We start from the raw sequence: 72,089 nt of genomic DNA, 5'->3' as shown, positions 1-72,089 counted from the left end.
AAGGAAGCAAGGGTCTTGCTAAGCTCTAAAGGATTACAGGCAGGCGAAGAAGGTGCTCAAAAATGGTCTGAGGAGAGCCAGAATGGGGCAGGACGAAGGCTTGGCAGGAATGATAAGGGAGAATCTAAAGGCATTTTGCACATATGTGAGGAATAAGAGAATCATCAAAGAAAGAGTAGGGCCGATCAGGGATAGCATAGGGAACTTGTGTATCGAGTCTGAGGAGGTAGGGGAAGTCCTAAATGAGGTATTTGCTTCTGTCTTTATGAAAGAAAAGGATTTTGTAGTGAATGAAACCATTGAGGAGCCAGTAATCATGCTGCAACAGATAGATTGAGAACGCGGATGTGTTGAAAATTTTGACAAACATTAATATTGACAAGTCGCCAGGGCCAGGCCAGATTTGTCGTCGGCTGCTTTGGGAAGCGAGAAATGTGATTGCTTCACCGCTTGCGAAGATCTTTGCATCCTCGCTCTCCACCGGAGTCGTACCTGAGGACTGGAGGGAGGCAAATGTAATTCCTCTGTTCAAGAAAGGAAATAGGGAAATCCCCGGAAATTACAAATCAGTTAGTCTCTGCAAGGTGTTAGAAAGGATTCTGCGGGATAGGATTTATGACCATCTGGAAGTGCATGGCTTGATTACATGCAGTCAGCACGGCTTTGTGAGGGGCAGGTCATGCCTCACAAACCTTACTGAGTGCTTTGAGGATGTTACTAGGCAAGTTGATGAGGGTCGAGCAGTGGATATTGTGTATCTGGACTTCAGCAAGGCATTTGATAAAATTCCCCATGGTAGGCTCGTTCAGAAGGTCAGGAGGAATGGGATACAGGGAAATTTAGCTGTCTGGATATAGAGTTGGCTGGTCGACAGAAGAGAGCGAGTGGTAGTGGAAGGAAAGTATTCTGTCTGGAAGTCAGTGGTCAATGGTGTTCTACGGGGTCTGTTCTTGGGCCTCTACTCTTTGTAATTTTTATTAATGACTTGGATGAGGAGATTGAAGGATGGGTTAGGAAGTTTGTAGATGACACAAAGGTTGGAGGTATCATTGACAGTATGCAGGACTGTTGCAGGCTGCAGCATGACATTGCCAGGATGCAGAGATGGGCTGAGAGGTAGTAGATGGAATTCAAACTGGATAAATGCGAGGTGATGCATTTTGGAAGATCGAACTTGAAAGTTGAGTACAGGACTAAAGGCAGCATTCTTGGCAGTGTGGAGGAACAGCAGGATCTTGGTGTGCAAGTACATAGATCCCTTAACATTTCGACACAGGTGGACAGGGTTGTTAAGAAAGCATATGGTGTTTTGGCTTTCATTAACAGGGGGATTGAGTTTAAGAGCCGTGAGATCTTGTTGCAGCCCCATTTACTCATACCCCTATATTTATTCTCCCATTTCCTCATATTCCAAAACTAAATTCTCCTGCTTTTTCATATAACGATACTAATTCTGTCATTTCCTCATATCCCCGTATGATTCTCTCATTTTCTGTTGCCCGATTTCAAATCTCGCATTTAGGAGTTCCCTACTCTAATTGTACATTTTAATGGTGACTTGCACCAAATATCTAATGTAGGTCCACTCCACACCACTTCTTCCACTAACTATGTAGCTGCAATGATTCTCCCATGTCATGGTCCACTGCTGTAATTCTCCAATTTTGGCTTTTATTGCATTAAATTCTCAAATTGCCAATTCTGCACGAATCCACCCTTTCATCATGAACTGAGAAACTCTCCCACTAAGTATTGCCTTGCCCCAATTTTCCTGTTTTGCTGTTTCCTGACATACATCTTCCATATAATGGTTTACTGCTCAAAGTTTTTATCATTATTGTTGCCCTGCATCGAATGGCCACTTTCCTGCACTTTACAACATTTCTCCGAGTTGCTGATTCCTGCCCGTGTTCTCCCATTTAAATATGCTCTGTTTCAAGTCTGCATGCTTTAAACACCCCACACCAATTCTCGAATTCAATATTGCCCTGAAACAATTCTCATGTTCATTGATACCCAAACCAACTTCTCCAGTGTGGGGAACGCCACTCTGACTCTCTGAGATAGTGGCGCCATACTCCAATTCGCTGTTAAAGTTCCACTGTGCAATTTTTCCATTTTGTGGTTCGTGCAACAATTGTCCCAAACACAGCTTCACTTCCGTGCACCATTCTACCATTTTGGAATCCTGCACGAATCTTCTTTTCGTCAGCACCTCCACCACATTTAATATCATTCAGCACCAGTTCTCCCACGTCTTCCACTAATTCTCTACTTTATTGATGCCCTGCGTCAATTGTCCCATTGCGTTGTTTCCTGATACACTTCCTCCACGTATGGCTTCCCTGCTGCAAAGTCTTTCTTTCATTTCTTGGTGGGCAGACTCGAATCTCGGCTTTACTGCTGCTTGCAAAATTGTTCCTTCTCAATGTTTCGCTGCCCCTATTCTTCCAATCAGAGGTGTTCTGCTCAAATTTTTTAATGAATAGGCAATTTGTACTAATTTTCCAATGTAATGGCAATGTGCAACAATTCTCCCATTTACTGATACCCAACAATTCTCCCACTGCCTGACGCCCTGGCACCTGTCGTGGAAATTTAATCGACTCGAATCAACTGCTTGCAAGAGCACGGGAAAGGCTTTACTTTTCAACCTCTGCATGCAGGGCGGCCAATTATACTTGGCAATACGTAACATATTCCTTTTGTAGTATTCTTATCACATGCTCAAGGACAAGTTTTGGGAAACATTTGAGCTCATATTTTCTTATTCCCATGCCTTGGACATAATTGTCTTTATGTTTTCCGAAGCTTTTTTCTGAACTCGGCTGCTCGCAAGGCCAGGTGAAATGTTCCACAAAGACAAGCTGACTCCTCGACGCAGAATTCAGCAAAGTATTTGCATATTTCAGCCAGATAGCTGCACGTCAAAAATAATTTATGAACACCAGGCATGTCCTCAGACACCACCTAACTCTAACAAAGCTTTGTGGTGTTTTTTCCACTTCCCTGGTTTGCCCGATACACAGCCCATCTTCACACGTCACATTCGTCAACGTCGCTATAGGGTGCGGACAAGCAATCGGATCTTCCTTCTTTGGGGCCACGGATAGTTTAACATTTCGTATCCTACTGCATTCATAAGCAATTGGTGTAGGCAGGTACACAACTAGGGTCTTATTCAAAGCAGTATGAGTATGACCAGTCCTACAACTCGTAGAACGATATGGGTCCATTACCCCCATCCTCCATTAAGGGACGCGAGCCATCGGGAGCAGGAGTCATCTGCTCGTGTAGGCGATCATATAGCTGCCTTCATACCATTTATTAAACCAGTAATATTTTGGGACTCATCAGGAACATTAATACAGCATGAGATACCTAACGTTTTGCAGACGCCCCCTCTCTCGGCCGTCAGGATGTGTAGTACTAATCTATTTTGTGTCACTGCTTCCTAACCGCCATTAACTCAGAGTTAATGAGTGCTAGGCCTTCCTCCGTCTCATTTGCTAATACACCATATGCGAAGATGTTCTGCGAGTGTGTACCCATTCCAATGCAGAGGGATGCCCCTTCGAGTTCTGCAATTGCTGCCTTTTAGGTGTTGGTGGACAGTATCGCCGTGGAGCAGCACACCTTTCTCCCCGAGGGAGTGGTGGTACCCTTTCTCGCCACCTACCCATATTATACCTGTAATTAGATTAGATTACTTACAGTGTGGAAACAGGTTTTTCGGCCCAACAAGTCCACACACACCAGCCGAAGTGCAACCCACTCATACATTTACCTAACACCTAACACTACGGGCAATTTGGCATGGCCCATTCATCCGACCTGCACATCTTGGTGACTGTCGGAGGAAACTCACGCAGACACAGGGACAATGAGCAAACTGCACACTGTCAGTCGCCTGAGGTGGGAATTAAACAGGGGTCTCTGGCGCTGTGAGGCAGCAATGCTAACCACTGTGCCACCGTGCCGCTCATGGTCTGACCATTGATAAAGGAACAAGCAATGTTTATGATCGTATCATTTGCGTATGTTGCTGTACAAGAGTCATTGTTCAAGTACAGCATCAAGCTACACTGGGAGATACCCAAAAGGAGTCTCCCCCGATTGGTGCAAATACACGTTTCTCCCCTGCAATCCACTACCTGGAATGCTGTGGTCGGTAGCGTGTCAGGCCTGGGGCTGTAGTTAGCCTGGATTTCGCGTGGTGACACGAGATTTGCCCAAATTGCCCCCCACTGTCAGGGTCAGGCTAGTCGACTCACCTGGAAGCAGACAGCTGGCATTTCTCGCCAGGTTCTCAGTAATTTGCTGGGCAGACTACCTTTGGGCTGTGTGCAAACATATCCAACAAGTGTAGCCAAAGTATAATCTCTCGTTTTGTCTTATGACCAAAGCACATGCTCTGTTCCCTTCACATCTAGTAATGGCCCTTCGCAGCTCCCAACTTACTGGCGTCGCATTTACGCCATTTAGCTCCAGCAGGCAAATTCCCCTCCTGCTTTAAATTCGCTCTCTAGCCACGGCCGTCTCCCTTCGGGTTCGGGTGTGTCATTAATGACCTTTGCCCGGCTTGGGGTTAGGTCTATTATCTGGTTTGATTGGTTGCCATGCCCCAGTGCTCCTATCGTCTGCAGTACATTCTGCACTGCATCTCGGAGGGCGGGGGTGGGGCGACTAAACCAGTATATTCACCTGTCTACAGATGTCAGAGAAGGATCTATCTATTCCACACCACGAGACTCCCTCATTGCTCTTCTGAGTCTTAGTTTGATCATAGAATATCGATTTCCCATGTCAGGTGCCCCTTTTGCCGTGGTGGCTACTACTAAGTGCCAGTCACCGGCGCGGCATGGATCCCTGCATATATCTTAATTATTGAATTTATAGTCGTCCTTATTACTGAACGGCTATGGGTCGCATGTAAAGATCCACTTCGTCCTATCAGTTAAGATTACCGTCAGCTGCTGCATCCCCCAAATGCCCCTGCCCTTATGAATAATCCTACCAGGGCGCTTGCCAACACTGTGAACTGGGGCAGCCCCACATTTGCTTAAGTCTTCTAATAAATACTTGCTCTAAATTGGTTTTGATGTTGTGCGATGTCTCGTCAGTCCCAGCTGCAAGTTTGTAATGGCTGGTGTGTATCCACGGGACTGTTCCGGAGATCTTAACAGCTATCTGTGCTGTAAGGCGTACTTGAAACGGTCCCAGCCACCTCTTCGCCTTCCTGTTTTCCCTCCTGAAGTCTTTCGCCACTATTCAGGATCCAGGTTATAGATCGTACATCTTCCCTTCTGATGATTGGGGTAGTGCTGTCTTCACTTGATTCTGTATTTGGGACAGAAGTGTAGAGAGTTTCATGCAGTAACACAACATCTCATCCTCACAGGGGCTTGTTATCTGGCTTCTCTTACATCTCGGGACAATTCCTGTGATTGGCGGCCTAACAAAAAAAATCTCAAACGGGCTAAGATTAGCTCTCCCTCTCCTCCTAGATCTCATACACATTAGCACAATTGGAAGTGCCTTTGTCCATGTCATCCCTAGTTCCTCACAGCATTTTGTCAATTTATTTTTTATGGTAGAATTTTCTTTTTCCGCTGCACTCCCCCTCGTTTAGTGGTAGGCCAAGTGTTATCTCATGTTTATTCCCAAATACTCACTAATCTGCTGTAGGGCATGATGGACAAATGGTGTCCTACTGTCACTGCTACGCCTAGAGTGTAGGTTTGCTCGCTGAGCTGTAGGTTTGATATCCAGACGTTTCATTACCTGCCATATGGAGGTTAGTGGGCTAGTGTAGGTTAGGTGGGCTTGGATCGGCGCAACATCGAGGGCCAAAGGGCCTGTACTGCGCTGTATTTTTCTATGTTCTATGTTCTAGGTAACATCATCAGTGACGAACTGCAAGTGAAGGGAAGCTGTTGTCTCCTGCTTTCTAGTAATATGTTTGTCCAGGATGGGGTTCCTGGGGTTTGTGGTGATGCCCTTTCATATTCGTTTTCTGAGGGGTTGATAGATGCTATCTAGATATAAGTCTTTTTTATGGCGTTGAGGTTGGAGTGCTAGGCCTCAAGGAATTCTCTGGCATGTCTTTGCTTAGTCTGTCCCAGGACAGATGTGTTGTCCCAGTCGAAATGGTGTTTTTGTTTCATCCGTGTGAAGGGCTACGAGGGAGAGAGGTTCGTGTCTTTTTATGGTTACCTGGTATTCTGTATGTTGGTGGCTAACTTTCTTCCTGTTTGTCCTCCGTAGTGTTTGTGGCAGTCCTTGCATGGAATTTTGTATATGACGTTGGTTTTGTCCATGGGTTGTACTGGGTCTTTTAAATTTGTTAGTTTTGTTTGACACTGTTGGTTGGATTCCGAGGAGTCTTAGTAGTCTGGCTGCCACGTCTGAGACTTCATTGATGTATGGAAAGGTCGATAGGATTTCTGGCTTTGTTAGGTCTACTTGTCGTGGTTTGTTCCTGAGAAATCTGTGGACTGTATTTTTTAAGTATCCGTTCTTCTTGAATACGTTTTATAGGTGGTTCTCCTCTGTTTTCCAAAGTACAGCTGTGCTGAAATGTGTGGCGGTTCGTTGGAATAGTGTTCTGATACAGCTTCCTTTTTGCGTGTTGGAATGGTTGCTGGTGTAGTTAAGTTTTTGGTCAGTGTTTGTCGGTTTGCTGTATATGCAGACACACCAGAGAATTCCGAGAGGCCTCGCACTCCAATCACAACGCCAAAAGCAAACACATAGATCGGTTTACCATCTGTCAACCCCTCAGAAAACGAATAGGAAATGGCATCACAACAAACCCCAGGAAACCCATCCAGGACATACATATAAATACATAGCAGGAGACAACATCTTCGATTCTTTTGGAGGTCTCCACTGATGATGTTACCTGGATACCAAACGTACAGCTCAGCAAGCAAACCTACACCCTAAACCTCAACCGGAGCTGTAAATGTTCACAAACCTTGGGACTACTAAGCCTCTCAGGGATGCTCCATCTCGGAATTATTTCAGTTAGTAAAGCTTTGGTTACGGCACTGGCATTCTGTTTTGCCGTGGGGAACGCTTGCACCCATTTGCACCCATTTCCTTACCGTGTATCAGTTTGGCATAGAATGGAAATAATGATCGTGGTAGAATAGGTTTAACATTGGGGCCACGCCATACCCCTTACCTCAAACTGCACTCTGCTTTTTCCCACTCAAACGTGTCTTGAAGCCTGGACTTCGACTGTGACTCCTGTACGTCTGCTGTTTGGGTCAGGATTTTTGTCATTCCCATGTCAAACTGCTCATTTACCGGCTGCTGGGCTGCCGTCCTTGCCGCTGAGACTGCCCTTGCATTTCCTTGAGAACCGGAATCGTTATTTTTCGTGTGGGCATCATATTTACACACAGAGATTGATTTAGGCAATACGGCTGCTTCCAAGAGGTCAGTAATCTGATCACGGTGTGTGATGGGCTTTCCAGTGAAGGTCAAGAAGTTCCTGTATTTCCACAGGATTCCAACATCATGTGCAACTCCGAATGCGTATCTGCTATCGGTTAAATATTGGCTGTGTTTCCCTTAACCAATTTACATGCCTCAGTCAAGGCAATCAGCTCCGCTGCTTGCGCTGACAGTTGAGAAGCGAGTGATCCCGCTTTGAATACCTCATGGGAAGTTACGACAGCATGCCCAATAAAATTCTGGCCTATCTCCTTGCTCCTGAATGCTGACCCATCCACAAAAAAAAACATATTTAGATTCTGAAGTGGTGAATTCTGCAAGTCTTGTCTCGGCAGCACATTTCATTAATTACAGCGATACAATCATGTGGGTCTCCGTCTCCTTCTCTAGTGAGAGGATTAGCAGCATTAAGGACGTTACATCGTTTTATTGCTATTTTAGGCTTCTCCAATAACACAATATTGTAGCTGAGCCAACGTGCTGTCGACGTATGTGCTGTCTTTTGCTCGGAAAGCAGTAAGGATACTGCATGTGCGATCAGTTTGGTTAAGACGCCAGAGCCGATTATATCCCTGGACACTGCAACAGCCTTTTCAGCTGCAACCACAGCTCGCAGGCATTTACGCAATCCTGCCGCTACGAGGTCTAGCTTAGCCTAAAAATAAGCTGCCAGCCTGAATTTTCCCCCATGGTCCTGCAACAACACAGATGTCATGCAGCCATGTTTCTCATCTACCGTTTGACAGAAGGCTTGTTTGGATTCGGAATCCCCAGTGTAGGTGTACTTTGAAATGTTTTTTTTCAATTCAACTCGGCCGCTGGGATCCATTGCAACGGACCTTGGTTCTGCTACCCTTTTCATGGGCCATGTCACTTCAGGGCGCCTCAAGATTTGTGTAATGTGGGATAAACGTTCTTCAGTCGGAGCGTATGCCCAAAAAGGATAGCAATTGTTTCTTCATGTGAGGCCTTGAAATTTGCTGAATTACTTGCACTCTGTCTTGACCAATGGCCTTCCCTTGTTCAGATATTAAGTGACTGAAGAACTTCACTTGTTGTTGCTTAAATCGAAGCTTTGCGAGACTGGCTTTGTGCCCTTCCCTCGTGCAATGCAAGGGAATCCTTCTCACATTGTTCCTCTGTCGGTGCTACGATGAAGCAATCGTCTACAGATTAGAGAAGCGCAGACCCAGGGGTTAAAACAAGAGTCTCCAGACTCCTGCATAGAGCCTCATTATGTATGGTGGGTGACTCATAGTAACATTGACAAAGTCGTGTGAACTCATAAGATTTCCCTTTGAATGAAAAAGCGAACCATAATTGACTATCTGGATGCACTGTTACACTAAAGAATGTATTTGCTAAATCCACAGCAGGGAACCATTTACTGTCCGGTCTAAAGTGAACTAATACAGGATAGGGTTTGGGAACATTTGATGCGCGCGAGACAACACTGTTATTGACTGCCTGTAGGTCTTGAACATGCCTGCATTCCTCCGGTTCACTTGGAATTTTTGCCTTTTTGAGCAGAAAAATGGGAGTTCTCACCGGTGAGTTTACATAGGGGATTATCTCTCTCGCCTTTGGGAAGGATTGAAAGACTGGAGTAACTGGTCCATGGCCTCGGGTTTGAACGGGTATTGTGCCCGGCAAGGACGGTACTCCGACTTCGTGGTTACTCGTATTGGTTCACAACCTCGTATAAGCCCCAAATCATGTTTGCCTTTTACGCATAATTCAGTAGGGACCGTTATTAATCTTGGGTCGGAGAAGTTTATCTTAGGGAAACGCCAGGCCAACCTTCTCGGCTCTTCAGGGCTAGCGGGGGTTACCTCGACTGTTCTATTGCCTGAATTGGACAAATTAATTTCTTCCTATATGTCCGCACATCTGCATTGAACCACATACCCACATCGTCCTAGAATACCCAACATTTCGTTCTTTATGCCTTTAGTACCCGTGGCCCCAAATCCTGCCATCAGTCACTGGACACCTTCGTCAGTGACACGCGAGGAGCGTAGCCTTCCACATCAAAAATATAGAGTTTACTTGCCGTCGCAGGTACTTTATATAAGTTCACACTGACTGCACATCTGCCATCCCTTCAATAAAATTCGCACAATAACAACTGACCTGGTTTAACCAATCTCCTGAACAAATACTTCTCTTATGGTTCCTCAAGTCTATCGTGGTGTATGTGTGCTGTGTAGTGCAGCATATTCCCGCAAAACAAAAATCGGTGTTAATAGGATTAACATGGTTACCTGCTTCCAGGACGGGTAATTGCTCACTGAACCCATTGCTCTCTGGTTTAATCGCCACTCATAGACATACACCATATAACATAGAGGTAAGCATCGACATATACGCATCATTGTTATATTGAACATATTATCCACACTTCGCAATCTCAATGTTCAATATAGAGGTGGGGGGACACATCTCAGTGCCCGTTAGGTTAGTAGAAGTGATTACCATAAGGGATTCTTCGTTGCCAAGTATAAAGGAAAGAGGTTTACCTGTACCTTGTGGCCTGCCCACCTCAACCTCAGTCGTCCCCTGTCAGTCACCATGCTGTCCAGCCTCCAGGACCGATTGAGGCTGTCTGTGCGGGCACTGTCTCGAACAGTGGTCCATTGCTCTGCAAACAAAGCACCAGCCAGATCTATCTCTGCAAGCGCACTTCCGTGATCCCTTCCTCTTTTGCGAACTCCACCTGTGCCTCTCTTTTTTCCCGCAGTTCCTCCCTCCAACGGCTGAACGACCATTTGCATCATAATAATCTGAGATTTATGTGATTGCTGTTCCATCTTTAATTTCCGGTTATGGTTCTCTTGAGCCAGCAATGTTTCATCATTTATCACGTATTGTTCTATCTAATTCGGCTTTCCCGTGTCCCCGGTAATACACGGATATTGTTACCTATTTTGTTGTTTCGTACTTCATTCCATTGATGAAGCTGCTCCTCAGGTGTGCCTCATACGGTGTGATCTCTGCCGTCGTTATGTCCTCGGGTGGTATCAGTCCACAATAGACGTTATCGACTTTCGTGAGGTGCTTAAGGTACTGGGACATTGTCTCGACTTCTTTAGGGTTTCTTTTCAATTGGTTGTGGGTACGATATGCTATTGGTGATTCAGCAGAACCTGAGGCGGCGACCATTGACTTGGAATCTTCGCGAAATGGATCTTGTAGGGGGGGCTGTAGCTCTTCGAGGACACCCATTAAGGTCAGGATCTGATCCAGTCTTAAGACACTGTACAGCTTCATTAGGTTGTTTTCCGTGTGTGTGTGCATGTGCGCTGGTGTTTGTACCTGTACTTGATCTATATTTTATTCGAGATTTTCTTTCCCTGAAATCAGGCTCAGCCTTCAACATGCTATAAGCACTCCAATTCACAGGTTCTATTTTACCCTTCCGTTTCTCCTTCTCTCTCTCTCCTCCAACGGTGACCTCAACATTTGCAACTGCATGTTACTAAAACTTCCTTCCTCCAGAAAAACACATTCCTTGATTTACATTTTTAACAGCTTTACAGAAACTTGGCCATAATTATTTAGCATATATTGTATTTTTTCTTGACCATTCCGAGTTGTCTGTCGACCCTCTTTTTGTTCGCTCTTGCTGGAGCCGATTTTCATGGATATTGGAAAAGTGTTCATCTCTGTCTGTCTCTCTGTCTGTATATCTGTCTATCTCTCTCTCTCTCTCTCTCACACACACACACACGATACCATAATCTTCTCTTTGCCAATATAACTTGCTTTTACCTCCGGAGGTCCCCTCTCATTGGGCGCGACCGCCTCATTGCCTTGGTTTTCACAAACCAAGAACCCACGTAACCGGTACAGCTTTGGTGACTCCAACGCTGCCCATGGTGGCTCCAAGTCTCAAACCACCGTTAATCTTGCTATCTCTTAAACTCTCGAGAGACGGCAATCATTTCCCTTGAGCTTTACTCGAATACCGCGCGAGAGTTCACTGGTCCCTCTTCCTGGTTCATTTATTCTCTTCGAACGAGTCTCTATGTCAGATTACTTTAGCCACAACTCTTATCCCGACCCTATTCGATTCGGAACGCGACTCTGGGGCGATCCACTTATCCCCAGTCCTCTCACGCAAAGGGGCCAATTCAGCGCTGGAGATGAAGTGAAAGACCTTCAAGGCAGTGGCGCGTACACCTCCTGGGAATCTTCAAAATCTTACCCAGTCGCAGGGCCCCAGGCGAGCCCCCTAGTTTACTGCCGTGGAATTTCAATCGACTCGACGCAAATGCTACCAAGAGCAAAGAAAAAGTTTATTTTTGAAATTTGCAGAGTGGACCCGACACATTTGCAAGACGCCTCATAAAATGGACGCCTGACGGTTTTCACATATTCCCTTTATACTATATATTGCCTTGCCTTATCACACCTCAAGCCAGGAACCTGGGTCAGTCGAGTTCCTTTCCACACATGGAGTTGCTTTTTCTAATTCATTGACTGCTGATATAATAGATTATTGGCCTTGAGAGTCAGCTGTAAAATAGGTTGAACTTTACATTTTTTCTGTCTTTTTGCAAAGTTAGGTCCATGCTTCTTTGTTTCAGCCATGGTTTCACAGATTTCACAATAAATGATAATTTTCCATTACAGGGATCGGGCTGACAGTGACTCAATAAGTGTGATGGAGTGAGGATGATAGTGACACAATGAGGGTGAGGTGTCAGCGTCGTAGTGACGCACACTGTGTGAGTGGATTAGGCCGATAGTTGCGCAGTGAGGGGGGTCAGAGTGATAGTGATGCAGTAAGTCTGTGGTATCGGACCAATAGTGACGCAGTAAGTGTGAGGTGGTCAGGGTGATAGTGAAGCACTTCGTGTGAGGGGTCAGTGTGACAGTGACGCAGTAAGAGTGAGTTGTCAGGCTGATAGTGACGCAGTAATTGGAAGGAGATCAGGCTGATAGTGATGCAGTAAGTGTTACTGTGTCAGGCTGATCCTGACGCATAAAGTGGAAGGGGGCAGGGTGATAGTGACGCAGTAAGTGTGATGGGGTCAGGCAGAGACTGACGCAGTGAGTGTGAGACAGTCAGGGTGATAGTGAGGGAGTAAGTGTGTGCGTTCAGGCTGTTAGTGACAGTAAGTTGAGAGCGTCAGGCTGATAGTGGCCAATGAAAGTGAGGTGGTAGGGGAATAGTGACGCAGTAAGTGTGAGGCGTCAGGCTGTTAAGGATGCGGTAAGTGTGAGGGGTCAGTCTGATAGTGAAGCAGTAGGTGTGATGGGATCAGGCTGATAGAGACGTAGCAAGTGTGGTGGGGTCAGGCTGATAGTGTCACAGTATGTGTGAGGGGTCAGGCTGATAGTGATGCAGTAAGTGTCCGTGAGTCAGAGTGATCCTAATGCAGGAAGTGAGAGGGGACAGGGTGATAGTGACGCAGTGAGTGTGAGGGGGTCAGCGTGATGGTGACGGAGTAAGTGTGAGTGTTTAGGCTGATATTGATGCAGTAAGTTGAGGGCGTCAGGCTAATACTGGCCAGTAAGTGTTAAGTGACAGGGTGATAGTGATTCAGGAAATGTGAGGAGTCAGACTGATAGACACGGTGAAATTGTGAGGGGTCAGGCTGATAGTGATGTGGGAAGTGTGCGAGTGTCAGGCTGATAGTGACGCAGTAAGTGTGTTGGGAGCAGAGTGATAGGAACGCAATAAGTGTGAGCGGCTCTGGATGATAGTGACAGATCAGTATGAGGGGAGGATGGTAATGATCCAGTGAGTGTGAGGTGTCATGATGACAGTGAAGCAGACTGTGTTAATGTGTCATTGTAACGGTGACATGGCAAGTGTGATGGGGTCACGGTGACAGTGACGCAGATGCTTTCAGGGGGTCAGGTTGTAGTGATGCAATAATTGTGAGGGGTCAGGGTGATAGTGACGCAGTCAGTGTGAGATGTCAGTGTGATAGTGACACAGAACATTTGAGGGGCCAGGCTTATAGTGACGCAGGTTGTAGTAAAGTTGTAAGCGTGAGTGTCTCAGGCTGATAGTGATGAAGTAAATCCGAGGGGCTAAGGCGGATAGGGATGTAGTAAGTGTGCAGGGGTAGTACTAGAAATGACGCAGTCAATGTGAGTGTTGAAGCTGATAGTGACGCATTAAGTTTGAGGGGATCAGGCTGATCTTGACGCAGTAAGTGTGACGTTGTCAGGATGATAGTTACGCTGTAAGTGTATGGGAGCACAATGATCTTGACGCAGTAAGAGTGGGGAGTCAGGGTGATAGTGACGCAGTAAGCATGAGTGGGTAAGTCTGATAGTGACGCAGTATGTGTGAGGGAGTCAGCCGGGTAGTGGCGCAGTATGTGTGAGATGGTCAGGCTGATATTGATGCAGTTAGTGTGTTGGGGGTCAAAGTGATAGTGACGCAATAGGTGTAAGACGTTCAGGATGATAGTGACACAGTGGGTGTGAGATACCAGTGTGATAGTGACGCAGTAAGTGTAAGGGGTCAGGATGACAGTGACACTAAGTGTAAGGCCCTCAGTGTGATAGTGCCGCAGCAAGTCTGGGGTGTCAGGGTGTAAATGACGTCGTAAGTGAGAGAGGAGCATTACGATAGTGAAGCAGTAAGTGTGAGGGGGTCAGGCTGATAGTGACACAGTCAATTTGACGGGGCATTGTTTTAGTGACAAGATAAGTGTGTGGCGTCAGTCTGATACTGACACAATAAATGTGATGGAGTCAGGCTGATAGTGACACAGTAAGTGTGAGGGGTCAGACTGATACTGACACAATAAGTGTAAGGATTCAGGGTGATAGTAACATGGGAAGTGTGAGGCCGTGACTGAAAGTGACGCAATAAGTGTGTGGCGGTTATGCTGATGGTGACGCAGTAAAAATAAGGCCGGCAAGGTGAAAATGGCAAAGACTGTGTGAGTGGGTCAGGGTGGTAGTGACGCAGTAAGTATGAAGGGGTCAGACTGATAGTGACACAGTCAGTGTGACGGGGAGAGGTTTAGTTACACAGTAAGTGCGAGGCGTCAGACTGAAACTGATACAAAAAGTGTGAGTGGTTCAGGGTGATAGTGACGCAGTACGTCTGAGGGGTCAGGCTGATAGTGACGCAGTCAGTGTGATGGGGCAGAGTTTTAGTAACATGGTAAGCGTGAGGCGTCAGTCTGATACTGACACAAAAAGTGTGATGGAGTCAGACTGATAGTGACGCACTAGGTTTTAGGAGTGAGGGTGATATTAACATAGGAAGTGCGAGGGCGTCACTGATAGTGACGCAATATGTGTGTGGCTGTCAGGCTGATGGTGACGCAGTAAAAATGAGGATGTTAAGGTGAAACTGGTGCAGTATGTGGATGGCAGATGGACAGTAATGCAGTAAGTGTGAGGGGTTCACGCTGATATTGAGGCATGCAAGTGTGAGGGGCCAGGTTGATAGTGACGCTGTGTGTCGGCGGGTCCGGCTGATAACGACGCAAAAATGTGAGTGTCTCAGTGTGACGTGACGCATTACGTGTGAGAGGGTCAGGGTGATAATGACAGAGAAAGTGTGAGGGGGTCAGGTTGATAGTGATGCTGTAATTGTGAGCTTGGTCAGCGTGATAGTGAGGGGCTCAGGCTGATAGCAACATAGCAATTGTGAGGGGGTTAGGGTTGTAGTGACGCAAAACGTGTGAGCGGGTCAGGCTAATAGTGACGCAATAAAGGTGAGAGTGTTGGTGTGCTAGTGACGCAGTAAGTGTGAGCCGCTCAGGATGATAGTGACGCAATAAGTGTGAGGTTTCAGGTAGACACCCATGCGGTAAGTGTGACGTGTTCAGGGTGACAGTGACGCAGACACTTTGAGGGTGTCAGATTGAGAGTGACACAGGAAATGTGAGGGGACAGGTTGATAGTGACACAGTAAGTATAAGGGGTCAGGCTGATAATGATATACTAATTGTGATGGAGTCAGAATAATAGTGGTCCAGTGAGTATGCGTTGTCAGGGTGATAGTGAGACACACGGTGTGAGTGGGATAGAGTTATAGTGATGCAGCAAGTATGAGGAGGTCAGAGTGATAGTGTGCAGGGTCTGGCTGAAGGTGACGCAAGAAGAGTGAAAGGTTCAGGGTGATCTGGACGCATTAAGTTTGGGGGTCAAGGTGATAGTGATGCTGTCAGTATGAGTGGGTAAGTCTGATAGTGAGACAGTACATTTGAAGCGATCAGGCTGGTAGTGATGCACTAAGCGTCAGGGGGTTAGGCTGATATTGATGCACGAAGTGAGAGAGTGTCAAGGTGTGAGCAGGTTAGAGAGCGATTGACGCCGTTAGTGAGTGGGGTTTGGCTGATAGGTATGCAGTAGGTGCGCATGTGTCAGGGAGTGAGTGATGCAGGAAGTATGAGCGTGCCAGAGGGATAGTGACGCATTAAGTATGAGGGGATCAGAGTGGTTGTGACGCAGTAATTCTGAGGGGATCAGAGAGATACCAACGCAGTAAGCATGAGGGGGTCAGTTTGTTAGTGACGCTGTCAGTGTGAATGCCTCAGCCTAATAATGATGAAATAAATTTGAGACACTAATGCTGATTGTCAAGTGATAAGTGTGAGTGAGTCAGGCTGGTAGTGACGCTGTAAGTGTGAGTGTTGAAGCTCATAGTGAAGCAATAGGTGTGAGGTGGTCAGTGTGATTGTGGCGCAGTAAATGTGAGAGGGTCAAGGAGATAGTGACATAGTAAGTTTGAAGAGGCAGTGTTGTAGTGACACGGTAAGTGTGAGGCGTCAGTCTGATACTTACATAATAAGTGTGATGGAGTCAGGCTGATAGTGACACAGTAAGTGTAAGGAGTCAGGGTGATAGTAACATAGGAAGTGTAAGGGCGTGACTGATCGTGACAAAGTAAGTGTTAGGCAGTCAGGCTGATAGTGACGCAGTCAAAATGAGGGTCTCGAAGTGAAAGTGGCGCAGTGAATGTGAGGGCACCAGATGGATAGTGATGCAGTAAGTTTGAGGGGTTCACGCTGATATTAAGGCAGTAAGTGTGAGGGGTCAGGTCTATAGTGATGCAGTAAGTGTCGGCGGGTCAGGCTGATAGTGATGCATTCAAAGACCAAATATCCAAGGCTCACTGTAGTGCTGAACAGCGAGACTTCTCAAGGCTAAGACAAAAATCAATAGTTCTCATCCTGGTCATAAATCACAATGCTCCATTTTAAAATTGTCCTCTCCTGCTTCTAGATTCACCAATGAGGGAACAAAATTTAATTGCACTACCCTGTTTATCTCTTCAAATATTTTGCAACTCTCAATGAGATTACCTCGCTTGTTTTGAAACTGTTAAAAAAAGGCCGGATTTGCCCAATTTCAATTCAGAGGACTAACGTTCATCCATGATATCCAGGCTAATCACCATTCGTGGTATTCCTCATATGGCATTAGTATCTTTCCTAAATTGAGGATTATAATTCCTCATACTGTAGTCCAAGTGCGGTCGAACTGAGCCACCATACATTGGAAATAATGCTTCGTTCTCGTGCCCTAAAATCCTCCTGCAGCTTTCACAACAGACTTCTACAACTGCTATTAGACTTCAATGACTTGTTAAAAACTTCTCCAAGATGCATTTCTAAACATGTGTACTTTCTACTTCAAACCTTCGACAAATAATCTCCACACATTTCCCTCCTGACAAGTATAATAAAGTCAAATCGTTGCTATTTATTAAATCATGAGGGACATGGATAGGTTGACTCGTCAAGGTGTTTTCCGGCTGGTGAGGAAGTCAAAATTTAGAAAACATCGGTTTAAAATTAGTGGGTAATGATTTAAAAGGGACGTCAGGGGCAACTTTTTCAGACGTGTCCAAAATGAGCTGCCAGAGAAATTGGTGGAGACTGGTATAACTGTAACATTGAATGGCATCTGAATGGATATATGAGTAACAAGGTTTGGAGGGATGTGGGCCAAATGTTGGCAAATGGGACCTATTAATTTAGGATAACTGTCCACCATGGTCAAGTTGGAAAGAAGGGCCACTTTCCGTGTTGTATTGTTCAAGGACTTGTTGAATCTAGAAAAACCGCAAAAGATTTGTAAATAATTCCGTCAAGACGATTTCAAGTTCCAAATCTTCGGTTAATCTTCCTCTCTTGTGCTCACAAGTTCATTACCTGATGTCAGAACTTACGGATTAGTTGCTGGATCCATTCCTGTAAATTGGCTCTGCATTCTTTATAATTCCGATATTTTTTTTTACGAATGTAGCTAGTGTTTATGGACTTAGCATCAATATTTCTAATACCATATGTCGATGAGTATTAAAACACAACAGCATATCTAATTTGGCACCAGATGATGAGCAATTGAGTCAAAATCGATCGGACGCAGTGAGACCATGATCCTCTCTTCATGTGGTGTACATCCGTGACTCTATAATTCGACGAAGAATCATTCCCACAACTTGTGTCAGCTGTGTCAGAATCTAGTTTGCGGTGAAAGCCTGTCAATCTGCTAAGGTAACGTTCGTCTGAGTCTCTGCAAAGGATTGTCGAAATCTTTGGGTCTTGACAATTTATTCTTCCAACAAATTACGTATTTCATGAATTCAGTTGTTTTACTATGAAAATTGGCGGTTTTACCGCACCTGTGATGGCCGAGAGGTTAAGCCGTTGGATTTGAAATCCAATGAGGTGTCCCTGCGCAGGTTCGAATCCTGTTCACAGAGTAAAATCCTTTATAAGTCATGAATTCCTTTGCAGGATTTGGATTTCGTGGAGCTTGAGCTTTGCATTCAATCGAAAGTAAATTTTCAACTGTAAAGAATCCGAAGTAATTTCAAGACTGACTCAGTCATCTAATTGAATAAATTATATGTCGAGACGCAAAAAGCCACCAACTTCCAACACGAATCAGTTTCAACGCGTTTGTCGAACTATCGTGAAATTTGGATGTTCCGGGGGCGGGTGGAATTAAACAAAACAAGAAGCAACGCAATACATTTACCTGCAGGTGATGATTATTTTTAGGATCAGTTGAAAGTCAAGCTGAGAAAGTTGAAACTAATTTACAGCTGACTCTCAAGGCCAATAATCTATTATATCAGCAGTCAATGAATTAGAAAAAACAACTTCATGTGTGGAAAGGAACTCGACTGATCCAGGTTCATGGCTTGAGGTGTGATAAGGCAAGGCGATATAAGCGGAGTAGAATTTTCTGGAAATATTAGAAATTGAATGTTAACGGTCTTCTGCTGTCCGCATTCATAAGAAACTGTGCATTAAGAACTGAAATTGAAAATTAACGATGAAAATCAGCCTTAGCCCTCTGCTTGTAGTGTAGCATTGTTCAGAACAATAGGTTGTTGTTGAGGCTAAAAATGACCAAAATAATCGATGGGGATCTTATCCACGGCCTTCGTTGGTGCAGTTGGTGTGGAGAGCTCAGCTTGAAGAACCAAATACCAATTATTCATCTTAGCTGTCTGCATTGCTTAGTTAAACATACTCCCTGTTTAATGAAAAAACCTTTGCTATCAGAGCTGGATGTTTTCATATCAGCATGTTCCGATATGAGAAGACGCTCCATGGAGTAGATGTGACTTAAATTTTGACTCTAATGTCAGAGATGTTGACACATTTCTGCACCAAAAGAGCACTACCATTGGTATCAAATCAAACTGAACAAAGGACTAGTCACTTAGACATTTCCTGTCTGCAGTCTCTGCCAATGGACCATTCAGGCCCGATGTAGGAATAGGGCGTGGTGACAGCTGTTCGCAAGTGGATCACTTCATTCTTGCTCACGATCCATAAACCGTAATTCATTTTGAACGTCTTAGCCACTGCATGATAAGTGGGATATAATGCACAGGTTTGCTTCTCGAAAGAAAGAGCGAAATCTTATTCAATGCAGACGCAAATTCAAGTTGTCCCTGGTCGACCAGAAGACAGATGTCGCGAAACAAAGTGAATACAGAAAACAATCAATGTTTTCTGGGAGTCAACAAGATGTACTGGAAGAACGGAAACATATATTAGGAACTAAAGTCACATACCACTTCCACAGACTAAACGTTCTTGAACCGTCATCTTAATTTGAACTTCATGTCCACCATTGCTGCAAAAATTATCTTAACAACTCAGAACTTTGTGTTCTTTGATATTCTCTCCTTCATGTTTCTCTTGATTTTGAAACTAAAACCGAGCAATAGTAATGCACCCTATTTCACTTGCAAAGATCAGAAGAAGATCAATTTATAAGAGAACAGAAATAAAGCTACATCCGTCTTTCGAGACTACCATTTCGACTCCAAAAAGTCTTCTTCAGAAGTCTGCGCAATGAACTCGAAATAGTAGACCGAAAATGAAAAAAGAAGCCAAAATGCCGCGAATACACCACCCGCAAGCGCATCAAGTCCTACTCGAATATGCCGGATTACTACCATCAGCATCAGTGGAGAACGGAACAAAGCTCATTCTGCAGTTGTCAACCTGTTATGACGTAGTTTGTGACGTCAGAAATCTGATTGGGTAAAAAGCGGGATGAAAGCGGGATTTCGGAAGTCTGAAAAAAGCAAGTGCGTGCTTTGCTTTGAAGAAGGTTGGCAGTGATGGAAATGGAAATTTACTACAGTGAGGGGGGCTTAATTAATACTCAGAATCGTTGCAACACACAGGGAAGCAATTCTTTTTGCTAGGTTTCTGTTCTGCCATTTTATAATCACGACTGCTGTCGGTTTGGTTTCCATTCCAGGCTTAGGTTACTGCCTGATGGAAGTTTGCACATTGGCCCAATTTCTGTGCGGTTGCTCTGGTTTGCTGCCACATTCTAAACATTTGCAGCTTATTTGGAATCGCCATTGAACGCACGCGGTTACAGAGACAGTGATGTGGAGAGTATCTGGATAGGACGTACTTCAGATGAATTTTGTGAACTTAAATAGACAGAGTGGGGTTAGTCTGCTGTTTCCTGGGTGAGCTACATGGACAGAGAGGGGTCAGGGTATTCTTCCCTGAGGGAGATACATTGACAGAGTTTGGTTAGTTGCTCTTACCCGTGTCAGTCACGCAGATACAGTAGGGCCAGTCCGCCCTTCCCTGGGCGAATTTCTTTCCCAGAGTGTTGACAGTCTGCTCTTCCCTGCCTGAGTGAAACAGAAAGAGCGGGGTCAGTATTCTCTACCCTAGATTATTTATGTTGACAGTCTGGCTTCCGTCTGCTCTTCCCTGGCGAGTGACATTGGTAGAGTGGGGTTAGTGTTCATTCATTGGGTGAGTGCCATAGACAGAATGGGATCAGTCTGCTCTTCCCTGAGTGAATTACATTTATCGAGTGGGGTCAGACTGCTCTTCAGTGAATGACTTCTTTTGACCGTGTGGGATCAGTCTGCTGAGTTACACTGAGAGTGTGGGATCAGTCTGCCTTTCCCTGGGTGAGTAACACTGACTGAGTGGCGTCAGTTTGCTCTTCCCTCAGTGAGTTACATTGACAGAGTGGCGTCAGTCTACTCTTTCCTGTGCGAGTTACATTGGCAGAGTGGCGTCAGTCTGCTTTTCACGGAGTGAGTTATTTGGACAGTGTGTGATCAGTCTGCTCTTCCCTGGGTGAGTTGCATTGACAGATTGGCGTCAGTCTGCTCTTTCCTGGGTGAGTTTCATTGACAGAATGCGATCAGTCTGCAATTTCCAAGTTGTGTTAAAGTGATGGCGTGAGGTCAGAGTGCTCTCCCCTGTTTGAATCACATTGACAGATTGGGCTTCACCTGCTCTTCCCTGGGAGAGTGATATTAACAGAATGGGGTGCGTCTGCTCCTTTCTGAGTGAGTAATATCACAGAGTGCACTCAGTCTGTTCTTCCCTGGGTGAGCTACGTTAAGAGAGTGGTGTCAGTCTGCTCCTCCACGGGCGTGTTACTTTCTCAGAGTCGTGACAGTCTGCTCTTCTCTGTCTGAGTTTAACAGCAAGTATGGTTTCATTACTGTCTTCGCTGGATGATTCACATAGACAGAATGGAATAACTCTTCTCTTCTCTGAGTGAGTTACTTTGACAGAGTGGGGTCAGGATCGTGTCCCTGCTTGTGTTTCATGGACAGAATCAGATCAGCCTGCTCTTTCCTGGATGAGTGACAGAGACAGAATGGGTACAGCCTGCTCTTCTCTGAGTGAGTTACGTTGACAGAGTGGCATCAGTCTGCTCTTTTTTGGGTAAATTATACTGACTGAGTGGTGTCAGTCTGCCATTTGCTGGGTAAGTTACATATAATGTGTTGGGTCAGTCTGCTCTTCCCTGGGTGAGTTACATTAACAGAGTGCGGTCAGGCCATAATTTCCTCGTTGAGTTACATTGATCGTGTGCTGTCAGACTTCTGTCCCCTGGTTGAGTTACATTGACAGAGTAGGGTCCATCTGCTCTTCCCTGGGTGAGTTACGTTAGCAATTTGGGGTCGGTCTGCTTTCTGCAATCCAGGAACTGCATCTCGAGCGGTTTCTTGTCAGTACCTCCATACTAAGGATTTGAGGAGTTAACAAAAGTAACTCGTCCCCTACATCTTTGGGATAATTCGGGATGGGCAGTGAATCTTATGTCATTGAAAGACAACTGTGTCCCAGAAATGCATTTCTAATAATTGCATGTACTAATTCGACACTGCAAGTGGTCGGGAATAATTTGAGGAGAGGTGCAGGGGAGAATAATTAAAGTCAAATGCACTGATGCCGAGGAGACATGACACAAGATGTGAGTGTTATGCTGATGGTGCAAGGCTCAGTGTCAGTGCTATTTATTTCTCACTGTTCGCAATGACTCACACACCACTGCTGTCAATTCACAACAATGAGCCTGTTCATCTTGGTTTGAACATCCCTGCGTGTGTATTAACGTAGTTAATGGGACACGAGAGGAGATGAGCACATCCTCTTTATTCTGTCAGTTTAAACAGATGAAAATATCTGTTGGATGCCAATGCAAGAGGATACTGTCTTTTTCTGTGCCTTTTCAGAATGGGCATGCTCAGCATTGAAATGTCTGTTTTTGCACAAGCAGAGTTTGATTGCCATTCATACTGAGCAACGCTAATACAGAAAATGCGTTTTCGAATTCCTGTGATTTAGTGGTTCAGACATTGCACATATGGACGACAAATCTGGCTTTTAACGTGGCGCCGTGGATTAGCTGGTAAAAGCAGCTCCCATCACACTGGTGCCTGCTCATTGTATTGAAAGCTCGTTATTTCTCGCAAGTACTGTGTTGCTGATCGAGAAACTCAGTGTCCTGTTTGAATTGCTGTATATTCTGATTTCTCGTTCCGGCTTCATTTTCCAGGTTTAAATCCAGTAGTGTATGTTGCTCTTTTTAACTACTATTTTAACCTGGAGATTCTTCCCGCAGTTCCACAAGCACTTCTGCTCCTCATCCTCTTATTCTCATTCCTTCATTCCCAGTTTTGTGGAAATTTATTGGTGAGGCAGGAGACACTGCAGCATTCCCGGGGAATGTTGTGGTAATGGCACTGACACCACGACATGATCACCCTCATTCTCTGCTGTCACCATTCATTCGTTGTACACCAACAGTAAATGCATCCTTGTTCTTCTTCAGCTATCATGTAATTACTTTTTTTTTCTGTTGGATAAGGAATTCAACTTTAACTTCGAAAGGGTCTTTAGATTTTGAGGAAGAAATGTCTCCTTGCCTCAGGTCGAAGTGACAGACGCATTATCCAGAGAATGTGAGACTACTTCGACCGACTCCAGCCAGGCGTCAGAAAGCTTCTCAGCTGTTCGAATCTCAAGCTGTCTCTGAATGTCAGGCTTTTCAAGAGCAGAAATGGGAAATGAGGGATATGGACAGCTAGAGAGTCGGAGAATGTGAAAAAGGCCCAGGAGGATACAGAGACAAATATAGAAAAAAACAAAGACACATATTGAGGCAGACACTAAACGAAACAATTCTCTATTCGGCGTGACTGCTAAATAACAGAAAGCAAAAGGAAATGTAGCCATTAAAACATAGCCTTCCACCAGCTCAGGAAAATGAAAGTAGCATGACAGCTGATTAAGTCCTTTTAAGATTGTAAATTCGACGTTTGTAAGCTCAAGAGTGATTTTGATAAATATCCTGATTCGACAGGTAAGATTATCATTTTCCCAAAAGTATAATCTAGAAATCTCTAACTAACCTGTTTCCTGTCCATCTAAAAAAAATCTGTTTCTCTCCACAGATGTTGCCGGGTGTAGCGGGTTTCTCGATCAATTCTCGTTTTTAGTTCAGATTTGCAAAACCTGCATCTTTTTGATTTTTGATAACCTGGCACAAAACCAAGCATTACCAGGTTCGGACCAGTGGTCAGAAATACTGGTACCACGATATACCTGCACAATAAATCATTCATTCCCTGTCCGAAAATAGAACTAGTGCCATGGCAGTTCTAGTTCCAAATCCTACCTACGAGATTACACTGAATGAAGACAGACGCTCTTGCACTTATTCTCAATGAAATGGCTTTTCCCTTTCATTTCTGATCAGTTTCACTGCAGATTGTTTTCTACTCGTCTTCAAGTTTGGCAGAATGGAAAATCCCATTTGGCCCATGGTGCAGTCTGGTTTAAAGACATTCATCTATTCCATTCCCAGTTTCCAGCTTTGGTCCATAACCTTATGTGTTCTGATGTTTCCAGTGGAAATGGCAGCGAGGTTCTCGCTTTGATCTTAGATGACACAACAATGGGATTGAAGTTTGACATAGTCACACTGTGTTATTACCCACGTCGTGTCTCCCACAGAAAGAGACACACAGACACATTCCCCGAGAGTGGCAGAGTTCTCAGGATTTGACCAGCTCCTTGTGCTTCACTTCAGCTGTCCGCTCCAACATGCAAGTTCAACCGCTAAAAGGCAGCTTTTGGTTAAACCAAAGCCAGTTCTACAGACAATGAGAGACATTCTAGCTCTGAGCTAGAATTTAAAGTGGACGAAAGAAACAGTAAATTCGAAAACCCAAACCCTTCCGTTCCTGACAGACAACAGGAATGGACTAGCACGCTGCATCCTCGTGATTTTAAATGCGAACCTACAATCCCCTAACTCGACATAAAAGGCGTGTTACCAATTCCGTCACTGACCCAAAGACCAGGTTTGGCTGTGACAGTTTGTCTATTTGTAATGTAAACGTCCACATCATAGAAACAGCATTCACAAGGTGAAAAATCAGCAAACATAATCACCGTCACTGTTTCACTTGGAATTCCCCACTCTGTGAACCGTTACCTTTCGCTGTACTTTCATATTTGAAGTTTTTTACATTCCAGACCATGAACTAATTCAGCAAGAAACCACTGGTCATTTCGAGCCCGTCATCCGGAATGAGGCAAGTTGAACGATGCCTTTCTTGTTGTCGACACATCACCACAGCTCAAAACGAGCTCGTGTTAGCATCAGTTCTTTACTTAACTTGCTGCAGTATATCTGCTGAACAACATCATATTATCACAGCGTTGCCTTCTTCACATTGAAACCAAGGGTGATAATATGAACCGATTTGGAAACTTGGAGAGAGAAACGCTGCTGAAAAGACGATTATGACGTGAAGAGCAGGCACAGGCGTTTGTACAGGTCAGGTCCCAAATGCAATTGCAGTATCAATGGACATCCCTGCATACGAGTCTGAGTTTATATTGCCCAGAACAGACTTTAATTCCCAGTCAGGAAGTGAAGATTTAATTCTCTTCTTGTGAATTATCCGAATGAAAACGAAATCCTGATTGCACACAGAACACACACACGGAGCCTGCCAGAGCAATTCAGTCATCGATCAGCATCTGTCTGGAAGGACAATGGCAGCAAATACAAGCGAAAGCTATCACCGCAATTATCCCTCCAAAGATCTCGCGATTCCCAGTTGAAAATATCTCGCTGTTCCTTCAATGTCACTAGGTCTAAATCCTTGCCTCGTGGCATCATGCCTGTACCTCTGTACTGAGGACTTCCAGGGTTCTGCGGAGTAACTCAAAATCTCAATCTCTCGGGTAATTAGGGATTGACGGTGCATCCCATCCCATTGAGTAATGACTTTATCCCAATAATACGTTTCCTAAAGCTGCAGTTTCTAAGGGAACACTTGCAAGCAGTCGGGAATAATCAGTGCTTGGGAGCCTCCTGCGAAGCGCTTCTTTGATGTTTCCTCCGGTGTTTATAGTGGTCTATAAACACAGGAGGAAACATCAAAGAAGCGCTTCGCAGGAGGCTCCCAAGCACTGATGATGTCGCCTAGCCAGGGGACGAAACGTTTGCAACAAAAACTTCCAGCTCGGCGAACAGAACCACAACAACGAGCACCCGAGCTACAAATCTTCGCACAAACTTTGAACACTTACAGTCGGGAATAAGTTGAGAAGTGGAACGGACGAGGGGAAAATATGAAAGGCAATGATGACTGGGAGGCATGAGACAGCAAGTGAGTGAGGAGCTGGCGTTGCAACGTTCAATGTCAGTGTCAGTATTTACTGACCACTATTCACTCTGATTCACACACCACTCCTTAACAATTCACCACAATGAGCCCATTCCTCTTAGTGTGAGTTTCCTTTGCGGATATTAATACGGTTAAAGGTGCCCAAGACGATGGACAGATCTTCGTTATCCTGTCAGTTTAAACAGTCGGAGTTATCAGTTTAAAACAAAAACAATAAGAGATTGCCTCTCCCTGTGCATTTTCAGTGGAGAATATCCAGCTTTGAAATCTTCTGCATAAACGGAGGTTGTTTTAAATTTTCTCCGAGTAACTGTGAAACACACAAAAATGAGTCCGAGTTCCTGTGTTCGAATAGTCAAGTAAATGCACACATGGTTTTGAATCGTTGAGCTTGGGCAGTCCCTCTGCCTTAGTTAGTGAAAGTTCCTGTCAAAAAATCAGCCGAATATGGGATCAAATCCTGACATCTCAATGTTTATAGGTCTTTCATGAAAAACAGAGTTCCCGTCTTCACCTGTGGTTCTGGTCGTGGTGGGAATTCAAATCAATGACTGGATGGAGGTTATAGTTTAAAGACAGCTCCTTCGACACCTCTGCCACGCTGCCACACAAACCCCCGCAACCACGTTTTTCATGATTAGTGTTTCAGCATCGCCTCACTTCAGGCACTTTAACACACGCCCTTTCAATGGCGAACTTGGCGCAAGTTCGATAATATGTATGAGGATGTTGTAAGGCTTACAGTGTTAGGATTGTAGCGTAAAGCTGAGTAGGATATGAAAATTTTCCCTGGAGCTTGAGGGCTTAGGGATGGGCTTACAGAGGTTTATAAAAATATGAGGGAGACTGCAGAGTAAATGGTCAATGAATATTTCTTCCCAAGACAGGCAAGTTCAAAACAAGGGAACACAGGTTTAAGGGGAGAATGGTAAAATTTAAAAGGGATCTGAAGGACATTTTTTTTTCACACAGAAAGTTTTGCGTGTTTGGAATGAATTGTCAGATTTAGTGGTGGGGGCTGGTACACTCTCAACATTTTAAAGGCATATGGATCTAAATACTGACAGGAATGTTGAAAAAGAATAAACGTGAAAATTTGGCAAATAGAGTGGTTGAGATGCTGCAGTGGCGATCACCAGTTTGAATAGGCACTCATCACTTGGTCAGTGCGTTGGGCTAGTTTTCTGGAAGATGGTCAGATTAGATTCCCTACAGTATGGAAACAGGCCCTTCCGCGCAACTAGTCCACACCGACCCTACAAAGAGTAACTCACCCAGACCAATTTCCCTCGAACTAATGTACCGATCATTATGAGCAAATTAGCATGTCAAATTCACCTGCATGGCACATCTTTGGAGTGTGGGAAGGAACAGGGAGAATGTGCAAACTACGCACAGGAATCAAACGTGGAACACTGGTGCTATGAGGCAGCAGTGCTAACCACTGAGTCACGGTGCCGCCCTAAAAGGGGATGGAGAATGCAGCTAGCAACCCCGCAGTCTCTCGCATGCAAAGACAGTACTCTCCCATTTGAGATAACTCCCACAGGCTGCTTCGGTTAAAACCAGCAACGAATCATTTTTTTCTGATCTTAGGCTGCCAATGACCATTCTTCTTGACACATTCCCAACTTCTCAGTGGGAGATTTTGGCTGCCGAACATACCTCACAAATCATGTTGCCCGCGCAGCTCTCCAGCGAAACCAAAACCTGACAACTGATGAACAGAAGCAGAACTGACAAAGATAACCTATTTTCAGACACACGGACTCATGAATGCTGTCTGTGAGGCAGAGCGAGTCGTCTGGGTCATGAGCTGCTCACACAAATTGCAGCGAGGCAATTCCAAATGGTGCTTTCAACGTACTGGCGCCTTAGTGCACAAATACTTCCAGGAAAGTGCTCAAGTAACATGAATCAGAACTGACTAAGAATGAACCATGAAAAGTGAAGATTACCAATTACAGTCACGATTAGATGAGGTTAACAATTGAGCTGACGTCTCCACCGGATCGAGAGGACCAATCACCAGCCTCTCTCATCAGGACAGAAAATAAGGAAATTAGGGAAAAAGTAACCAAGTTTCATATCGCAATTTCCCTCCTTTTCGCAACAATAACAAAAAACTGCGAGCAGATTCAATGTAGAACCTAATTTCACATCAACAGGGAAATAATATCTCCATTCACTTTCAGAGAAACGGTGAATAATGCAAATTCTCTGGAATATGAAAGATTGGCGCAGCCTGTTTTTGAGTCGCATATTATGCTGGTGGCCTTTCGAGCTGGAGGGGTACGTGACAACTACAGCAGAAGGAGAAAACATGGGCACTGCCATATTGGTTGTTTTCTGCTGTGCCACATCACAGCCGGGTTAGAAGAAATGACTGCTTTTTTTTTCTGTTCAACTTTAACAAAACTAATCCCTGCAAAACGTTGCCAGCTTAATCCATTAGCACACGTGGCCGCGCAGGGATGCAAACACAAGCCTTCTTAAGAAGTGAAATCTGAAATCAGAGTCTCAGGTTGCTCAGCCCCGCGAGCACACAGGCCAAAACCGAAAACCCAAGAGCATGTACCTGATGATACCCTGCAGCATACTCACAGCAACTGCACCAGTGCTGCAGAATAAGCGGTGGGAAGGAATTGCCCTATCTGAGCGGTCGTGCTTGTTGATCTCATCAGCAAATCTGGCTTTGAATTTGCTAGCCCATACCTGGTACCATGCTGAAACGGTATGCAATTCTGATTAGTCGTTGTGTGAAACTTTGTTCATTTTCTCTCCTCAGATAAAGTGATTACTGGATATGATGAATCCTGCTCCTGCCAGAAACGGCGACTCTCCTGCTGCTCAGATGACAAGAAAAACTGGTTTCTCACTGGAATCCGAGAATGGCAGAACACGTAGCAAGATTATTCGAAACCCAGAGCCGATAAGAGTTCCAACTTTCCTTTTCTTTCTCCATAATAGTGCATTATCCAGCAGAGCCATGAGCAACTGCCACCTGGCTGCAAGCTGAGTTGGAAACCTATGTGTGAATCAAGGACATGCGGCTCACTTAATGTCGGTAAATCAAACACTTCTCACTTTGAGCTGTACAAAAATTAGTTTGTATACATATTCAGGGGAAGGTCAAAGGCGATCTGAGATGTCAAAGAGGTGGTCACTGTTCGTGATTGCTCTTTGTTCGAGTTTTGAAAAGGTTTCCCGCTTTAGTCGCATTCACGTTTCTTGTTGATGACTGAATCCGACAGAAGGTGTTTCACCAGAGCTGCACTTGACTTGCATTTCTCTCCCTCGCTGTCATACTTTCCTGGAACTTTGTGAGAACAAGAAAACAAAATACATACTGCGCCATTCGGCAGCCTGTCTGTGATTTCCTCATTTTCAGTTACAACATGGCTTAGACTTCAGGCCACACGGTAATATTAGTAACAGTATGAGAACAAGAGTCGATAGTTCATCTGTGTCTGTAAATCTTCTCATTCCTGTTGTTGACTGAATGAACTGTATCCGTGTCTGCTGCTTCGAAACTCGAATATGTGAACTGCTCCAAACTATGATTGAGGATTTGTGGTTTTGGTTGACACACGTTGAGAAACGCCAGACAGCGTTCAAATGAAGCTTTCAGAGCACATTTTCGGATGCATTTGACAGAGACTAACATCATGAATCCAGTGTTCGCTGTGACAGAAGGAAATGAATGCTCTCCTTGTTACTGATCCAGGCCACCTTCGCATGTCAAGCAAATGCGGTACTGTTGTTACAGAAAGGATCAGTGCTCGGTAACTGTGTCCTTAAAGAGGACATGATTGAAAAAATAAAGAAGACCATGTTGAAATATCCAGGAAATATTGGCTGAAAAGGCGCAGACAATTTTCCCTGCAGCGCCAAGACAGAGGAACATATGTAACGGCACTCTTAAACAGGATGGCCAGCAGTGATATAGACATCGCCACATATGAAGGACCACTGCGAATAGAAATTTGAAAATGATATTCACGCAGCAGGTATTCTGAATTATCTTCTTTTCACCGCTACAGTAGTATTGGGCGAGTAAATTCAAAACAAGGTTTGCTGATGAGAATACAATAAAGCCCCATCGATCATGATATGAAAGACTGTCGTCCGGAAAGAGGGAACAACAATGTTTCTTCTAAGCTTTGTACTGGGCCACTTTCGCACAAACTGATACTGCTACTCTCCAGAAAAGATCAGGGCCCGCGGCATGCACTGTTAGAAATGGTGACCATCAGTGCTGGAAACTCCCTGCATATTCAGAACAAGGAAGACACATATCGAATAAAAGCGTAGATGGCAATAAATTGGACTTGTATTCCCTTTCACCACAACAGCTAGAATGTGCGGGGATATACAGAGTAAGGTTTACTGACCTGGTCAGAAAGCAATTACCTCCACATATTTTGACACACAAACCTATCTTTCTTTCTGTCCGTTTTTTGTTGAAGCGCCGATCATTTCCGTCGGAGTTGTAGGTGATTGCTGCTCCCCCGCAGGATCACAGTGGGGCCAGAGACCCGATCGAGCTGCTCAGAACAGTTCGTGTTTGCCGATAATCACTGAAACTGAGATTGATGTCACGTCGACATGGTGTAACAGCTGCCAACACATGTAGAGGGTTTTGGGAAGGATTAGGACCCACTCTGGGAAAAAGACTGGATCCTAAGACTGGGGAGTAAGTGTTCAGGTAGAGGACTGGAGAATGGGGTCAAGAACGATATTAGTCAAGATCGAATGGCGGAGCAGATTAGATATTCTGAAAGTGCTAACCGCTCCGATGTCTTCCAATCTCTGGCCATCTGGTATCGAAGGAAATAGAAACAGAGTTATTTGTTCAGTTGGAAGTCCTGGGCAAAGTGAGAGATAGAACAAGCATGATACAGTTTTAGAGACTGGGAAAATGTTTGGAGAGGAAGCAATAAAAGTGAAGCTGAATATAAAGTTTGAAGTCAGGACATATTCAATAAAAAGGAAGTTTGTAGAAAGGCAGAGGGACATGGAGATGGAAAAAGAAGTGTCACCAGTCCCGAAATCTCATTCGGTTTTCATTTTCAAGATGTGACCGGACCTGCTGAGATTTTCCAGCAATTTCATTTGTTGATTCTGAAACAGAAGATGGGAGTGATCCTGGACCAAACAGCTCTCGCACGTTCTGGGAATATTTGACTTACCCGTTTGATCAGATCACGTCTGTCCCACACTGAAACCTCAGAATCCTTCCCCACCCGCACCCTCGTTACTGGCAATAAACTGTTCATTACATAAACTTACATGAGCACACAGCAAGAACAATTGCAAAACGTTCAGGGATAGCTCCGTTCCGTTCCATAAGCACATTCTAAATCAGTTGATTTTTGTTTCAGGACCCATGGGACATTAAGCCGTCTCTGTCAGACCACTAACAAATGGCCATTCGCGTTCTGTGTCTTTGAACACCTTGGTCGGTGCATGGATGTCGTGGAATCTCACGTTGTAAAATGGACATCATTCATCGCATTTTCAGCTGCACTGATAAAGTTGTCTCTGGCGCTTCCAGTAAAGTGCAGACAGTTTTCACTCAGTAACCGACATGTGATCAAAGCAGGAGGACATATGTTTCAGCGAAAGCAACAGGATTCCTCCACCAGCGTTGGCTTGCAATTCCGCATGTGGAACGAAGAGCTGGAACTCTATTAAACAGTGAAAACGACTATTATGGGGCTTGGATGCACGACTCTCTGATTAAACACCTCACATTTCACCGAACTGAGATATCCAGGCTTGGGACACGATGCATTAGTTGGCTATTTTATTCTGAGCATAATTCACCTGGCACAACAAGTTGTAAAGATCCAGCTCATTCCTCCCAATCACAAATAACATCATTCACATCTTTCACTTTCGTTATTTCTTCAAAACATTACAATCTATTTAACACTTGTCCCGGCATTTAAGATTCAACCCAAATATTTTCACATGAAATGATTTCTAGTCACTCTGTCAGACGCAATCAGTCGGAAAATTACCTTAGAAAACCCAATCATTTCTGTTTACAGTATTGGGAATTTCCCATCTGCTGACAAGACAGAGTCCTCACATTCAACATTTTCTTTGTTCTTCCGGCCTAAAACGTTTACCACTTCTTATTTTCAAGATAGGAGTTTTGTTTATAACACGTTCCAAGAACAGGAACAACCTTCCAATCTCCTGAAGCCGTTTCCAATTTGAAATGGAAGTTTTGTTCCTTTCCCACGGGAAGAGCAGTTAATGAGAAAGGAGTTTCCACGAGCTGTGTCCCAGGGTTTAGCAGGAAGCCCTGATTGAAGCTGCAGTGGCCGCTTTCAGTTGGCATCGGGCGATTGGAGAACATGGCGTCGTATTTTGCTGCGTGTAAACATCTTGCTCCCCGTGGACTCGGGGTGAATCATGGATGAGTTTTCTGAATAACACTGCCTTCCAGTCTCTGGCCATCTGCTATCTAAGGAAATAGAAACAGAGTTATTTGGTCAGTTCGATGTCCTGGGCAATGTGAAAGATGGAACAGTTCTGATACAAAATTGGAGACTGGGAAAATGTTTGGAGAGGAAGTAATAAATGAGAATCTGAATAGAAAATTGGAAGTCAGGAGACATTCAATAAAAAGGAAGAGTATGCAAAAGCAGGTGGAGATGGACATGGAAAAGAAGTGCCACTCGTCCCGAAGTCTTAAATCGACTTATATTTCCAAGTTGCCACCAGACCTGCTGAGATTTTCCAGTAATTTCATTTGTTGGTTTAGAAACAGAAGATGGCAGTGATCCTGGACCAAACAGTTCTCCCGTGCTCTGGGCATGTTTGACTGACTGTGTCTATGTCCCACACTGAAACCTCACGATCCTGCCGCACCTCCACCCTCATTACTGACAATATACTGTTCATTACGTTAAACACAAGAAGAACAACTGCAAAACTTTGAGGGAGAGTTCCCTTCGGTTTCCATCAGAACAATCTGAATCACTGAAAATTGGTTCAGGACCCATGTGATATTGATCCGTCTCTGTCAGACCCCTAGCAAGTGGCCATTCGCTTTCCGTGCCTTTGAACACTTTGGGTGGTGCACGGTTGGTTTGGAACCTCACGTTTTGAAACGGACATCATTCATTGTATTTTCGGCTGCACTGATAAAGTTGTTTCTGGCGCCTCCAGTAAAATGGAAACAGTGTTCACTCAGAAACCGACGTGTGATCAAAAACAGGCGGACAATGAAAGCAGCAAGAACATTCCCCTGCGAAGGGTTGCAATACTGCACGTGGAACGAAGAGCGGGAATTGTATTAAGCCGTTAAAGCGCCCATTGTGAGACTTGCACCCACCACCCTCAGATTAAGCATCTCACACTGCACCGACTGAGCTAACCAAGCACGGTGCACTGTGGATTAGTTTGCAATTACATTGCGAGCATAATTCATCAGCAATTTGTTAGGATCCAGTTCATTCCTCCTAATCACAAAAATATCATTCACACGTTTCACTTCAGTTATTTCTTCAAAGCATTACAATCTATTCAGCACTTGTCCCGGGATTTAAGGTTCAGCCTTAATATCTTCATATTTTTACCCTCACCTTTATGTCGCTGATGTGATTTCCAATCACTCTGGCAGACAGTAAATCAGTCGGGAAATTAACTAAGGAAACCCAATCATTTCCGTTTACAGTGTTGGACAGAGTCGTCTCAATCAACACTTTCTTTGTTCTTTCTACCTAAAACCTTTACCACTTCTCATTTTCAAGTCAGGAGTTTTATTTATAACATGTTACAACGACTGGAGCGACATTCCAATGTCCTGAAGCCCTTTCCAATTTAAAGTGAAAGGTTTTCTCCTTTCACACGAAAAGAGCTGTTACTAAGGAAGGAGTTTCCACGAGTTGTTTCCCATGGCTTGGCAGAAAGTCGCTGATTGCAGCTGCAGTGGCCGATTTCTGTTGGCATCGGGAGCTTGGAGGAAGTGATGTCGTATTCTGCTGCGTGTAAACGTCTCACTCCCTGCGGACTTGGGGTGAATCATGGATGAGTTTTCCCAGTTACAATGTCAATATATGGTCGGGGTAAATGCTTGTGCTGAAATATTTGAGGCTTATTCCCTGGGTGGGCTCGAACCACCAACATTTCAGCCAATTGTGCCGACCATTTGAGATACAGAAACTGGCAACGCAGATATCCAAAAAGCAATGTTATCGACGGGATATGAGGATACATCGGACAGCAGGAACTTGCGTTGTTTTCAGAGACGGTCGCTGATTTTATCACCGAGAGGGTAAGCACACTGAGGAGCTGCAAACACTCAAATTAAAAGGCATCCACGCATGCGCACTGTGCTCACATACATCTCCACATAGCAGTTCACTTACGATGCTGGTATTTGAAGCCACGATTCGATAGAAACTGAAGCCAAAAATCCAGCATATTAGACAGCTCGACCACGCTACCACACAAAAGCCATCACTCAGATTTGTTTTGGCTAGTGTTTCAGCATCGATTCACTTCAGGCACTTAGACCTCGCAAATTTTGTAATGAAATTGGCGTAATTTAAGAAGAAAGACTAAAGAAAATGTACAGACAAGGAACAGGCCCTTCATCCATTCAAGCCTGAGCCGATCCAAATCGACTGTTTAACTGTGACCCAATTCCTAAGCATTTGTATCCCTCTGCTCCCCAACTACTCATGCATCTGTCCAGACGCATCTTAAATGTATCTACCGTGATTACCTCTCCCGTCTCTGATGACAACGCGTTCCAGACACCCAACACCCGCTGTGTCAAGTAGTTGCCGCGTGTATCCCTCTTAAACTTTTCACCTCTCACCTTGAAACCGTGATCTCTCGGTATTTAATCCTTCAACTGTGAAATAAAACTTTTCTCTATCTACCCTGTCTGTACCTTCATGATTTTGTAAACCTCAAAAAGGTCCCCCTCAAACTCCTTTTTTCTAATGAAAACAAACCTCACCTACTCAACCTCTCTTCCTAGATTGCACCTTCCATACGAGGCAACATCCGCTTAAACCTTTTACGCACCCTCTCCAAAGCGTCCACATTCTTTTGGTAATGTGGCGACCAGAAATTTACACAGTATTCTAAGTGTTGCCAGACCAATGTTTTGTTCAATTTTAACATGACTTGCCAGCCATTGTATTCAATACCCCATCCAATGAAGCCAAGCATACTATATGCCTGCTTGTCTACTCTATCCACGTGTGCAGCAACCTTCAGTGTGTAATGGACCGGCACTCACGGATCTCTCTGTCCATCAACTTCCCAAAGCTCGTCCGTTCATTGTATAACCCCAGCTAGAATTAGACTGACCGAAATGCGTCACCTCACAGTTGTCTGTTTTGAACTCCAGCTGCCACTTTTCCACCCAACTTTCCAGTATATCTCTATCCTCCTGTATTCTTAAACAGTCACTTATACTTTCTGGTAGTCCAGAAAACTTCGTGTCATCTGCAAACTTTCTGATCATTCCAACAGTGCTCTCTTCCAGATCATTTATGTATATCAACAGTGGCCACAACACTGACCCCTGTGGAGCACTACTGGTCATCTTTCTCCATTTCCAGAAACTCCATTCAACTGCCACTCTCTGTCTCCTATTGCTCAACTAATTCTTTATCCACCTGTCTAGAACACCCTGCACACCATGTTACTTTACGTTCTGTATTTGGTTATCATGGGGAACCTTATCTAACTCCATACTGTAGTGCATGTATATGACATCAACAGCCTTTCCTTCATCTATCAACTTGGGCACTTCCCCGATAAACTCTGTGCCTCTCACTGATATGCACATTATTTTCTAAATATGAATAGATCCTATTCTTCAGTACCTTCTCCAGCAACCTTCCCAACACTGATGTTAGGCCCATTATTCTGTAGTTATCCAGAATATCCCGACTGTCCTTCTTGTACAGGGGACAATATGAGCAACGTTCCAGTCGGCCAGAACCTCACCTGTGCTGAAGCATGCCACGAAGATATCTGTCAGGGCCCCAGCTATTTCCACTCTCACCTCGCTCAGGAACCAGGGATAGATCCCATCCGTCCCTGGGGATTTGTCCACATTAATTACCCCTAGCCTGCCCAACACAGCTTCCCTACTTATGTCAACATGATCCAGACTAATCAAATGTTTTACTCGAGACTCATCATTCATCATGTTCCTCTCCTCAGTGAACACTGATGCAAAATAATCATTCAGAATCATTCCCACTCTCTCAGATTCGACATACAGCCTTCCTTCATTTTCCTTCAGTGGACCAATCCTTTCTCTGGTTTCCCGTTTGCTTCTTATATCTGAATAATAGGCTTTAGGATTCTCCTCAATTTTGCTAGCGTGAAGTTGTTTCATGACCCCTTTTAACCCCCTTCATTCCTCGTTTAAGACTTGTCCTACTCTTTTTTTTTAGATTAGATTACTTACAGTGTGGAAACAGGCCCTTCGGCCCAACAAGTCCACACCGACCCGCCGAAGCGTAACCCACCCATACCCCTACATTTACCCCTTACCTAACACTACGGGCAATTTAGCATGGCCAATTCACCTGACCTGCACATCTTTGTGACTGTGGGAGGAAACCGGAGCACCCGGAGGAAACCCACGCAGACACGGGGAGAACGTGCAAACTCCACACAGTCAGTCGCCTGAGGCGGGAATTGAACCCGGGTCTCTGACGCTGCGAGGCAGCAGTGCTAACCACTGTACCACCGTGCCGCCCACGGTGGGCTCCTCCAGGGACCATTATGTTCTTAGCTGCCGGGGCGTTATGTATACTTCCCTTTTCCTCTTGGCGAGTCGTACAATTGTCCTGTCATCAACAATTCACGAATATTGCCTTTCACATCCTTTGCCTTCAACGCGACATGCCTATCCTGCACTATATTTAACCTATGTTTGAAAGCCTGACACATATGAACTGTGGACCTTCCTACAAATAGCTGTGTCCAATCCACATTTCCGACCTCCTACATAATTTTGATATAATTAGCTTTGGCCCAGTTTAGTACTCTTTCCTCAGGACCACTATCATCTTTGTCAATGAGTATTCTAAAACTTACAGAATATTGGACACTTCCCAAAGAAATCACCCACGGCAACTGCTATCACCAGCCCTGGCTTATTCCCCAATATCAGTTCCAATATGGCCTATTCCCTCGTCGGACTATTGATATACCGCTCCAGAAAATTCACCTGGAGGCTTCTTACAAATGGTATATCATCCAGACCTCTGACACTAAGAGTATCCCGGTCAATGTTGGGAAAACGGAAATCTTCAGTCAACACTAAATTATTGCCTCTACGTCTTTCCATGGTCTGTTTAACTATTTTCTTCTTACACCTCACGCTCACTTTAATACAGCCTCAAAAATCTAACCTCACCCTTATTATTTCACTGCTCCATCCATAGTGTCTCACGACCCAAGCCCGACATGGTGTCCTCCTTTCACACAGCCATGATATCATCCCTGACCAACAATGCAACTCATTCCCCTTTTTTCCCTCCCTGTCCTGTCTGAAGCATCTACATCCTAGAACATTTGGTTGCCAACCATGCCCTTCCTTCAAATAAATCTCTGTGATCGCAATAACGTCATATTCTCAGGCACCAAGCTATGCCCTAAGTTCATCTGTCTATACTCCATGCATTAAAGTAGATGCATTTCAGGCCACCAGTTCTTTTACATTTATCTGCTCTCTGTCTACTCTTCCCATTACTAATGCTATCTTCCTGATTCTTATCGTTTCCAGTTTCCACCTCACTGCCGACTTGTTTACTCTTGTGGTTCCCAGTCCCCTGCCACATTAGTATAAAACCTACCCAACAGCCGTAGCAAAAACTCCAGAAAGGACATTCGTTCCCGTCTGGTTCAGATGTACATCGTCAATTTTCTTATAGTCCCACATTCCCCAGAACTGGTCGCAAAATCCAACAAATCAGAAACCCGCCATGCAGCACCATTCCTCAAGTCACGTGTTCATCGTGCGTTTTTTTATTCATTTCTACGCTGGCAGTCACATGGCACCGGCAGTAATCCCTAGATTACTACCTTTGAGGTCCTCCTCTTTAATTTCTCTCCTAGCTCCTTGAATTCTCCCTGCAGGTCCTCATCTCGTTTTTTTTTTCGTTGGTGCCTGTATGCACCAAGACAACTGGCTGTTCACAATTCCCTTTTCGAATGCTCTTCAGCCGATGGGCGACATCCCTCGCCTGAGCACCTGGGAGGCAACATAACTCTCCAGAATTGCTGATGCTCCACAGTGAGTCCACCCGCAGCTCCAGAGTGACCACGCAGTCAAACAAGTGCTGCAGTTGGACACACTTCTTGCAAGTATAAGTTTAGAAATCCTTATCAAGGATTTGCAAGGTTTGCACTGCTTGGACATGAGAACGAAACTGAATAAGCTTCGTCAGATTCCCAGGAGCTTCAGTGCTTAGATATGGCCTCACAGAAGCTTATAAAATCATAAGGAAGACAGACAAAGTAAATACTCAGGGAGCACTTTTTCACAAGACACGCGAGTTCAAATCTACATAGCAAACGTTTAATGCGAGAGAGGAAACATTTAAAAGGGATGTGAGGGACAAATGTTTTTCGCACAGAACTTTTGTTTGTGTGGAATGAATTGCCACATTTAGTGGCAGAGTCTGGTGCACTCACAACATTTCTAAGGCATCTGAATGGGTTTATAGACAGGAAGACCGCGGAGAGATAAGGCAAAAATATTGGCAGATATGTATGGATTAATTTCGGTTATCTATTCAGCAAAGGCAAGTTGGATCGGTGGTTGTTTCCATGCTCGACAACGCTGAGATTCTCCAGCCACGGGGAACGGTTTGAATACACCATTTGCAAAAATACGCATGATGTTTGTTACTCAGTCAGCCAGTTTGGCTATTTTGTTTGGAGGGTGGATGGGCCCAACCGATCCAGAGATGAAGGTTTTCCGGATATTTGCTGCCAATGACCATTCTTCTTGACACTTTCTGAAGTTCGCCATCAAAGATTTTGGCTGACGAAAAATACCTCCCATATCGCATTACCCACTTTGCTCTCCAGCGAATCCAAAAACTGACAGCTCTTAACGTGGAACAGAATTAAAACTGAAAAGGCAGTACGATGATCAGACACACTGAAGCTTAAGTGCTGTCTGTGAGGCACTGTGAATCGTCTCTGACATGAACCGCTCGCACATGTAACAGCGAGGCAATTCCAAACCTACTGGAGATTTAGTTAATTGCCAAGTCCCAGAAAGTGCTCAAGTATCATGTAAAAAAAGAACAACAACGAACCATTAAAAGTGAACATTTCCAATTATATCCGTGATTAAATTAGGCCATCAATGCGCCAGTGCCCCCAAATGATCGAGAGAGCCAATCACCTTTCTCCCTCACCAGGACAGTAACGAAGAAAATGAAAGTATAGCAACGTTTCACATCGCGATTGCCCACCTTTGCACCACAGCATCAAAAAAAAGGCAAACTGATTCAATGCAGGATCTTCTTTCGAAATATCGGTGAAATAACTATGTCTATGCACTTTCAGAGTAAATTGGGAACAACACAAGTTGTCTGGAATATGAATAACCAACATAGACTTCTTGGGTCCCAGATTCTACTGATGCACAGACTTTCATATGAAAAGGTACCTTGGGTGATTGCCCCACACCCAGAAATCTTCTGGCTGGCTTCTGTTTGCCCTGTCACATTAAACGTGTGCTGCTCTAATCGAATTTGTAGTTCTTGCCGTTTGTCCGTATTGCAACTAGGGATAGCTGGTCGTGGCAACTCGTGACTGCCACACAAATTTGTTGCCAAAATTGGATTGTCCCGCAACGTGATTCGCAGTGCACGAACTTCGCAGCGAGGATATGCCACACGGCAAGTTAAAAAGCACGCTTCCATTTATTAAAGTAAGTTTCTGGGAACTGACAACCAGATTCCTCCTTACACTCGGAATTATGACAACACATAAACCAACAGCCTCTCTCAGAGACAAGTGACCAATGCCCATCTTGTGCCGGACAAACAAAGTTGACAAGATTGCACGCAGGGTCTGCACAGAAAACTATAGAGGAAAAGCAGACAGACGACCATCGAGCTGCATTCATGCAGTTCTGTTACCCTGTAAACCCCATGCACAGCTGTTCCTTGTAGGTACAGACAGGGCACTGAGTGTCTCTGACTCCGGGACTTGGAACTCGGAATATATGACCGTCTGCAGCACTGGTTACTTCCTTGTGTGAGGTAACTCCCGATGGAACATATGTAAAACATGATAGCTCATTGAGAAATACATCCACAATTGTACCCAAGAGACGTATTTCTGTTGTGCTTCAGGTCCAAGAACACCCAGGTCAATAGCTCCCCTGATTACCTCTGTTGATCATGTTTGCAAAGAGATCTAGCAAATTGCCAAGTTTGATTTTCCTTTCAATCAGCAATTTTGACTCAGTTTGGCTGCAAATATCTTTTCCTAACTTTCTGCTTTTCTTCTTTTACATTGGTGTCTCGCACCTTACAATTGACAGCAGAGTTAGGAGAGGAGATGGAAGCATTGAGCCCATCAAGTCAGCGATAGCTTTCAATGAGATCATGGCTGATTTGGTTAATGCTCAACTCTGCTTTTTAGTCAGTACTCATGGCCGAGTGGTTAAGGTGATAGGTTAAAAATCCATTCCGGTTTCCCTGCGTAGGTCCGAATCCAACTGACTCCGCTATGAATGACTTGCTGCTGGGCGAAATTTCGCTCAAAGTTCAGAAAACCTATTTTTCTGAACCTCAATGGCATTGGATTCACTGCCCATCCCTAATTACTCCAGTGATTGAGATGATGAGCTACTGTACAGAAACTTGAGCGAACTGAACATAGAGGTACAGCCAAAATGCTGTTAGCGAGGGAAAGTTCCAGGATTTAGGAATAGCCAGATACTTCTAACTCAGAAAGGCGAGATCCCTGATAGGTGATTTGCGGTCACAGTTTTCTCTTGTTTCTGCTGCTATTGTCCTTCGAGATAGATGTAAACAATCACAGGATTGATTCTGGTAACCAAAATAAAATCCCTGCATCTACTGTCGTTTGTGGAAGTGAGTTCCAAACCTCTCCCAAATATTGTGTGTAAAAGTGCTCACTAACATCTGTCCTGAATACTCTGAACCTCATTTCAGACTCATTGCAGAATCCACAGCGAACAGAAACAGTTTATCGCTTCATTTTAGTGTCTTGCATTACTTCTCTCAGGTCACCACTTAACATTCAAAGTTGTCGCAAAAACAGGCTTCATTTGTATATCAGAAACAGAAATGGCTCAGCATGTCTGTGGGATAGCAAGAGTTAATGTTTCACTTCCGTTTACCATTCTTTGCAACTGACTTGCCTGATTTCTTATCATACCTGCAAACGGTATGAAACCAGAACGGATGAGAGAACACAGAGATTAGGAAGTTCTGCATTTGCAGTGACATCGGGAGTCTCTATCACTGGAGAATTGTAAGGAGACTACTGCTCAGTGAACTGATATCGCACTTCCTGTATCTAAATAAGGAAACCTGTCAGTGATTTGGAGACTTTATTGTTCAAAAGTTAAAACCAAAGAGCAGATCAGCAGCAGACTAAAACAAGTGAAATTGTCATAATGCCTTATAAGGAACGCCAATGAAGACCAGGATAGTGAGAATCACCTTCTCCACATGTTTGAATTGTTTGATGCAGTTTTCTGTGCGACGTTTTCTCTCCCTTCAGGCAACTGACAAGCTCCTTGTTTGAAAATCTGAGTTGATGAATCACCAAAGGTGTTGCATTGTACTGTGTGTAAGCAGCTTGTGGAGACTGAGACTGTAGCATTGCTCACTTTTGTTTTTGTTTTTTATTCAAATTTCTGAGAAATGAAGAAGCTTAATAACAAGCTTAATCCCAGTTTTGGAGAAGCATTGCTCATCAGTACAAGATAATCAGCTCACGTGAAGATGTTCCAGAATTGATATCAGAGAGCTAATTCAAACCCTACGACGATAGATGCCATGAATTCTAAATTGAAATTCTATGTCTAATGCCTTTAACCCATTACAACTTACCATGGAAAATCCCTTCCGATTCGCCTCTACCCCTTAGGGAAGTAAAGCTGCTATTCTTATTTGCTCCAAGATACATGTGACTCCAGACGCACAGAAACTGGATTGGTTGTTGCAGGTCAGTTATCTCAACCTCAGGACCTCACTTCAGGAATTATTTATGGTTCTGTTCGTTAATAAATGTCCAGAGTTCAGCCGCATTCTTAACTCCTCAACTCCTGAAGCATTCCATTTCACAATGCAGCAGAATTCTGGCAATGTGAAGGCCTGGGCAGACAAGTGAAATTAATTTCACACATCCTGATTAAGATAATTTAATCAATACCTCTGGAAATTCAATGGTGTTGCCATTACCTAGTCTTCAACGATCAACAATCTGGGAGTTACTATTAATCCCAAAATGAACTGTCCTCCCTACATAAATAATGTGGCTACAAGAAAACCGCCATCAGTCATGGGATTTCTGACTCCAATCGCTTCTCTAATACTGAGAAGGATCACGTCAAGTGTGTGATGGAATACTCCCCAATTGACTGAAAAAATATATCGACAACATACCTCAAGATTTTGGACAGCGCCATTATGAAACATTCGTACAAAAAAAATAATGCTGCGGACATTTAATAACTGAAATGAAACTAGAAAGTGCTGGAGAAGTTCAGCAAGTCTAACAGCATACTTGGAGAGAAATACAGTTAACTTTTTGAGGCCAAAATGACTCTTCTTCAGAACAGCACTGAAGAGAGGACATGTAGGACAAGAAACATTACTTCTCTGACACTTTTCACAGTTGCTACCAGGTCGGCTGAGTTTCTTCAGAACGTTCCACTCCATGGCAGTTAAGTCAGTTCGATTGGCATTTTATGTATAATTTCAGTCCATTCACCACTGTCGCAGCTTTTTGATTCATCAACAATTTCCATTTGACAGCACACTCCAACTCTTGTGCTACTATCGTCCTAAAGGCAAAGGAAGTTAACGAATGGGAAAATCATTATCTGTATGTTCCCTTCCAAGCTACTAAACATCACAATTGGACAGGTATTCCTTCAGTCAGTCCTTCACTGTCCCAGTGGATCAGAGGGTTGCTCTCCTCCCCCACTTCAAAACATCCAAATAGTTTAATTAACTCTTCAAATAAACTTTGTCAAACTCAATTGTTAGAAGGCCAACACTTGCTGGGAGGTGAGAAAACTTTCACAAAAATGTAACGCTTAAGCTACAGTGTTGAGAGGAGCAGTTTGGAAATATGTATCCCTGTGTTCTTGCGGCAGATTCATGTAATCAGATATTTGAGATAGGCTGAGCCAGCAACTTGCCATGAATAGAAATGTTGAATTTGGTGATGCATTCTCACTGGAGGTATTTTCCAGCCATGATTCGGTTTCAAGTAAATTTGCACAGTCGTCAATTCCAATTCAGAAAGACACTTGCCAGTTAACTTTGCCACAGATAATCAGCGTGAATCCATCATTCGCCATTTTACTAGCAAGCTGCTGAGTTGTACCATGCCTTACGCTGTTAAAATATCGACGTTATGAAATAGAATCATACCATCCCTACAGTGTGGAAACAGGTCATTAGGCCCAACAAGTTCACACGCAACCTCTAAGGAGTATTCCACCCACAGCAATTTCCCTTCCCTATTACTTTGCACTGCTCCTGACCAACACATTCTGGAGAACGAGGTACAATTTAGCATATCCAATTTATCTAACCTGCATATCTTTGGACTGTAGTAGGAAACTGGAGCAACCCGAAGAAACCCATGCAGACACAGGGAGAATATGCGAACTCTAAACGGTCGCCTGAGGCTGGAATCGAATCCAGGTCCTTCATGCTGTAAGGCAGCAGTGCTAACCAACGAATCACGAAAGCTAACTTCAAACCTTAGTGGAGCCATTCTTCCGAATAGACCGATATCAAAGACATACACGTCTCCATAGCCATTTTGCAGCAAAAGGTAGACATAAGTAGACTAGACATACTCCAGCACGTGGCTGAAGGTGATCAGTTAGAGGATAGATGTTTTATCATCATTTATGAGCAGCTGACTAAGCTGCGCTACTTAAAGGCTGTAGCAGGAAGTCCTCAATCAAATATGTTCTTCTTACCATTCGTCCTGCTAAGACTGCGGTATTTATCTTCATTTAGGCTATGTTCTATATTTTCGGTTACACCATTCTCCTGTTAGAAGGGATCTCCCGAGATTTTATTCAATGACGTTGCCTGTTTCAAGGTTTGAAAGGCTCTCAGATACTGCCAAAACCTCTTCAAGAGGCTTCCCCTCCCAGAATCAGCTCTTGCCTTCGAACCTCCCCTCATTGTCAGTCCGACTCCATAGAAACTAACTGGAGACAAATACATGTATGATGTCACCGAACAGGCCATCACCGCGCTTCACCCTCTCCCAGGGAGCAGCACGGCTCAGCGATGGTGATCGATGCCTTCCAAATCCACTTGGGATGATGGGAAGGGTGGTTGTCATCTACCTATCCACGATCAAAATGAACCTGAATCTGAGAAGTTACCATTCCAATCAGTTTGAAGTATATACATTAAATGTAGATAAATGAGACTAATTCGACTGTTTATGATATAGATTAAGAAACACAAGATTTTATCTTAATGGTAAAAAGCTGTGATTTCCGAAGCGTGAACACTGAATGCAAAACTTTAAATTGCGTAAGTGCAGACTTCGAGGTGTAGTTCCTGTGTGAGAATTGGAATATCGTTTGCAGACATTCAAAACGACACCTGGAAACATTATTTATCTTTCGGACTGCCTGGAAAATCGCACGATCGCAATAATTTTCGTAAAATCCCAATTGTGTGGAAGTAGGCCGTTCAGTCTATCAAATCCACACCAAAGCAGTGAAGATTATCCCAACAAAAACCACTTCCTAATCGATCCTCTTCCAGTTTCTCACAGCGAAATAACCTGACGTCCACATACCTGGACAAGTTGGGTATTTTTCCATTTGGCAATCCACCGAAACTACACAGCTTTCATAATGTGGGAGGAAAACTCACGCACACATGGGAGGAGTACAAGCACCATACAGACAGTCGCCACAGGCTGGAATTGAACTGGGTCCCTGGCACCGTGTGGTAGAAGTGCAAAGCATGTTTATTCTTCCGTCAGCTCACTGGGTTCAGGATAAATGACATTTAAACAACTCAGACAAAGCTCTGAAGCATATATCGTCCCTTGAAGTATGTTTTTCTTTGACATTGAACCACATTCCAAAGTACATACATTGCAAAAGAAACGCTTGAACCTTAAGATTTCATCACGAACAACAACAAGTTCAGAATTACATGAGGCAACAGGAGTAAATGAGCTTGAACAGAGTGTAGAGGGGACAGTGCGTGTGGTGGTATTTCCGTGTACGTGCTGTGGAGGTTGCGGTTTTGGACTGCGATGGACCAATTCAGAAATCACACCAGGTTATAGATGCACATGTTTATTTGAAATAACAAGATAAAGGACCAGAGCACTTTCGTTAGGTGAAGTGGGATGGAATAACACAGAACACTGAATTTAAGGGAAGAGAGATCAAGGGCAGACAGATCAAAATATCAGGCAAATTGTGGGCGCGGAGTGTGAAAGACTTAGTCTCTGCAAGTGAACAAGAGTGTCTCACAGTGTGAGTAATGTGTCAATAACTGCGTGCCAACAGAATGGATGACCGATGATCCAACAAAGTGAGGCAGAGAGATAATTACAAACCGTTAAAATAAAGTCGTACTGGAGACAGGTCAAGGCACTGGAATGACATGGAACAGAAACAGAAGCAACTGGAAAACCACTCCACAACAACAACACCAGAGGAAGGGTCACCAGTTCCGAAACATTAACTCTCATGTTCCTCCACAGATGTCCCCAGACCTGCGAAACACCTGCCCCCTTCGCCATGATGCCCCAGTCCCGTTCCCCCACCCCGCCCAGTAACCCTTGCCCTTGCTCCTGGTTTACAGCATTCCCAGTTCTTCTGATTTTTATTTGGCTAGATTCGCATGCCGCGAGTTTGACCGAATTATCAGTTAGCCAATATTGAACAAAGTGATTAAGGTAGAGACACAATAACAACTTGTCACGGGGATGGTGTGAAAACAGAATAATAAGGAAGATTTCACAGATACAGAACAGTGTGGTGGGTCACATGTGGTGTGACATTAACCGAATATCATGGTTGATGCCATCACCCCAACGAAGGCAGTTGGCGATCCAATTCTGTTTGGCGATTTTGCGTTGTTGTGTACCTCGAAAGCCGCCTTGGCCGACATTTAGTCGAAGATTGAAAACCAAATGTCCTTGATTGCTGAACTCTTCCCCGACTGGGTGTGAATTATGCTGTCTCGCAATTGTTATGCCGTTACTATTCATCCATTGGCACACCATCTGCATGGTCTCGCCAATATACCATTACTGGGTATCTTGTGGCATCTTGTGGTATCATTGCCTGCTGCATATGTGACAAACAACATTGCCTGAGTCACATGAGTACCTGTCGTGTACGTGGTGGGTAGTGTACCAACGGGTGATGTTAGTGTCCATGTTTTGCGAAGGTTGCGAAGGCATGGTGCTGTGGTGTTGTGGTTAATGCTATGTGAAGGCTGAGTAGTTTACTGTAAACGGTCGTATGTTATAATTTTGCTGGGTGTTTGAAGGTGAGAATTGAAGTCATGGGGATGTTCTTAGTGAGATGATCATCATCATCGGTGACATGCTGAATCCTGTGAAGAACGTGCTGAACTCCAGGAAAGTACTGACGATGAAAGATACTCTATTAGTCGCATCCTCTGTCTGTCTTCTGACGAGTTCACAGCAGATTTTCACTGTGGCACACCGGAACTGGCGATCAATCAGTTCAACATGTACCCCATTATCATGAGGATATCCTTCAAAATCTTTAGGTGTCTGTCGCATTATTCCTAATCTAAGCGGTTCCTATGCAGGTGAAGCGCTTGTCTTTACGGTATGGCTTCTTTAATATATTTAGGGTGGAAGCTGGAGAAGTGCAGTATCGTGCAGTTATCCTTGGGCTTGCGGTGGAGTGAGATGCTGAGGTGTTATTTCTTAATTTTGGTTTGTGGTGGGTTTGGCTGTATAATCCTTATAAATGGAATAGGCATTCAGTGAAAACCACGAACAGAAATACCAGGACAATCTCAGCAGATCTTACAGCGTCTATTCAGAGAGAATCAGAGACAAATATTTCAAAACTTCATCAGAACTCGGTAATCTCCCACAGGCACTGCCAAACTGGTTAGTTTCGACAGCAGTTTCTGTTTTTGCTTCAGATTCCCAGAATCCGCAGTTCTTTACATTAACCATTAAAGCAATGCAGAAACTTTTTTTTATCGTTCGTCATACCAAATGTTTCTGTTTGGAAAACATTTTCCCGACCCCATCAGAAACACGAAACGGTGCTGCACAGAAAACAGATGCAGTAAGAACATCAATCGCTGTCGCCCTGGCGCTATTGAACCAGTAATATTTCAGTTAACAGTCGAATGAGCTGATACTTCCAACCTAACATCTTGGACGATCCTCGAAAGCAGTCTGTGATTGACCTCCCACTTCAGGCTGCCATTCCCAGAACGACAACTGTCCTCGATCAGTTTTACTTTTCCGAAATAAAGACTGGGACATTCATAATAGCGACATGGGAACAGTCTGATCCCATCCACGACAGACACACCCATGTCATTGGAAACCAGCTCTGCTCCAATCGGGAACATCTATCTTCGAACCTCTCAGTATCTTGTGTGAAATCAGTATTTTCTTTGTCCCAGTGTCCATATAAGGTTTGTATTCCTCATATACAAGACCGAGAATTACTTCAATGTCTCCAATCAGTTCTTGTCCTGAGAACATCAGAATCAATGTCCCGTCCACTTAAAGAATGGGAAGTTGTCCTGACTGTTTCCGATCAGTCTGACAGTTCACCCTTCTTCATTCTCCTCTGAGTCCTTTTCCCTAAGGGTTTCTGAAGATTCACAAAGCTGGAGACTGGGTGACGTGTTTTGCCTTCTTAACATTTTTTCACCTGACAAGTGACAATATTTTCCCAAATTCTGTTCACAATCGTCTGTATTTCACCATGTCCAGGGATGAGAAGTCCCGTTTTGTGGAGGGATTCCCGATGTTGGTGAGCTTCGCTTAGGAGTAAAGATGGATTGTCAGCAATTTCCTGCGGCTATTTATAATGATGGGAAAATGAGTGGTGGGGATTGGCTCTTCGACGAGCGGGGGGAAGTGTTGCCACTCACCAGAGTTAGTCAATGGAGGACAGCGGTAAAAGGAATCTATTCAAAAGCAGCACTTCTGCACAGTACATTCAAAGAATACTGCAAAATCTCGATGGGTCTGGCAGTAACTGTGAAAAGAGAAACGGAGTTAATGTTTGAAGTGTGTTGCATTTTTGATTAATAACTTGAGTTTGCTAAGTCTAATCAACTGACTGGTCTTGTTTGTTGAGACGAGATTTCTGAACTGTGAGTGAAAACTCGTCCTGCATTACATCACTGAATACTGAACCAGCAGAATTCGAACCTGCGGAGGGAAGCTCCAATGGATTTCTAATCCATCACCTGTATCACGCGGCCATGACTACACAGTGCAATGCTGTCTTAATATATCTTATGTAATGGAAAGTTCCAAACTGAAACACCATGATTTGGCTTTTCTTGGCACCCCAGCATCCTCCTCCTTTCGAAAGCAAGAGAGTGTGACAGCGAATACTGGTGTTTCAGGTTGGAACTTTCCATTACATAAGACATACTAAGAGAGCATTGCGCGCGTGTCGTCATGGCCGCATCAATTTGAATTGCACACATATTGATGAGAGATAAAGTGGATGGGTAGGATCCATTTTCATGCGCAGAGAGGTGAATAAACACAGCACTGGATCGCGAAAGAAAAATGTCCTTTCAGTAGGGGGCACGGTGGCACAGTGGTTAACACTGCTGGCTGACAGCGCCAGAGACCCGTGTTCAATTGCGGCCGCAGGCGACTGACTGTGTGGAGTTTGCACGCTCTCCCCGTGTCTGTGTGTGTTTCCTCCGCGTGCTCCGGTTTCCTCCCACAGTCCAAAGATATGCAGGTCAGGTCAGGCGAATTGGCCATGTTAAATTGCCCGTAGTGTTAAGTAAGGGGTAAATGTAGGGGTATGGGTGGGTTGTGCTTCGGCGCGGCGGTGTGGACTTGTTAGCCCGAAGGGCCTGTTTCCCCACTGTAAGTAATCTAATTTGTCTAGCCCTATTCACTGCCAGTAGAATTACTCTCATTGAAGTCTTCTTGAAAAAATTCACCACTGGCAAATCTGATGTGCAAATTAGGTCTACTATTTTTAATCAGAGGTCAAAATCTGAAAATGTTTCAAATACACGGAGCGGCACTGGACTTCATGGACTTATTCTGCTCTGATGTACACCCCCGAGAAATTGGGACGAGAGTGCGTTCTCACAGCTGAAGGGATCAAACATTTAAGAAAATGATAAGGAGGATATTCACTCTTTCAGAGGGTAGCAAATCCGTGGGTTTCCTAAGAACAGAGGGCTGTGAAGGCGAGGTGTATTCAAGGCTGTGATAGACAGACATGGAGCATCACGGAAATGAGGATAAAAACGGGGGTTGAGAATTAACCAAATCAGCCATGATCTCATTGAATGTTGTCGCAGACTTGATCGGCTAAATTGCTTCCATCTGCTCTCATATCTTTGCCGGCATTTGGAAGATACCGGACACCATTTTAAAAGAAGAAAAGCACAACTTTAGGGAGAGGTGGTTGCAATCAAACTGAATCAAAATTAGTTATTGAGCGAAAAATCACACTTGGCATGTTTCCAGATTTCTTTGCTAGCATGACGAACAGAGTTGATCAAGGTCGTCTGATTGTACTTGGGCATGAAACAAACAAAGATTAGTGACATAATCTTCATTTTCTTTATGTCAAAAGTAATATCTTTCCTGATGGTCACAACAAAGGAGATGGTTTCCAAGAAAAGACAGATACTAAGTCAGCTGTAAACTAATCGATGACCAAAATATGGCTCGCGTTGTTCTCTGGGACAGATATGATTTACTGATTATTGTCATCCAAACTTTTTTATTTACCATTGAACCGTGAGTGGGAGATGGGAAACTAAGATCACCCGTAACTATTGCCATCTTTTATCACTCACATGTAGTATTTTTTTCTTGTACGTAGTGGTGACTGCGAGTGCACTTGTAAACTGCACCTGCGGATGACTTCTTTCCTCACTGGTCCTCATTTCTCCACAAACACGTTTTACATCCTTATCTCCTGAATCAAAGTAATATGCAACCAATTGATAAATGTCACTAATACCTTGGCATTTCACACGCCTCCGTTTGTCACCTTCCAATGTAAATTAATAATTTGCCGTGTTGCAATTGCACACAATAAGAGATAACAAAATACAGGGAGGTGTACCAGATTTGCAAACGCACGCTATTGAAGCTAAAACGCAGGTTTCTGCCCAAAATACGATCACAGAAGCATGCACCGAACCGTCAGGAAGCACACAATAAGTCCAGTTCCATAGGGCATGACAGGAACAGCACCAGAAAAACCACCAAATTCCTTCTCTCGGCTAAAATTTTGGATGTACATCTCAATGAGCAATCGAGTTTTACATATGTTCTCACAGTAGTTACAACACAAGGAATTAACCAGTGCTACAGACGGTCCAAGCCCCTGAATCAGAAACACTCAATGCCCTACATACAACTACAAGAACATCTGCCCGTGTCGTATACGGGCTGGCTGAAGTTCATGATTGCAGCTCGCTAGTTGTCCGACTGTTTCTCCGATATAGTGTTTCGTGCAGTCCCTACGTGGAATCTTGACAACCACATTTGTCCTGCACAAGATGGGCATTGGATATTGTTTTCTGGTGAGCTTTCCCTCAGCGAGGTTTTGGTTTATGTGCTGTCGTAAATCCGTGTGTTCAGAGGAGTCTGGCTATCAGTTTCCAGAAATTTATTTTATTAAAGTGAAGCATGGTGTTTCAATTGCTTTATGGCATATCCTAGTTGACAAATTAGTGTGCCAGACATCTGGGAATGCAGTTGTGGGATACATATTCTTGGCAAAGAATTTGTGTGGCCGTCACTAATTGCCACGGCCAGCTGTCCCGAGTAGCTATACGTACAGACAGAGAGCATCCTCGAGAGCAGCACAACAGTAATAGAGCATGGCAATCAGAAGGCAGCCAGAGATTTTCCAGAAGCAGGGCACCCATCCATGGATTCCATCAATAAACACATTGATCAGGATCCAATCTGCAACACCAACAACTGGACCCAGCGGCACTGAAACTAAATCAATTCCAACCACCACAGGAGAGTAGGCTTCACAACAGGCTCTGCAACCCTGAGGATTGTACCTAGAACTGTGAGGATCCCACTTCCCAGCACCGCAAAACGTTCCAACAACATCTCCATGAAGCACACGAGCTTCGCATCTTTCTGCTCCAAAGCACTCCAATTTTTCACAGCGGAGAATTGTACACTGAACTCCCGCGTGCAAGGTGAGGATGCCAAATCCAACACGATCAATAATGGCAGTGAGAGCGAGGGCAACAATTTCCATTGTCATATGGACAGCCACAAACACTCCCTTTGAAAGGTACCTTTAAATATGAAAGTCTGTGCAGCAGTATAATCGGGGAATCAAGTAGCCTGCACTGGGTATTCATATTTCAGACAATTTCCTTTGTTCACCGTTTTCACTGAAAGTGAATGGATATTACTATTTCATTGCTGATATGAAACCAGATTCTGCATTGTATCTGCTCGTCGTTTTTGTTGTTGCAGTGGCGAAAAGGTTGGCAACCGCGATGAGAAATGTTTTTTTGTATTTCTCTCATTTCCTTCATTACTGTCCTGGTGAAGGGGGCTGGTGATTGGTCCTCTCGATCAGATGGAAACATCAGCGCATTGTTGACCTAATTTCATCACGAGTGCAATTGGTAAACTTCATTGCTGTTCCGTTTTGTTTTATGTTTGTTGAGCACTTCCTGTGACTTGGCAATGCACTAATTCTCCAGTATGTCCTGAATTGCCTCGCTGCCGTTTCTCTGAGCAGTTCATGACATAATCGGCTTGCACTGCAGCAAAGGCAGCATGCATGCTTCGGTGTGTCTTCTGTTCCACATGAAGAGCTGTCAGTTTCTGGATTCGTTGGAGAGCTGAGGGGGGTAACATTATCCGTGCGGTATTATTCTTCACCCAAACCCTTTGATGGCAAAGTTGGGAAGGTGCTAAACGAATGGTCATTGGCAGCAAAAGTCCGGAAAGACCCTCATCGCTGGGTCAACTCGTCCCATCCACCCTCCAGAAATATAGGCAAACACGCTGACTGCGTAGCAAACAGAGTGCATTCTTTTGCAAATGGTCCATTAAAACTGGTGTCAGCTGCGGGAGCACATCAAAGATTCCGAGCATGGAAATAGACCCTACAATCGAACCTGTCCCTGCTGAACAGATAACCGAAATTAATTGAACCATATTTGCCAAAATGTGTTCCGTATCTCTCCGAACGCTTCCTGTGTATATACCCATTCGAATGCCGTTGAATTTGCCTTAAATGTGTCAAATCATTCTGCACACACAAAAATGTCTGAGTGAACTCGCTGAGTTTCTGCATGACACCATGACCAAACTTTTGGACAAAGTTGGAAACTGCGACTAGAATAGATGGCTCTCTGATTAGCCGCAATGCACAATGGGTGGAATGGCCTTTTCCCACTTTGTAAATCTTAGAAGACAAGTAGAAAATAATCTGCAACGAAAATGTTCAGAAAGGGTGTTTTATTTACACCAAATACGATCGTATCGATCGCCTTGTCTTGTTATTTACTTGTGAGGATTCTGTGCTCTCAGCACCGTGGCCCAGATCGTGGAATGGTTTTATTGTTCAGCAAACATATCGGTGTACCAGTAATTCTGCCGATTTTCTGATGCGAGCAAGTCATTGTTTTTTCCCCAAAACATTATGAAGGCTGCAAATCTGATCCAAAAACGAAAATTGTTTGCGGAACTCAGCAAGACTGGCAACAGAAACGTCGATTCTCCTGCTCCTCGGATGCTGCCTGATCTGCTGTGCTTTTCCAGCATCACTCTGATCTAAAATCTGGTTTCCAGCATCAGCAGTGCTCACTTTTGACTAGTTACTTCGGTGTCTCTGGTTCCCAATTCAAGAACTCCATCTCTCGCGATTTCATGTCTGTACATCCATGCTGAGGAGTTGAGAAGTGAAGGAAAGTAACTCACCCCATCCATCTCTGGGGGAATTAGGGACTGAAAGTGAATCGTATCACATTGAAGTATATCTAGATGCGACTTAATCTCTATATTTTATTGGGAACCATTTCTTTCATTGTAACCATCAGGAAAGACCCTTTCGTTTGCCACAAAAAGAAATGAATATGTCACTAACCTATGTTTGCTTCAGGTCCAAAAATACTCAGATCAATAGCTCCCTTGCTGACCTCTGCTGGTCATGTTCGCAAAGAGGTCTAGCAAATTGCCAAGTGTGATTTTCCTGTTAATAAATAATTTTGACTCAGTTTGGCTGCAAATATCTTTTCCTACCTTTGTGCTTTTCTTTTTTTTTACATTGGTGTCTCGCACCTTACAAATGACAGCAAAGGTATGAAAGGAGATGGAAACATTTCCCTCATCAAGTCAGCGACAGCTTTCAATGAGATCACGGCTGATTTGGTCAATGCTCAGGGCCGCTGAGCTCTTTGTAGTCATGGCCGAGTGGTTAAGGCGATAGATTAGAAATTCTTTGGGGTTTCCCCACGTAGGTTCGAATCCTACTGACTACGTTATGAATGCTTTCCTGCTGGAACAATTTTTGCTCAAAAATCAGAAAACCTATTTTGCAAACCAGGCCGGTAATTTGATTAGACTTGGGAAGCTCGAGTTTTTCATCAGAAATGTTCCATATTTAAAGCGTTATCTCTCTTTGTCTTTCCAGATACACTGCTCGACACATCGGGTATCTGCAGCTGTTATTGAACGTCCTGAGCAGAAGTGCTGCTTTTCATGAGATTCCTTTAATCCCTGTCCACTGTTCTCTGACTCGGGTCAGTGGCAACACTTCCTCCTGTTCGTCAAAGTGCTCATTCCCCACCGCTCCCTCTCCCATCATTACAAACAACCGCAGGAAATCGCCACTTAACCATCTTTGTTCCAAAGTGAAACTCACCAACCTCGGGAATCTCTCCACCAAACGGGATTCTTATCCATGGTCATGGTGCAAGCCAGAGGATTGTGAAGAGATACTGTGAAAATATTGTCAGTTGGCAGTTGGAAAAATGTTTAGGAAGCAAACCATATAATTTAGACTCCAGCTTTGGAAATCTTGAGAAACTCTTTGGGAAATGGAATCAGAGGAGAATGAAGAAGCGTTAAATATCGGACCGAGTAGAGGACGCGACATTGACTCTGATGTTGTCGGGACAGGAACTGATCTGAGACATTGAAAGAATTCTCGTTCCCGTACGTGAGGAATACAAACTTCATCTGGACTCTGGGACAATGAAAAACTCTGGAACACTCAAGACAATGATGTGTTTCTGTTCGCCGAGCTGGAAGTTTTTGTTGGAAACGTTTCGGCCCCTGTATAGGTGGCATCCTCAGTGCTTGGGAGCCTCCTGTGAAGCGCTTCTGTGGTGTTTCCTGCGGCATTTATAGTGGCCTGTCCTTGCCGCTTCCTGTTGTCAGTTTCAGCTCTCCGCTGCAGTGGCTTGTATATTGGGTCCAAGTCGATGTGTTTGTTGATGGAGTTTGTGGATGAGTGCCATGCTTCTGGGAATTCCCTGGCTGTTCTTTGTTTGGCTTGCCCTATAATAGTAGTGTTGTCCCACTCGAATTCATGTTGCTTGTCGTCTGTGTGTGTGGCGACTACGCATAGTTGGTCGCTTCGTTTCGTGGCGAGTTAATGTTCCTGGATGCGGATCGTTAGCTGTCTTCCTGTTTGTCCTATATAGTGTTTGTGCAGTCCTTGCATGGGATTTTGGAAACTCCATTAGTTTTGCTCATGTTGGGTATCGCGTCCTTAGTTCTGGTAAGCTGTTGTCTGAGTGTGGCTGTTGGTTTGTGTGCTGTTAAGAGTCCTAGTGGTCGCAGTAGTCTGGCTGTCAGTTCGGAGATGTTCTTGATGTGTGGTAGTGTGGCTAGTCCTTTGGGTTGTGGCATGTCCTCATTCCGTGGTCTATCCCTTAGGCATCTGTTGATAAAATTGCGAGGATATCCGTTTTCGGCGAATACCTTGTATCGGTGTTCCTCTTCCTCTTTTTGCAGTTCTGGTGTGCTGCAGTGTGTTGTGCCCCTTTTGAATAGTGTCTTGATGCAAGTTCGTTTGTGTATGTTGGGGTGGTTGCTCTCATAATTCAGGACTTGGTCTGTGTGTGTGGCTTTCCTGTGTACCTTTGTGGCGAATTCTCCGTTAGGTGTTCTCTGTACCATCACGTCTAGGAATGGGAGTTGGTTGTCCTTTTCTTCCTCTCTGGTGAATCGGATTCCTGTGAGTGTGGAGTTGATGATCCTGTGTGTTTTCTCTATTTCCGTGTTTTTAATTATTACAAAGGTGTCATCCACGTATCTGAACCAGTGTTTGGGTTGAATTTGCGGTAAGACTGCTCTAACCTTTGCATTACTGCTTCTGCTATGAGTCCCGAGATTGGTGAGCCCATGGGTGTTCCGTTGATTTGTTCGTATATCTGGTTGTTGAATGTGAAGTGTGTTGTGAGGCACAAGTCCCAAGATTTAGGAAGATGAGGTAAGATTTAGGAAAGGTAGAATGGGGTAGGAAACTGCAGGGGGTGAGCATATTAAAATGTGGAGCTTATTCAAGGAAAAGCTCCTGTGTGTCCTAGATAAGTATGTACCTGTCAGGCAGCGAGGAAGATATAGAACGAGTGAGCCGTGGTTTACAAAGGAAGTGGAATCCCTGGTCAAGAAGAACAAGAAGTCTTATGTTAGGACAAAATGTGAAAACTCAGTTAGAGCGCTCGAGGGTTCCAACGATATCAGGAAAGATCGAAACAGAGCTGAGAAGAGCCAGGAGGAGACATGTGAATTTGTTGGCAGATAGGATCAGGGTTAACCCTAAGGTTTTCCATAGGTATGTCAGGATTAAAAGAATGACGAGAGTTAATTTGGGACAATCAAGGATAATAATGGGAAGTTGTGTGTGGAGTCAGAGGAGATAGGGGAAGCACTACATAAATATTTTTCGACAGTGTTCGCTATAGAAAATGAAAATGTTGGCGAGGAAGATTCTGAGATACTTGCTTCCAGAGTACTAGAGATTGAGGTTCACAAGGATTAGGTGATAGAAATACTGCAGAGTGTGATAACAGACAAGTCTCCTGGGCTGGATGGGATCTGTCCTAGTATCCTCTGGGAAGCAAGGGAAGAGATTGATGAGCCTTTGGCATCGATCGTCAAATCATCGTTGTCTACAGGAATAGTTCCTGTGGAATGGAATATAGCATATGTTGTTGCCGTGTTCAAAAAGTGTCGTAGAGACAACCCTGGTAATTACAGACCAGTGAGTCTCACTGCAGTTGTTGGTAATGTGTTGGAAAAGGTTATTATAGGTAGGATTTATGACCATCTAGAAAAGAATAATCTGATCAGGGACAGTCAGCACGGTTTTGTGATGGGTATGCCTTGCCTAACGAATCTTATTGACTTTTTTGACAAAGTGACCAAACAGGGAGATGACAGTAAACCGGTTGATGTGGTGTATATGGGTTTCAGAAAGTTGTTCGATAAGGTTCCCCACAATGGAATGGAATTGTGGGAGAGATTGCAGCTTTGATCAGTAATTGGCTTGCCAATAGAAAACAGTGTTGTAGTTGATGGAACATGTTCTTCTTGGTGTCCAGGTACTGGCGGCGTACCACAAGGGTCGGTATTAGGTCCACTGCTGTTACATGAGATCTAACCTTGCCAATCAGTCTCCCATGGGGAACATTGTTGAACGCCTTACTGAAGTCCATATAGATCACATTTACTGCTCTGCCCTCATCAATCTTCTTTGTTACTTCTTCAAAAAACTCAATCAAATTTGTGAGACATGATTTCCCACGCACAAAGCCATGTTAACTGTCCCGAATCAGTCCTTGTCTTTCCAAATACATGTACATTCTGTTCCTCAGGATTCCCTCCAACAATTGGAGTATTCTTGGCAGATGCAGTTTCATGTCGGGAATGCGAGGTCATATACTTTGTTGGGAAGAATCAAAAGACACGCTACTATTAAAATCGATAGAAACGCAAAAGATGTGCAGTGCAGAGGAGTCTCACTGTTCTTGTACATGAAACGAACAAAGGTTAATCACAAATTTATTTCTTGCTGGCAAAAGAAAGCTTTTTCTGATGCTCACAATTAAAGAGATGGTTTCCAAGAAAATAGGAAAATTAAGTCACCAGTAGAGTAAGCAATTACCAAGATATCCCTCGTGATGTTTTATGGGACATGTGGGATGTTTTTGATTATGGTTCTCCAAACGATTTTACAATGGAACCGAGAGTTTTAGATGGGAAGTTAAGATCACGCATGACTATTGCCATTTTTGTCACTCACACACAATATTTTTTCCTTGTACGATTTATTTCGCTTTGTGGTTACTGCGAGTGGGCTTGTAAACTACACATGCTTGTGAGTTCATTCCTCACTGTTCCTCAACTCCAGCCAAACAGACTTTACATCCTTATTTACTGAATCAAGGTAATCTATAACCATTGCAGAGATGTCATTAAAACTTCAATATTTCACAGGCCTCTGTATATCATCTTACAATATTAATTGATCCTTTACTGTACTGCAGTTGCGCATAAGAAGAGAAAAATAGCATCGAGAATGGTGGACCTCCGCTTCACACACGTGTCCTTGAAGCGAAAATGCAGATTACTGCCCATAATACGATCGTGGAAGCATGTGCCAAACCCTCAGGAAACATAGAATAAGTGCAGTGCCACAGGGCATGTCAGGGACAGCAACAGAAAGACAACAGGAATGCTGCTATGAGCTCCTATTTTGGATATATTTCTCAATGAGCAATAGAGTGTTACATGTGTTCCATCAGGAGTTACCTCACACAAGGAAGTAACCAGTGCTGCAGACGGTCATATCATCCGAGTTCCAAGCCCTGGAATCAGAGACATTCAATATTCTGTGCATAACTGCAAGGAACAGCTGTCCGAGGCGTTTACAGTCCAGATGAAATTATGAATGCAGCTCTCTAGTTGTCAGCCTCTTTCTCCTATGTCGTGTTTCGTGCAGTCCCTGCGTGGAATCTCGTCAACCACGTTTGACCTGCACATGATGCATATTGGGCCTTGTTTTCTCGTGAGTTGTTGTCTGAGTGAGGCTCTCGGTTTCTGAGCTGTCATAAGTCCGAGTGTTCGGAGGAGTCTGGATATCGTTTTCCAGAATTTGTTTTTAATACAGGGAAGCATGATTTAATAATTACCTCAAAGCATATCCCCGTTGCGAACTTTGTGTGCCATGCATCTGCGAATGAAGGTGTGTGGATATTGGTTCTTGGCAAAGAATTTGTGTGGGCGTCAGTCCAGCAGTCCCTAGTAGCAATACGTACAAACGGCAAGGGCCACACATTCGACTAGAATAGCACAACAATAATAGGACAGGGCAAGCAGAAGACAGCCAGACAATTCCTGGAAGCAGGGCACTCATCCACGGATTCCATCCGTTGGACCCAATCTGCAATCCCAACAAACGGATGCAGCGGGAGTGAAACCAAATGAATTCGGACCAAAACATGAGAGCGGCGTTTCACAGGAACCTCTGCAGCGCTGATAATGTCACCCAGACAGGCGAGGAAAAGTCTGCAAACCATCTTCCTCGCGTCACAGAACTTTTCAACAAGAACTCCAGAAACATCCGAACTTCACATCTTTCTGCTCCAAAACAATCCGCTTTTCCACAACAGAGAATTGCACACTCAACTACCGCGTGTAAGATGAGAATACCAGCCCCTACACTACCAAGGGCGGCAGTAAGAGCGAGGGGAAACAGCTGCCACTGTCATTCCACAGCTACAAACGCTCTCTTTGAAAGGTACATTTTCGTATGAATGTCAGGGCAGCAGTAGAATATGGGAACTAAACAGCCTGCGCTATGTTTTCATATTCTGGACAATCTGAGTTGTTCACAGTTTTCCCTGAAAGTGAGTGGACGTCGTTATTTCACCGCTGTTGTGAAGCCAGATCCTGCACTAAATCTGCTCCCTCGTTTTTTGTTGTTGTGGCTAAAAGTTGGGCAATCGCAACGTAAAACTTTGTTATATTTCTCTCATTTCCTTCATTACTGTCCTGGTGAGGGAGGATGGAGATTAGCTCGCTCGATCAGATGGAGGCACCAGCGCATTGTTGAGCTAATTTAATCGAGAATATAATTGGTAATATTCACTTTGCATGGTACATTTTTCTGTTATGTTTTCTGTTACTTGAGCACTTTCTGTTACATGGCAATGCGCTAAATCTCCAGAATGTCGGGAAGCTCCGTTTAGAATTGCTTCGGTGCTATTTGTGTGAGCAGTTCTTGACACACACGTCTCGCACTGCCTCACAGACAGAAGTAATGAGTTTGTGTGTCTGATAATTACTCTGCCTTTTGAGTTTTGCACCTGGTCCACGTTAAGAGCTGTCAGTTTTTGGATTCACTGGAGAGTTGAGGGGACAACACGATTTGTGAGGTTTTTTTAGTCAACGAAATTATTTGATGGAGAACTTGGGAATGTGTCAAGGAGAATGGTCATTGTCTGTAAATGTCTGGAAAACATTCCTCTCTGTGTCATTTCAAAACATTACGCCTCAAGAAAAATAAAATTCAAACACGCTGACTTAGTAACAAACAGCATGCGTTTTTGCAAGTGGTCTATTGAAACTGTTGTCAGGTACTGGAGTGTCACAGAATTGCCGAGCACAGAAGCAAACCTTCCTATCCAACTTGCACCTACTGAACAGATGACCGTAACTAATCTAAACATATTTTTCAATATTTGTCCCTTATCTCTCCGAACACTTCCTTTCTGTATACCCATTTAGATGCCTTTGAAGTGTTGTGAGTGCACCAATCCCTGCCACTAAATGTGGCAATTTATTCCACACGCACAAAAATGTCTGTATTAAATCAAGTGTCGCTCACATCCCTTTCAAATTGTACTGCTCTCACATTAAAACTATGCTATCTCACTTTAAACTCGCGTGACTTCTGAAAAAAGTGCAGATTGACTATGTTCTCTGCTCGTCTACCTCATGATTTTGTAAACTTTTCCAAGGACATCCCTCAGGCCTGAAGCTCCAGGGAAAACTGTCGAAGAATATTCCGCTTCTCACTATTGCCCACACCGAGCAAACCTTTCAAATCGTTGTAAATATTATTTTTAATTATGCGGAGGTATTCATAGAAAGTGCCAGGGGAAATTGCCTGAACTGAGGCGATGCTGAAACATTAGTCTTGACAGGTTTGGCGCTGAGTTATCGTCAGGGAGCGTCGCTGAGTAGTTTAATGCAGGTAAAAAACAATGAATACAGATGCTGGAGACCAGATTCAGGATTAGTGGTGCTGAAGAGCGCAGCAGTTCAGGCAGCATCCGAGGAGCAGTAAAATCGACGTTTCGGGTGAAACCCTGTATTCCTGATGAAGGGCTTTTGCCTGAAACGTCGATTTTACTGCTCCTCGGATGCTGCCTGAACTGCTGTGCTCTTCCAGCACCACTAATCCAGAGAGGTTTCATGTGCTGGGTTTAGGGTCCAGTCTCTATTGCGTCGTGTGTTTGAAACCCAACTTTGCAATAGAACAACAGCAGGCAGCTTTTTATGAATGAACTACACAGGTCCTGATATTATTTTATGGGTGTATTTGTTACTCCTCGGGTCTCTCACCCTCTCTGCGATAAACACGGGTACATGAGCAACTGATTCTTAAAATAATGAGAACTACTGCTGTCCACATCCTCTCGAGCACTGTGCGTTTGGATGTGTACACGCACAATTTTGCTGCCAGTTGCTGTGTCTCAAATGGTCAGAGCATTTGGCTGAAATGTTGGTTCTCCTAGCCCAAAATGAGCACAGAGCTATACATCTCTATGACTCTATGACTCTAAGTATTGAGACCGACCATGTACTGACATACAACCTCGAGAACTCATCCATGATTGACCCTGAGTCCGCAGTGAGTGAAACGGTCACGTGCAGCAGAATGTGATCCCACTCTCTACAAGCCCCCGCTGCCAACAGAAAGGGGCTACTGCCGTTTCAATCAGCGGCTTCCTGCCCAGACCTGGGACACAGCTCATGGAAACTCCTTCCTCAGGTACGGCTGTTACCGTGTGAAAGGGTAAAAAATTCTAGTTCAAATTGGAAATGGCTTCAGAAGATTGTTCCTGTTTTTTAAAAAAATTATAATCAGAATTCCTGTCTCGAATATTAGAAGTGGTAAATTTTGTAGGCAGGTAGAACAAAGAAAATGTTGATGGTGATGACTCTGTCTCTTCAGCAGATTGGATTCCCTATACTCTAATCAGAAATGATTTGATTTCCTGAGGTATTTTCCCGATTGATTTGCAGTCTGCCAGATTGTCTGGGAATCACTTCGGCGACCTAAGGATCAGGGTCAAAATATGAAAATATTAACAGAGAATCGTAAATCCTGGGGCAAGGCGTAAATGGATTGTAATCGTTTGAAGGAATAAATCTGAGAATTGAAAGACTTTAATAATGTTACTTGCAATGGGGAGGAATGAACGAGATTTTTGAAAATTGCCGTGTCAGCAGAATTCAACTCAGTATGAAATGACAAATTAACCAACACCAGTCCTGTCCTGGCTCGCTCAGTCGGTAGAGTCTGAGACCTTTCATCTCAATGATGTGCGGTCGAGACCCATGCAGGGCGCTGTTGTTTGTTAATATGTTTGCCACTTTCCATTAATGTTGCAAGAGCGAATTCGCTCGCTGAGGCAGGTTTTGTTGACACATTTTTTCCTCCGTTTTTGATCATCTCTTAGTTTCTGAGTGAAAACTGTCTCCACTGTACTGCAGGTGCAAGAGACAAGGTTATCAGTTCAGCCGAATATGCTTTAAACGATGTCCCTTCCAAAACGTGAGGTACCATTTCAAACGTGCCCCAACCAAAATGTCCAGAGACGTCGAATGCGAATGGCCACATGACAGTGACAGCTGCATGTCAAATGGTGCTGCAATAGAATTAACTGAATGAGAATGCTCTGATGGAAACCGAATGGAACTCTCCCTGAAATTTTCCCAATTCCCTCGGTAAATGATGCTGTTGTGCACCCATATGGGTTTACGTCATGAACAGCTTATTGACAGTAACATGGATGGGGGTGATGCAGGATAGTGAGGTTTCTGTGTGGGTCAGAAGTGATTTGTTCGAACAGGGAATTCAAACGTTCACAGAGCAGACATAGCTGGTCCAGGGTCACACTTCTCCCTTCTGTTTCAGTACCAACAAAAGAAATTGCGGGAAAATCTCAGCAGGTCTGGTAGAATCTTGGAAAGGAAAACCGAGTTCAGTATTCAAGACCAGTGACATTTATTTCTCCATGTCCATCTCCGTCTACCTTTTTATTGAATATCTCCTGACTCTCAACTTGATACTCAGTTTCTCTTTTATTACTCCGTCCCCAAACATTCTCCCAGTCTCAAAATTTAATAGCAGAACTGTTTCATCTCTCACCTCGCCAAGTTATCAGAGGAGGCCTTCGAAATGCACGATTAACTCTGTTTCTATTTCCTTAGATAATGGATGGCAAGAGACCAGAAGGCATCGGAGGACAGTTAGAGCTTTCAGCTCATCTGGTCTGCCGCCATTCGGTCATGACTCATATCGTTCCCAAACTAATTTTCAGCCTTCTATCTGTGATACTTTTAGCCCCGCTGAATTTAGGATCCAGTCTTTTTCCCAGAGTGCGAATGAAACCGTCCCAACCGTCTCCACATCTGCTGGCAGCTGTTACACCGTATCTGTGTGTGATCGAGCTCAATTTCAGTCCCACACAGCAAACACGTCTGTTCTGAGCAATGCAATCCCCGCTGCATGACAGATCGATCGCGTCTCTGACCCCACGGTTTTTCTGCGAGGCAGTAGTTAGCTCCTTCACCACCCACGGCAAGGACCGGTGCTTCAAAATGTGGGGACAAAGAACGATAGGCACAAGAGTTTGTACAGGTTAGGTCGAAAGGGTTATTGTGAACTTCAGTGGAGTCCCTGCTTCAGAGTCTGGGTTGGAATCGCCCAGGCCTGGATAAAATTCCAAGTCAGGAAATGAAGATTTATTTCTCCTCTTCTTGTGGCTAATCTGAATGAAAACCATTTTCTGCTTCCACAGAGAGCACAGACCCGGTTCTGCCAGAAGGAATCCACTGATTGATTGCATCCAACTGGAATCATAGAGACATAGAGATGTCCTGCAGGGAAACAGACCCTTCGTTCAAACCTGTTCATGCTTACCGGAAATCCCAACCCAATTTGGTCCCTCTTGCCAACACATAGCCCATATCCCTCCAAACCCAAATGGTACTTATATACCATTTCAAATGCCTCTTGAATGTTGCAATTGTACGAGCCTCCACCACATCCTCTGGCAGCCATGGCAGCACATACACGAATAAATTGTCACTGCAAATCCCCTCTCAGGATCTCACCTTTCTGAGCTGAAACTATCTCGCTATTCATTCAATGTCGCTATGTCTAATTCTTGGAACTCCCTCCCTATCGACATCATGGCTGTATCACTGTGTTGAGCACTTCGAGGACAAAGTAAAGTAACTTATCATCTCAATCTCTTGAGTAATTATGGTTGGGCAGTGAAGCCTATCCCAAAGAGTGACGTGCATTCTCCAGAATTTCGTTTGAAAAAGCTGCAGTTTCCAAGTGGACACCCGAAAGTGGTCCGGAACAAGTGTAAAGTTTCGAAGGGAAAGTAGGATAAACTGAAAGTCAATGATGACTGGGATGAATGAGGCAGAAAGTGAGTGAGGGGCTGTTGGTACAAGGATCAATGTCAGTGTCAATGATTTAGCCCTTCCTGCCCACTGTTAACACCGACGCACACACCACTCCTGGTAAATTCACCACAATTACCCTGGTCTCTTAGTATGAGTTTCCCTCTGTGCATATTCACGCGGTAAATCGGCCCCGAGAGGATGAACGCATATCGTTTATCCTGTCAGGTTAAAGAGGTGAAGGCATCAGTTTGAAATCAAAGCAAAAAGAGATTGCCTCTTCCTGTACATTTTCAGTGGAGAGTCGCCAGCTGTGAACTTCTTTCCTGCACAAGAGGACGTTGATATAAATTCTCATCGAGCAGCTTTGTTACAGAAAGGTGGTCTTGATAACTGTGAGCAAATACTTCATTAAATGCCCTTATTGCTTTGAAGAACAGTGTCTGTGGTTTCGTCAGTTTAAGCATATGGTAGTAACCAGGCGTTAATGGTGTCAAATGCTGTCAAATGCTGTTAAATGTTCTGTACATTGAAAGTTCATTGTTTAAACTTCTTGTAAAAGCCGTATTGTTTATCCAACATCGCGAAAGTGATGGATCAGCATGCTTTTTGTGTTTGAGCTCAGACCGTTGTTATTTCGTGCTACCAAGCCCTACCGCCTGATGTGGATCCATTCATCTATGTTCTATCCTGCTAATTCAACGCAGAGTTCTTTTTACTCTGTTCGACAAGGATTTGTCTATCTCTTCTACTATTATTCTCCGTCCGTCTTTTCAAGTTTTTTGGGAATAATGAAGAGACGCAGGAGACACTGCAGACTTGCAGGACGATGTTGTAATAATAACGCATCCAATGAGATAATTGCTCTCATTGTCTGCTGTCACCATTCATTGATTTTCGGCAAACGGCAATGGCATCATAGTAATCCTATAATTGGAGTGAAACTGCTTTTTTTATTCTGGTCTATTATGAATACTATTTAGAATTGTCAAAGCTCATTACGTTTTCAGTGAACAAATGTCACCTGATCTCAGACCTAAGTAACACAGACATTACTTGGAGACTATGAGTCCAGTTCTACACACTCTGGTCGGGGGGCGGGGGGCGGAGAAAGCCACGGAACAGCCTTCTATTTTAACACTTTTCCAAGAAAAGAAATGAAAAATGAGGGATATTGACAGACAGAGAGTGTGAGAATGTCGAAGAGAGTGAGATAGTACAGAGATACAAAGGGAGACAAACAGAAATTCTCCATTCACCATGGCTGCTCATCGACAGAAAGGAGAAGAAAAAGGTCATGAAGGCCAGCCTTTCACCAACTCAGGGCAACAGCAACAGTATTACAGCCGATAAAGGAATTTTGCATTTTTACAGATGACGTCTGTCAGTTAATGAGAGATTCTGGTAAGTATGCTGTTTCACGAAGTGAAATTGACAATTACCCAGGTAATAAAATAATAAAAAGCATAAGTAGCCTGAATCTCTGAGAGAAACATTAAATCTCTTTGTCTCCACAGATGCTGTCAGGCCTGCAGAGTTTCTCTGTCAATTTCTGTTGTTGATTCAGATTTCCAGGATTCGTACTTCTTTGTTTTATGCTAGTCTGAATCCTGTTTGTGACAATACTCGATTAATACAACATTCGCTGCTTTGGGAAGGTTGTCAACAACATAAACGGTCAGAGGAAATCCCCCATTGCTACAGCAGTGAGACCACTGAGTCATAGAACATAGAACATAGAAGAATACAGCGCAGTACAGGCCTTTTGGCCCTCGATGTTGCGCCGATCCAAGCCCACCTAACCTATACTAACCCACTATCCTCCATATACCTATCCAATGCCCGCTTAAATGCCCATAAAGAGGGAGAGTCCACCACTGCTACTGACAGGGCATTCCATGAACTTACGACTCGCTGAGTGAAGAACCTACCCCTAACTTCAGTCCTATATCTACCCCCCCCCTAAATTTAAAGCTATGCCCCCTTGTAATACCCGACTCCATACGCGGGAAAAGGTTCACACTGTCAACCCTATCTAACCCCATAATCATCTTGTACACCTCAATCAAGTCACCCCTAAACCTTCTTTTCTCTAATGAAAACAGCCCCAAGTGTCTCAGTCTTTCCTCATACGATCTTCCTTCCATACCAGGCAACATTCTGGTAAACCTCCTCTGCACCCGTTCCAGTGCCTCCACATCCTTCCTATAGTATGGCGACCAAAACTGCACACAATATTCCAGATGCGGCCGCACCAGAGTCTTATACAACTGCATCATGACCTCAGGACTCCGGAACTCAATTCCTCTCCCAATAAAAGCCAGTTCGCCATATGCCTTCCTCACCGCACTATTTACCTGGGTGGCAACTTTCAGAGATCTGTGTACATGGACACCAAGATCCCTCTGCTCATCCACACTACCAAGTATCCGACCGTTAGCCCAGTACCCCATCTTTTGGTTATTCTTCCCAAAGTGAATCACCTCACACTTAGCTACATTGAATTCCATTTGCCACCTTTCTGCCCAGCTCTGCAGCTTCTCTATATCTTGCTGTAACCTGCCACATCCTTCCTCACTGTCAACAACTCCTCCGACCTTCGTATCATCCGCAAACTTGCTCACCCAACCTTCTAACCCCTCTTCCAGGTCATTTATAAAAATGACAAAAAGCAATGGTCCCAAAACAGATCCTTGCGGAACACCGCTAGTGACGGCACTCCATGAAGAAACTTTGCCATCAACTACTACCCTCTGTCTTCTTCCATCCAGCCAATTCCTAATCCAAACCTCCAACTCACCCTCAATGCCATATCTCCGTATTTTCTGCAGTAGCCTACCATGGCGAACCTTATCAAACGCCTTACTAAAATCCATATATACCACATCTACCGCTTTCCCCTCATCAACCTCCTTCGTCACCTTTTCAAAGAATTCAATAAGGTTTGTGAGGCACGACCTGCCCTTCACAAAACCATGCTGACTATCCTTGATCACATTATTCCTATCCAGATGTGCATAAATCCTATCCCTTACAATTCTCTCTAAGACTTTGCCCACAATAGAAGTGAGACTCACCGGCCTGTAGTTACTAGGGTTATCCCTACTCTCCTTTTTGAACAAGGGAACCACATTTGCTATCCTCCAGTCTTCTGGCACTACTCCTGTAGACAAAGAGGACATAAAAATCAAGGCCAATGGCTCTGCAATCTCCTCCCTTGCTTCCCAGAGAATCCTAGGATAAATGCCATCAGGCCCAGGGGATTTATCTATTTTCACCTTTTCCAGGATTTCCAACACCTCCTCTCTACATACCTCAAAGCCATCCATTCTACTTATTTGTGACTCAGTATTCACATCGACGACAATGCCCTGTTCCTGAGTAAATACTGAAGAAAAGTATTCATTCAGTGTCTCCCCAATCTCTTCCGCCTCCACACGCAACTTCCCACTACTATCCTTGACTGGACCTATTCCTACCCTAGTCATTCTTTTATTCCTAACATACCGATAAAAAGCCTTAGGGTTTTCCCTAATCCTAACGACTAAGGACCTTTCATGTCCCCTCCTTGCTGTTCTTAGCTCTCTCTTCAGGTCCTTCCTGGCTACCCTATAACTCTCAATCGCCCCAATTGAACCTTCACGTCTCATCTTGAGATAGGCCGCCCTCTTCCATTTAACAAGGGATTCCAATTCCTTATTAAACCACGGCTCCCTCGCACGACCCTTTCCTCCCTGCCTGACAGGTACATAATTATCAAGGACACTCAATAGTTGCTCCTTGAACAAGCTCCACATATCATTTACACTCTTGCCTTGGAGTCTACTTTTCCAAGCCACACATCCTAAGTCATGCCTCACCGCATCATAATTTCCCTGACCCCAGCTATAACTCTTGCCCTGTAGTACACACTTATCCCTCTCCATCACGAGAGCAAAAATCACCGAATTATGGTCACTATCCCCAAAGTGCTCACCTACCTCTAATTCTAACACCTGGCCTGGTTCGTTACCCAGAACCAAATCCAGTATGGCCTCACCTCTTGTTGGCCTGTCTACATATTGTGTCAGGAAACTCTCCTGCACACATTGAACAAACACTGACCCATCTAACGAACTTGAGCTATAGCTTTCCCAATCAATATCAGGAAAGTTAAAGTCCCCCATAACAACACCCTATTACTGTCACTCATACAGTCCTTAACAGTAGACTTCCATGGAAAGTGAAATATGGCGCTGTAAGTTTTCTCAATGAATCCACTTTTGCTTTTTTCATTTGTGATCATTTTAGCTGCACATCAGTTTCTTTCTTTCTTCCATTTCTGTCAGCTTGGAAAAGGCCTTTCCGCCCATCTGCAGTGCGGGTTGTTGGACATTCATCTTTTCGAGTCCAGGAACTACTATTTCTTGGAGGACCTTCTGCACTGCATCTCGGGTGGGGTGGGTGCGAGGCTGTACCACTATATTCACCTGTCGATAGATATCGGAGAAGGGTCTATCTATTCCACACCACCAGGCTTCTTCATCGTTCTTCTGAATCTTGGTTATTATTACCCTTGCCATGGCACCTCCTTCATTGATAAAAGGAAAGCGATATCCCGTGTCAGGTGTACCTGTAGCCGTGGTGGATACTCCTTAGTGCCAGTAACTGGGTACACAAGGATCTCTGCGTAAATATTTATTGACTTATTTATAGTGGTCCTGGTTACCAAACGGGCATGGGTGGCATGTAAATGTCAACTTAACATCCTTGGTTAAGATTGCCGTCTGCAGTTGTATCCCAGACACTCCTGCCTTCACGACTCATCCTGCCATGCAGCCCCATATTTCTATGAGTCTTCTAATCACTACTTACACTTATTTGGATCCGGTGTTGTCCGATGTCTCCTCAAGGTCAGCTACACGGTTGCAATGGCTGGCGTGTATCAACGTGGCTCCTTCGCGATCTTAACAGCTGTCTGTGTTGCAGGGAGCCCTTGGAACGGTCCCAGCCAGCTCTTCGCCTTCATGCTTTTGCTCCTGATGTCTTTCACCACTATCCAGTCTACAGGTTCGTGATTGTGCATCTTCCCTTCTGCTGATTGGGGTAGTGCTGCCCTTCTTTTGATTCTGTATTTGAGACAGAAGTGTGGAGAGTTTTATACCGTAACATACCATCTCGTCCTCACAGTGCTCTGTTATCTGTCTTACAATCGGTCTTGGGCCAATTCCTGTATTGGGCCACCTTCCAAACAAAATTTCAAACGTCCTAAGATTTACTCTTCCTCTCGTTCATATACATTAGCACAATTGGAAATGCCTTTGTCTATGTCACCTCTGGTTCCTCACAACATTTTGCCAATTTATTTTTAAGGGTAGTTTTCTCTCTTTCCACTACCCCACCACTCGCTGGGTGATAGGCAAAATGTTGCCTCACCTTTATTCCCAAGTAATCACTGATCTGCTGTAGGGCAATATTTATAAATGGTATTCCATTGTCGCTGCTTACCCGTTCAGGGATGCCCCATCTCGGAATTCTTTCAGTTAGCAAAGCCTTGGCTACCGCATTGTCATCCTGTTTAGACTTGGGAGCACTTCCATCCCTTGGGAAAACATCAACTATTACCAGACAATGCATTTTCCCTTCGCTGGGTGTTAGTTCAATAAAATCCATCTGTAAATGTTCAAAGGGTCTTTGGGATTGGGGGTGTTCTGCCTGATTCATTTGTATTCCCCTCCCCACATTTTTAGTGGCATAGATAACAGATTATTCACATTTTTATTATGAGTAATGAGTAAATCCCTTTCTGTACCAGCATGCTGAAATATTGTTGTCCATCACCACTTTTGACAAATGGTCCTTACCGTGTGTAACTTTGGCATAGAAAGGGAATAAAGATCGTAGTAGACAGGGTTTGCCATTGGGACCACACTACATTCATTCCCTCATTCTGCACCCTGCCCTTGTCCATTCACGCTTCTCCTTCGATGTGGCCTGCAACTGTAACTCCCATAAGTCTGCTTTGGATTACAAATATTTGACATACACATGTCAAACTGATCACTTGGCGGCTGATTGGCTGCCGTCCTTGCCGCTGAGTCTACATCTTCATTGCCTTGAGAAATTGAATCATAATTTTTCCTGTGGGCTTCACGTGGACACACAGTGATTGATTTAGGCAATCGAACTGCTTTCAGGAGGTCAGAGATCTGGCAATGTTATGTGATTGGCTTTCCAGTGGAGGTCAAGAAGCCCTTGTATTTCCACAAGGATCCAAAATTATGTACAACCCCGAATGCATATCTGCTGTCGATGTAAATATTCACTGTTCTGCCTTCGGTCAATTTACATGCCTCAATCAAGGCAATCAGCTCTGCTGCTTGCGCTGACAGATGAGAAGGAAGTGATCCCGCTTTGACTACCTCGTGGGTAGTTGCTACAACATACCAGACACTGGCCTATCTCTTTGCTTCTGAATGCTGACCTATCCACAATAAAACGCCTATCCAGATTCTAAATTGGTGAATCCTACACGTCTGGTCTCGGGCTTCAAACCTAAGAACTTCAACTGTTGTTCCACAAGTTGTAATTTTGCGAGACTCGATGGCAGAGCATCGCAAGCCTACCTTTCTCACATTGTTTCTCTGTTGATGCTGCGATTAAGCATTCGCTTACATACTGCAGAAGTGCTGATCCCCCAGGTTAAAACAAGAGTCTCCAGACTCCTGTGTAGAGCCTCTTTAATTATGGCGGGGACTCACAGTAATCTTGAAAATGTCACGTGAAAGTATACTATTTGCCTTTGAATGAAAAAGTGAACCAGAATTGAATGTTGGCGTGTAACGGTACACAAAACAAGGCATTTGCTAAATCCACAATAGAGAGCCATTTACATCCGGTGGAACTTGAGCCAATATAATATAGGGGTTGGGAACATTTGGGGTGTGTGGAACAACAGCGTTCTTGATAACCTGCAGGTCATGAACAAACCTCCATTCCCCCGATTCACAAGTTGTAACATCGTGTTTGCCTTTTGCCCTGAAATCAGTTGGGACCCTTCTTATTCTTGGGTCCGAGACATCTACCATAGGTAAACGCCAGACGAAACTCCTGGTGGGGATTACCCGGAGTGCCCTGTCTGCCTGAGTTAGCCAATTTAGTATCTTCCTATACGTCCTTATAACTGCATTGAAGCAGATAACCACACCGACCCTGAATTTACAATCTTTCGTTTTTTGTGCCTGTCGTACCCATGGTCCCAAATTCTGACACCTGTCGCTGGATGCCTTCACCAATGATCCGTGAGGAAAAAAAGCCTTTCACATCAAAAAAAACAGGGTCTACTTACCGTCACAGATACTTAAAAACGTTTAAAGTGACAGCACATCTGTGATCATTCCAATAAAATTCACACAATAACAACTGATCTGGTTTAACCAATCTCCTGAACCAATCCTTCTCTTATGATTTGTCAGGATCATCGCGGTGTATGTGTGCTGTGCAGTGCAGCATATCTCCAGCAAGAAAATCGGTGTTAATGGGATTAACATGGCTACTTGCTTCCTGGGTGAGTGAATCGCTCATGGAACCTATCGCTCTCTGACATGCATCAGGGGTCGTGATTCGTATTTTCCAGCCTGCACTGTTAAATCTTCTTTTTGTATTACCTGCAAGCCCGTCGGGGTACTGCGCAAATCCGACCCCAGTCTCACTATGAGATCCCGAGACATCAGATTTAAAGAACAGAATTCCGATAACAGAAATAAGAATTGGAATGTTTCCCCATTACTGGTTTCGCACAATAGGGGTGCGGTAAATCTCTCTCGTGTCACGACTCCTGATGCACCGATTAAGTTCAGGTAGCTTCCGTTCATCTTTATTTGCGTCGACTCTCTGAACTGCCTTGATTTATGACCTGAATATGTTGCCTTTGTATCTTCCAAAAAAGTAAGAGGTGCACCTTCCACATATAACATAGATGTAAGCATTGACCTATATGCATCATCGTTGTACTGAAAATATAGTTCATGCTTCGCAAACTCAATGCTCAGTGTAGAGG

Source organism: Chiloscyllium plagiosum, unplaced genomic scaffold (genome assembly GCF_037043375.1).
Source record: "Chiloscyllium plagiosum isolate Xiang-an unplaced genomic scaffold, Cpla_swu_hap1 HiC_scaffold_42, whole genome shotgun sequence".
In the NCBI taxonomy this organism is placed as follows: Eukaryota; Metazoa; Chordata; class Chondrichthyes; order Orectolobiformes; family Hemiscylliidae; genus Chiloscyllium; species Chiloscyllium plagiosum.
The sequence above is the reverse complement of the archived record's forward strand: the minus strand, read 5'-3'. Positions refer to the sequence as shown.